Source organism: Carcharodon carcharias, assembly GCF_017639515.1.
Source record: "Carcharodon carcharias isolate sCarCar2 chromosome 36 unlocalized genomic scaffold, sCarCar2.pri SUPER_36_unloc_1, whole genome shotgun sequence".
In the NCBI taxonomy this organism is placed as follows: domain Eukaryota; kingdom Metazoa; phylum Chordata; class Chondrichthyes; order Lamniformes; family Lamnidae; genus Carcharodon; species Carcharodon carcharias.
In genome coordinates, this window is record NW_024470726.1 from 4,617,730 (window position 1) to 4,687,755 (window position 70,026).

Consider the following 70,026-nt stretch of genomic DNA (forward strand, 5'->3'; position numbering starts at 1 on the left):
ATGTCAAGGGGTGATGGTTAGATTCTCTCTTGCTGGAGATGGTCATTGCCTGGCACTTGTGTGGTGTGAATGTTACTTGCCACTTGTCAGCTCCAGCCTGTATATTCCAGGTCTTGCTGCATTTGGACATGGACTGCTTCAGTATCTGAGGAGTCGGGAATGGTGCTGAACATTGTTCAGCGAACATCCCCACTTCTGACCTTATGATGGAAGGAAGGTCATTGATGAAGCAGCTGAAGATGAGGAACTCCTGCAGTAATGTCCTGGGACTGAGAAAGTTGCTCCTCCGATAACCACAACCATCTTCTCTTATGCCAGGTATGAATCCAACCACTTGAATGATATATAAAGGAAGACTTGCATTTCTATAGCACCTTTCACAACCTCAGGACATCCCAAAGTGTTTCACAGCCAGTGGAGTGCTAGTTCTTGAAGTCTTGTCACTGTTGTAATGTAGGAAATATGGCAGTGAATTTGTGCACAGCAAGCTCCCACTAATGTGACAATGACTCAGATTACCTGTTTTTTTAGTCATGTTGGTTGAGGGATAAATATTGGGCCAAGGACACAGGGGAGAACTCCCTCCCTGTTCTACTTCTGTGGGAGGAGAGAGAGAGAGAGAGGCAGGGTGGTTTAGGGTGAGAATTCCAGAGTTCAGGGCCCCAGGCAGCTGAAGGCATGGCCGCCAATGGTGGAGCGATGGAAATTGTGGGGTGGGATGCGCAAGAGCTGGAATTGGAGGAACTCAGAGAACTCGGAGGACTGTAGGGGGTCTGGAGGAGGTTACAGAGATAGGGAGGGTTGTTGGGGCTCAAGGAGTTTACAGACATAGGGAGGGTTGTAGGGGCTGGAGGAGTTAACAGAGATAGGGAGAGGATGAGTGGCGATTTGAAATCAAAAATGGGAATTTTAATCCTCGAGCCGTTGCCGAAAGAAGATCAAGGGTCTGTGTGTGGGGTGGGGGTTGGTGGGAGGGTAGGGAGGTGTGGGCAGAACCACGAGGGAGTATTCCTGTGTCCTGGAGAAATTGGGTTTGATTGGCTGAAGGACCTACGCAGGCTCATGCAAAAGCAGGAAAGAGAGACATGTTGCCCAAGTTTCTGCTCTTGCACTCATCAGGACAAACACAAGGATGCCAAATTTCAAACTCCGACAACAATTTACACTACAGGAGAAAAGGTGCTAATTGGTTGGCATGTCGACTCTGATTGGCTGAGGCATTGCCCTGGGGAATGCAATGGGCAACCATAGGCTCCCCAAGCTCCCGGATAATTCAAAAATGGCACAAGACTTGAATATATTCTTTTTGTTTGCAGAGAATGGGTCCCTGCGGATTCCGAGTTGGCTAATAGCTACACTAACGAACAATTTAAGATAATCAGTAGAACTGTAACCTGGCTCCTTTATGCTTACTAGAAGTGACATACATTCGTTCACAGGGACCTGTTTTCTGTAAATAAAACATCACTATCCACTCAAAAGCTGGTGGGCATTTGGGGAGGGTGGGGGGAGACGCTGCTGTCACTCATGCCTCCTGCAGTCGAATAGTTGGGGCAATACTCACTGCCTATGCAGTGGATGATGTACCCATAGAAAGGAATCAGCACCCTCAGGACAGGATCGAGCAACACCGGAATTAAAAAGTATTTTGAGAAGAGTCTTTTCCCCAGGTAACAGCACTGCTCAGCACCCAGCATGTGTCACAGATTGAGCATCAGGCAAAACGAGAACCCAGAGCGAGAGCTAAGAAACTGAGAAACATTTGTTAGGTAGAAAAATCTAGACAAACATGTACAGTAAATATGACGATCAACAGCACTTCAGTCAGATCCTGTACTCTGCATGTGTGTGTGTCTCAGTGTCAGCTCCTGTATTCTGCATGTGTTGTGTCTCTGTGTGTGTGTCTCAGTGTCAGCTCCTGTACTCTGCATGTGTTGTGTCTCTGTGTGTGTGTCTCAGTGTCAATTCCTGTACTCCACATGTGTGTGTGTTTCTGTGTGTGTCTCTGTGTGTCTCAGTGTCAATTCCTGTACTCCGCATGTGTGTGTGTGTGTGTGTGTCTCTGTTTGTGTGTCTCAGTGTCAATTCCTGTACTCCGCATGTGTGTGTGTGTGTGTGTGTGTCTGTTTGTGTGTCTCAGTGTCAATTCCTGTACTCCACATGTGTGTGTGTTTCTGTGTGTGTCTCTGTTTGTGTGTCTCAGTGTCAATTCCTGTACTCCATATGTGTGTGTGTTTCTGTGTGTGTCTCTGTTTGTGTGTGTCTCAGTGTCAGCTCCTGTACTCTGCATGTGTGTGTGTCTCAGTGTCAACTCCTGTACTATGCATGTGTGTGTGTCTATGTGTGTGTCTCAGTGTCAGCTCCTGTAGTCTGCAAGTGTGTGTGTCTCTGTGCGTGTGTCTCAGTGTAAGCTCCTGTACTCTGCATGTGTGTGTCTCTGTGTGTGTGTCTCATTGTCAGCTCCTGTACTCTGCATGTGTGTGTCTCTGTGTGTGTGTCTCAGTGTCAGCTCCTGTACTCTGCATGTGTGTGTCTGTGTGTGTGTGTCTCAGTGTTAGCTCCTGTACTCTGCATGTGTGTGTGTCTGTGTCTTGTTTGTGTGTCTCAGTGTCAGCTCCTGTACTCCGCATGTGTGCGTGTGTGTGTGTGTCTGTGTTTGTGTGTTTCAGTGTCAGCTCCTGTAGTCTGCATGTGTGTGTATCTCAGTGTCAGCTCCTGTACTCCGCATGTGTGTGTGTCCGTGCGTGTGTCTCAGTGTCAGCTCCTGTAGTCTGCATGTGTGTGTGTCTCTGTGCGTGTGTCTCAGTGTCAGCTCCTGTACTCCGCACGTATGTGTGTCCGTGCGTGTCTCAGTGTCAGCTCCTGTACTCCGTATGTGTGTCTCTCTGTGTGTGTGTCTCAGTGTTAACTCCTGTACTCCGCATGTGTGTGTGTTTCTGTGTGTGTCTCTGTGTGTGTGTCTCAGTGTCAGCTCCTGTACTCTGCATGTGTGTGTGTGTCTGTGTGTGTGTCTCAGTGTCAGCTCCTGTACTCTGCACGTGTGTGTGTCTCTGTGTGTGTGTCCCAGGGTCAGCTCCTGTACAGTGCACACAGTGAGTAAGAGGGGAACCATTCACCCCTGTTTAAATGAAAGACCAGGCAATGTGGGCTCACATTTTCCTGGACCACGTCTCCACTCTGAGAGTCACAGACTGTGGGACCAGCTCGGAGATGCGTACGCTTGCTGATTTCACCCTGAAGCTAAATTAATTCCCATGTGTCGACTGGTGCTGCTGAACTGTCTCCCTAGCGTTTACACTATTAAATCCATCTCCCCAGACTGGCTGCAACTCAAAGAGCCTGGAGAGGCTGTCTCTGTGTGTCTGGCGCCGGGCTCAGGGAATCCGATTTAGCATCGTAAATGCTGGGAGCTGACTCCCAGTCCCAGGTCTCCAGGAATCCGAACTAAATAAGCACCAATAGAAAAGGAGGCTTATGTGTGTCTCTGAGCGTCAGTGTATGTACGGGTGCCTCGGTGCCTGGTGTTTTGCAGTGCATCTCTGCATCTGTTTGTCTCTCTGTGTTGCATGGTGCCTGTTTTTCTCTGACTCTGTCTGCGTGTCTGTGCATGACTGGGTCTCCAATTCTGTGTGCCCCTGTGTGTGCATCTCTGCATGTGTTTGTATCTTTGCATACGTGTCCCTGTGTGTGTGTGTCTGTGTGTGCACGCCTCTGCATGTGTGCCCCCATGTGTGCGTCTGTATCTGTGCATGCGTGTCCCTGTGTGTGCGTTTGTGTCCATGTGTGCAGGTCTCTGCATGTGTGTGTCTCTGCATATGCATGCACCTGCATGTGACTGTATGTGCATCTGTACCTCAATGTGCATGTGTTTTTCAGCATGTGTGCGTTTCTGCATCTGATTGCATATGTGTCTCTGTATGTGCCTTGTGTGTATCTCTGTGTGTGTCATTGTGTGTGTGTGTGTATGTCTGTGTGTGTCTCTATATGTGTCTCTGCCTGTGTGTATCTGTGTGTGTCACTGCTTCGGTGTATCTGCATGTATGTCTTGTGTCTGTCTTTGCATGTGTATCTGTTGCTGTCTGTGTGTATCTGTGTGTGCGTGTGTGTGTGTGTGTGCATATGTGTGTATTTGGGTGTATATGCGCGCATCTGTCAGTGTGTGAATTTGGGTGTGTCCATGTGTGTGTGTGTGTGTGCGTGTATGTGTGTGTGTGTCTCTGTGTGTGTGTACTTGTATGTATTTGGGTGTGTTCATGTGTGTGTGTGTGTGTGTGTGTGTGTGTATTTAGGTGTGTGTGTGTATGTGTGTCAGTGTGTGTATGGCTGTATCCATGTGTGTGTATATGTGTGTGTGCGCGCGACGGATTTGGGTGTGTCCGTGTGTGTGTTTGGCTGTGTGTGCATGTGTCAATATGTGTATGCCTGAGTGTGTGTGTATGTTTGAGTGTGTCCATGTGTTTGTGTGTGTGTGTGTTTACGTGTCTGTGTGTGCGTCTGTGTGTGTGTGTATTTGGGTGTGTCCATGCGTGTGTATGTCTGTGTGTGCATGTGTCAGAGTGTGTATGCCTGAGTGGGTGTGTGTGTGTTTGGGTGTGTCCATATGCATGTGTCAGTGTGTGTGTGTATTGGGTGTGTCCATGTGTGTCTGTGTGTATGCCTGAGTGTGTGTGTGCGTGTGTGTGTATTTGGGTGTGTCCATGTGTGTGTGTGTGTGGTGTGTATTTGGGTGTATCCATGTTTGTGTGTGTGTGTGTGTGTGTGTGCCTGTGCAGGTGTGTTTGGGTGTGTCCGTGTGTGTGTGTCTGTGTCTGTGTGTGTATTTGAGTGTGTCCGTGTGTGTGTGTCTGTGTCTGTGTGTGTATCTGTGTGTGTGTGCGTGTGTGTGTGTGTGTGTCTGTGTGTGTGTATTTGGGTGTATCCGTGTGTGTGTGTGTGTGTATTTTGGGGGTGTGTGTGTGTGTGCCTGTACCTGCTTTCCTGTGCGTGGGGAGTTCCTGAGATTCCCCTTATCATTCCCAAGTTCCTCACTTGGGGTAAGGTGACATCCTTTCTTGTGCGGCTGTCCAAAAGCCCTTTCCACATGAGGCGAGGAATGCAAATCGCTCCTTTCAAAAAATGTCACCGATGCCACAGCGACAAACACACTGGCCTCTTCCCCACAGCAGCTGTTAAAAGTTTGCCACACAACAATTTTTTTGAGGGGGGGGTGGTGGTGGAGAGGGAGGAAAGTTTGAGGGAAGCGCTGGCCCTTTAAGAGGCCGTGCTGTCTCCCTGCCCCCGCCTCTGGCAGAGCATTCCTTCCCTGTACACACTCAGTATTTCCAGTCTCCATCAGCTCTCCACTGGCGCCACACACCAGACCTTAACAATAGCAGCTTGACTTTAATACACAACGCACAGTCTCTCCTCTCCACGCCACCCCCAGCAAGTAATTCATACAGGATTGTTCAAAAAAAGTGGGGGAGAGAGAGGTTTTAAATCCAACACCCTCTCCTATTGATACATACACATATTTTTAAAATCTTATTATTGCTCGCTCCTTTCAAAGCTCCGGCTCTTTAGAGAAAAAAAAACCCTCTGATGAATGAAATTCAATTGCCTCCTGGCAGGCGCCACTTTATCACAGTGGGAAGTTTAGAACAAGGAAGCTCTCAGCACTGGCTACAGAGGGGGGTGGACAGGGAGATAGTGGGAAGGGAGCCCAGAGCAGCCTGCTCCCTATTTATCAGAGCAGAGGGAACACAGACGTGACTTTAAGTCAACACCTCCCCCTCTCTCTTTCTCTCCCTTTCTCTCTCTCTCACTCTCTCTCCCTTTCTCTCTCTGCCCCTCTCTCCCTTTCTATTCCCATCTCTCTTTCTCTCCCTATCTCTCTCTCACTCTCTCCCTCTCTCTCCCCCTCTCTCCCTTTCTATCCACCTCTCTCTCTCTCCCTCTCTCTCCCTCTCTCCCTTTCTATTCCCCTCCCTCTCTCTCCCCCTCTCTCCCTTTCTATTCCCCTCCCTCTCTCTCCCCCTCTCTCCCTTTCTATTCCCCTCTCTCTCTCTCCCCCTCTCTCCCTTTCTATTCCCCTCCCTCTCTCTCCCCCTCTCTCCCTTTCTATTCCTCTCTCTCTCTCTCTCTCCCTCTCTCTCCCCCTCTCTCCCTTTCTATTCCCCTCTCTCTCTCTCCCTCTCTCTCCCCCTCTCTCCCTTTCTATTCCCCTCTCTCTTTCTCTCCCTCTCTCTCTCACTTTCTCTCCCCCTCTCTCCCTTTCTCTCTCCCTCTCTCTCCCCCTCTCTCCCTTTCTATTCCCCTCCCTCTATCTCCCCCTCTCTCCCTTTCTATTCCCCTCTCTCTCTCTCCCTCTCTCTCCCCCTCTCTCCCTTTCTATTCCCCTCTCTCTCTCCCTCTCTCTCCCCCTCTCTCCCTTTCTATTCCCCTCTCTCTTTCTCTCCCTCTCTCTCTCACTTTCTCTCCCCCTCTCTCCCTTTCTCTCTCCCTCTCTCTCCCCCTCTCTCCCTTTTTATTCCCCTCTCTCTTTCTCTCCCTCTCTCTCTCACTTTCTCTCCCCCTCTCTCCCTTTCTCTCTCCCTCTCTCTCCCCCTCTCTCCCTTTTTATTCCCCTCTCTCTTTCTCTCCCTCTCTCTCTCACTTTCTCTCCCCCTCTCTCTTTCTCTCCCTCTCTCTCTCTCACTTTCTCTCCCCCTCTCTCCCTTTCTCTCTCCCTCTCTCTCCCCCTCTCTCCCTTTCTATTCCCCTCTCTCTTTCTCTCCCTCTCTCTCTCTCCCTTTCTCTCTCCCTCTCTCTCCCCATCTCTCCCTTTCTCTCTCCCTCTCTCTCCTCCTCTCTTCCTTTCTATTCCCCTCTCTCTTTCTCTCCCTCTCTCTCTCTCTCACTTTCTCTCCCACTCTCTCCCTTTCTATTCCCCTCTCTCTTTCTCTTCCTATCTCTCTCTCTCTCTCTCTCCCTTTCTCTCCCCCTCTCTCCCTTTCTTCTCCCTCTCTCTTCCCCCTCTCCCTTTCAATTCCCCCCTCTCTCTCTCACCCTCCCTCTCACTCTCTCTCCCTTTCTCTCTCACCCTCCCTCTCTCCCTTTCTCTCTTTCTCACTCCCTCCGTTTCTCCCTCCTTCTTCCCTTTTCTCTCTCCCTCTCCGATTCAGGGAAATCTGCCTCTACCGCACACTCAGGCAGTGCATTCCAGGCCCTTGACATCACTTGCAACACCAACCCGTCTGTGAGGATCAATTAATTGGGGTTGGGGGGGTGTGGGGGAGGAAGGTAGTGGTGCTGTGGTAGTGTTACTGGACTGGTATTCCCAGAGACCTGGGCCAGAATATTTTGCTTGTTGGGAAGGCACTTGCCCGACCCGAACGAGCGTAAAATGATGCGCCCCTGCCGACAATCAGCAGGCCCATTAAGCCCACTAAAGTGCCAATTAAATGCAACTTTTCGCTACCCGCCCAACCTTACGGTTGGCAGGGTGGACAAAAAGGCCAAGCGGCCTTGGGATTTCTTTTTTAGGAAACCTCATCCACGGGCGGGATGAGGTTTCCAGTAGCAAACAAAAATAAAGTAAAAATGCTAATATTTCATTGACAACATGTTCCTGTGACTGTGTCATGTGAGGTGGAGGCCTGTTTTTTTTTAACGTTTTGAAATTCCTTATTCATTTATTTATTTTGCAAAACCTTCATCGCCCTGAGGCGTCTCCGTGCCTCGGGGACCTTTCGCTGCACGCACCCACGCGTATGCGCGGACTTCTTGCGCTCACCCTCCTCCCCACCCTGACCCAGGCAGCGCTGAGCACTCCAGCGGGTGCTTCACACCGGGGGGGACTTAATTGGCCCGCCTAGCGTGAATCACGCTCGTGGCCCGATCGCGGTCAGCTTCCCCACCGCTCCCGCTAGCTCCCTGCCGGGGGCCCGATTCTACCCCTGGGGTAATGCTCTGGGGACCTGGGTTCGAATCCTGCCAGGGTAGATGGTGCAGTTTGAATTCAATAACCCATTGCTGATTGTTGTAAAAACCCCATCTGGTTCACTAATGTCCCTTTTGGAAAGGGAAATCTGCTGTCCTTACCCGGTCTGACCTACATGTGGCTCCAGACCCACAGCCATGTGGTTGACTCTTAAATGCCCCTCTGAACAAGGGCAGTTGGGGTTGGGGCAATAAATGCTGTCCTAACCAGCGACGCCCACATCCCATGAGCAAATGGTTGTGTCATAAACAAATAACTATTAACCTAGCGCCTAAGCCATGAGAGAACAGGTATTGTCCGACTGGACCTCTCTTTACTGGGGCTTTCAGCTCTCCTCTATCGCAATGTCCCCTGTCTCCCGACTGCTTCCCTAAACTTCCCGCTCCCGTTCTTTCTAAGCCCCGATCTCCCCATCCTGCACGTTCTTTCTCCTCCCTTGCGCCCAGCTATAAAGTGCATTGATATAGCGCCTTCAACAGGGTAAGGCATCCCGAGCCAACTCGCAGGGGGCGCAGTCAGGTGTCACGGGAGGGACCGCCGGGCTTCGTCACAGGTGTGGTGGGAAAATTTGGAGAGAGGCTGCTTTCGGCTGCCCCTCCGAATTTTCCCGTCCTGCCCACAACGACACCAACTGCTGGCGGGACCGGAGAATCCCGGCCCAACTCACATAAGGAGACATTCGGGGCAGGGTGACCAAGAGCTCGGTCAAAGAGGCCGGTTTTAAGGAGCGTCTTAAAGAGGAAGGGGGAGAGAGAGAGAGAGAGAGAGGGAGAGAGACAGAGAGAGAGAGGCGGAGAGTGACAGAGTCATAATGGCACGGAAGGAGGCCATTCGGCCTGTCAAGTCTTGCTAAAACTATACAAGGTACTAGTTAGACCACACCTAGGATGCCGTGAACAGTTTTGGTCCCCTTATCTAAGGAAAGATATTCTGACATTGGAGGCAGCCCAGAGAAGGTTCACTAGGTTGATCCCGGGAATGGAGGGATTTTCTTATGAGGAGAGGTTGAGTAGGTTGAGCCTGCGCTCATTGGAGTTTAGAATAGAGGTGATCTTAATGAAACGTATAAGATTCTTAGAGGACTTGACAGCATAGATGCTGAGAGGTTGTTTCCCCTTGAGGGAGAACCTAGGACCAGAGGACGTAATCTCAGGGAAGGGGGGCACCTATTTAAAACAGAGATGAGGAGGAATTTCTTCTCTCAGAGGGTTGTTAATCTGTGGAATTCTTTACCGCAGAGGGCTGTAGAGGCTGGGTCATTAAGTATATTCAAGGCTGAGACAGACAGATTTTTAATCAGTAAGGGAATCAAGGGTTATGGGGGAAAAGGCAGGGAAGTGGAGTTGAGGATTATCAGGTCAGCCATGATCTCAGTGAATGGCGGAGCAGACTCGATGGGCCGAATGGCCTACTTCTGCTCCTACGTCTTATGGTCTAAGTCCCTGCCTGCTCTCTCTGTAGGTCAACCCAGTCACTCCCATTCCGCATCCCCCCCCACCCCCCCTTATCCCCGTAGCCCTGTGAGTTTATTTCCCTCAAGTACCTGTCCAATTTCCTTTTGAAATCACTCATCGTCCCGCTTCCACACCTTCCCACCCCACTCCCTTCGTGGGCAGCGGGTTCCAGGTCATTATCACTCACTGCGCAAAAAAAAGTTCTTCCTCACATTCCCACCCCCCTCCTCCTCCACTGCATCTCTTACTTAAAAACTTTAAATCTGTGCATCCCCCCACCCACCCCGGTCCCTGTGCCATCAGCCAATGGGAACAGCTTTCCTTCGTCTACCTTGCCTAAGCCCGCCATAGTCTTGTACCCCTCTATCAATTCTCCCCCCAATCTCCTTTGCTCCAAAATGGAGGGGTTTAGGGAGGGGGTTCCGTAGCCCAGGGTCCAAGCAGCTGAAGGCACGGCCGCCGATGGTGGGGTGAAGGAAGTAGGAAGAGGGGAAAGAGGCCGGAATTATAGGAACGCCGATTCCTCAGCGGGCTGATTTAACCTTTCCCAGGACTTCACTTGTTTCCCTCACCTCCCTCATCGTTCTCTTGTACCCAGTCTGGGGGCTACCTGACTTAATCTCCTTTCCTCTTCCGGTTTTGCCCTGTCCAGCAAGCTGTTGAAGAGGGGAGGGCTCCTATCTGGAACTTCCTTCTGCAAACTGCTAGGTCAATTGTTCATTTTAAATCTGAGATGGATAGATTTTTTTTTAACCAAAGGTAGTAAGGAATGCGATTCATAGGCTGGGATGTGGTGTTAGGTCACAGATCAGCCTTGATCCCACCGAATGGTGGAAGGCTCGAGGGGCTGAGTGGCCTCCTCCTGATCCGATGACCCTGTGTTCAGTTGGGCCTCCATCGAAAGGGATGGTGAAGTTGCGGAGACAGCATCGAGTGCCACAGTGGCTGAACGGTTCTCTCAGAGGCTACCCGGTTCACGCCATTTCCACTGACGCTACATTGTGAGGTTTTATATCATTTAGTATCCAGAAATTGAATATACCTGAAAAAAGAGTTTTTCTTTTCATTGTTGAAGCTTTCCATCTTGCTCTCATCAGGGCAATTCACAGGAATACCGAATGTGAAGGGAACAACAATTTGTACTGTATGAGAAGAGAGTGCTGATTGGTTGGGCAAGCAGATCAGCACTCTCTCCATACAGTATAAATTGTTGTTCCCTGTATATGCCACTTGCCAACCAATCAGCATTGTCTTCTCATATAGTATAAATTGTTGTTCCCTGTATATGCCACTTGCCAACCAATCAGCACTGTCTTCTCATACAGTATAAATTGTTGTTCCCTTTACATTTGGCATTCCTGCAAATTGTCCTGATGAGTGCGAGGCATAAGACTTCGACAAAAATAGTCTCTTTTTTCAGCAATACTCAAGCTCTGTACTACCAAACGATTATTTATTTAGAATTTCAGCCTAAAAATATCCATATCGGTTATTTTCTTAAGACTGGTTTCTTGTCACGAAGGACTAGATAGAACACTGGGTGAGTGTGTTGCCCTTTCACATTTGGGATTCAGGTTTGTGACCAACGCAGACTGATGGTCTGAAACTCTTCCCTGTTTTTGAGGATGAGAGGTCAGCCAGAGGCCCCGGCTGCTCTATCAGGTGGGTTGTACCAGATTCCACGGTCCCCTTTGGGAGAGAAACAGGGTGGGGGTGGGGGTGTGGTTTCCCCGATATACTCCAATCAGTATTGATTCCTCAGTCAACGCTACTGGAAAAAAAACCCCAGATGATCTAATCATTAGCGCTTTGCTGTTTGTGGGATCTTGCTGTGCGCAGAGTGGTTGCTCCTATATCATGACGGTGACCCGCACCTCAAAAAGAAAAGTTTTGGGAAGCACTTTGGGAGGCCCTGAGGTCAGAAAAGGCACCAATGAAATGCAGTCTCTTTTCTAATAACTCCCTGGTGTGGAGTATGAACTGACAAATGTGATGACGGAGGATCGAGAATGTGGATAACGGAGTTTTTGTTAGAGCGAGACACACCACGTGATAGTGTGAGAAGCTTCAAATTTTTCTCCCCTCTGCACCCCCCCACCCTCCCCATCACCTTGGCCACTCACCCTCCCGACTCCCAGTCTGAGTCAAAACTGGCCTTGACGTTTTGACCAATACTCTGGTCTCAGAATGAAAGGAATGGGTGAGAATGGAATGGGGCATGTTTGTGGTGGGGGGGGGGGGGTCTGTGCTGTGCCCACTGAGCTACATGAGGCTCAAACGCCACCAACATCTCAAGTTTGAAGATCTCACCTTCATGATCCAAACGCTCCTTGCCCTCTCCCTATCTCTGCAACCTCATTTAGCCTCTACAATGCACCCTATCTCTGGAACCTCCTCCAGCCCCTACACCCCTCCCCACCTCTGTAACCTCCTCCAGCCCCTACATCCCTCCCTATCTCTGGAACCTCCTCCAGCCCCAACAAACCTCCCTACCTCTGGAACCTCCTCCAGCCCCTACACCCCTCCCTGTATCTGGAACCTCCTCCAGCCCCTACACACCTCCCTATCTCTGTAACCTCCTCCAGCACCTACACCCCTCCCTATCACTGTAACATCCTCCAGCCCCTACACCCCTCCCTATCTCTGTAACCTCCTCTAGCCCCTACACCCCTCCCTATCTCTGTAACCTCCTCCAGCCCCTACAATCCCTCCCTATCTCTGTAACCTCCTCCAGCCCCTACACCCCTCCCTATCTCTGTAACCTCGTCCAGCCCCTACACCCCTCCCTATCCCTGTAACCTCCTCCAGTCCCTACACCCCTCCCTATCTCTGTAACCTCCTCCAGCCCCTACACTCCTCCCTATCTCTGTAATCTCCTCCAGCCCCTACACCCCTCCCTACCTCTATAACCCCCTCCAGCCCCAACAAACCTCCCTATCTCTGTAACCTCCACCAGCCCCTACACCCCTCCCTGTCTCGGAAACCTCCTCCAGCCCCTATGGCCCTCTAAGACCTCTGCGCTCCTCCAATTCTGGCCTCTTGCGCACCCCTGATTCCCATTGCTCCACCACTAGCGGCTGTGCCTTCAGCTGCCTGGGGGCCCTAAGCTCTGGAATTTGCTCCCTAAACCTCTCCACCTCTCTCTCTCTCTCTCTGTCTCCCTCCCTGTCTCTCACTCCTCCTTTAAGACGCTCCTTAAAATCGACCTCTTTGACCAAGCTTTTGGCCATCTGTCCCTAATAGCTCCTTATGTGGCTCGGGGTCAGATGTTGTCTGATAACACTCCTGTGAAGCACTTGGGGATGTTTTATAACATTAAAGAGGCTATATAGATGCAAGTTGTTGATGAGGGACTTCAAACTTGGAGTTGAAAATCCTGTTGACTCATTCAAGGCTGGAAATACTAAAGAAGGGGAGGAATTCCACAGTTTTGAAGTTCTAGGACAGGATGAATTAGTCTCAGCAGTGTCATAGCTTACAGCATCCTAGGCTTTATTAATAGGGGCATAGAGTACAAGAGCAAGGAGGTTACGTTAAACATGTATAAAACTCTGGTTTGGCCTCAGCTCGAGTATTGTGTCCAGTTCTGGGTGCCGCACATTTGGAAGGATGTGAAGGCATTGGAGAGAGCGCAGAGAAGATTCATGAGAATGGTTCCAGGGATGAGGAACTTCAGTTGCATGGATAGTTTGGAGCAGTTCGGACTGTTCTCCTTGGAGAAGAGAAGGTTGAGAGGGGATTTGGTAGAGGTGTTTAAAATCAGGAGGGTCCTTGGCAGAGTAGATCAGGGAGTGTGGGGGGGGAAATGTTCCCATTGGTGGAAGGATCGAGAACCAGAGGGCCACAGATTTAAGATGGTCGGAGAGAGAAGATGGCAATGGCCACACGGGGAGAAACATTTGTACGCAGCGAGTGGTTAGGGCCTAGGATGTGCTGCCCAAGAGTGTGGGTGGAGGCAGGTTCAATCGAGGCATTCAGGAGGAATTAGATTGCAATTGGAAAAGGAAGAATGTGCAGGGTTACGGGGAGAAGGCGGGATCGGGGGGGTGGGGGTGTTGGTGGGGTGGGGTGAACTAAGCGGATGGCTCATTTGGAGAGCCGGCGCAGCCACAATGGGCCGAATGGCCTCTTTCTGTGCTGCAGCCATTTTTATAATCCTGTACACACCTCGGTTTTCAGCACATTGAAAGCCCTCTGCTGTACAACCCATAAATAAATGCCAGTGCGGAGACGGGGATAATTTGTAGGGTGACATGTACGCCGGAGACAACATTGTGCATCACGCGCGAGTGTGTATTTTTAAAAAGCAGTCCCACAAAATATTATAAAAATACCTGTTCTGAATGAAACGCCAAACAATTAACAGTTTAGGAAATGGGCTGGGTAGGACGAACAACAGGTTTCTTCAATGAACTATAAATAATTCCAACTGGATTTCTTTTCTTCAACAAACGAAGGAAACCGTGGCGCACAGGCCTTGAATGGCCTGAATTCTGACATAATTGGACAAATAAATATTTAGGAGCATTACATCACTCCCGGGCAAAGTTCTCTCATTCCTCGCTTGGCAAGTGCCCTCACACTGAGAAAATAAACAAACAGTCCACCCCAATGGCTCAGCAGGTAAAGGCACCCACCAAATGTAACTTGGAGCCTTACAATAGCTTATATTTAAGGCATAGAGTCAGAGGGAGGTCAAGTGGCCCATTGAGTCACACACTTATCATGATAAAATGCCCTGAAGTGATTCACAAGTTTGTTATGAAGCAGAATTTGACCCCGGGCCACTTAAAGAGATATTAGGGACAGGCGACCAAAGGTTTAGTCAAAGAGGTCGGTTTTAAGGTGTGTCTTAAAGGAGGAGAGAGAGAGAGAGAGAGAGAGGAGGGCAGAGAGGTTTAGGGAGGGAATTCAAGAGCTCAGGGCCCCCCCCCCAGGCAGCTGAAGGCACGGCTGCCAATGGTGGAGCGATGGGAATCGGGGGATGCGCAAGAGGCTGGAATGGGAGGAACGCAGAGATCTCGGAGGGTTTTAGGGGTGGAGGAGGTTACAGAGATAGGGAGGATTGTGGGAGCTGGAGGAGGTTACAAAGGTGGGGTTGGTTGTAGGGGCTGGAGGAGGTTACAGAGGTGGGGATGGTTGTAGGGGCTGGAGGGGGTTACAGAGATAGAGAGGATTGTAGGGGCTGGTGGATGTTACAGAGATAGGGAGGGGTGTAGGGGCTGGAGGAGATTACAGAGATAGGGAGGGGTGTAGGGGCTGGAGGAGGTTACAGAGACAGGGAGGGGTGTAGGGGCTGGAGGAGGTTACAGAGATAGGGAGGGATGTAGGGGCTGGAGGAGGTTACAGAGATAGGGAGGGATGTAGGGGCTAGAGGATGTTACACAGATAGGGAGTATTGTAGGGGCTGGAGGAGGTTACAGAGATAGGGACGGGTGTAAAGGCTGGAGGAGGTTACAGAGATAGGGAGGGGTGTAGGGGCTGGAGGTACAGAGATAGGGAGGAGGGTAGAGGTTGGAGGAAGTTACAGAGATAGGGGTGGTTGTCAGGGCTGGAAGATGCTATAGAGATAGGGAGGGGTGTAGGGGCTCAAGGAAGTTATAGAGAAAGGGTGAGTTGCAGGTGCTGGAGGAGGTTACAGAGATAGTGAGGATTGTGGGAGCTGGAGGAGGTTACAAAGGTGGGGTTGGTTGTAGGGGCTGGAGGGGGTTACAGAGATAGGGAGGAGGGTAGAGGTTGGAGGAAGTTGGAGGTACAGAGATAGGGAGGAGGGTAGAGGTTGGAGGAAGTTACAGAGATAGGGGTGGTTGTCAGGGCTGGAAGATGCTATAGAGATAGGGAGGGGTGTAGGGGCTCAAGGAAGTTATAGAGAAAGGGTGAGTTGCAGGTGCTGGAGGAGGTTACAGAGATAGTGAGGATTGTGGGAGCTGGAGGAGGTTACAAAGGTGGGGTTGGTTGTAGGGGCTGGAGGAGGTTACAGAGGTGGGGATGGTTGTAGGAGCTGGAGGGGGTTACAGACATAGAGAGGGTTGTAGGGGCTGATGGAGGTTACAGAGATAGGGAGGGGTGTAGGGGCTGGAGGAGATTACAGAGATAGGGAGGGGTGTGGGGCTGGAGGAGGATACAGAGGTAGGGAGGGATGTAGGGGCTAGAGGATGTTACACAGATAGGGAGTATTGTAGGGGCTGGAAGAGGTTACAGAGATAGGGACAGGTGTAAAGGCTGGAGGAGGTTACAGAGATAGGGAGGGGTGTAGGGACTGGAGGAGCTTAGAGATATGGAGGGGAGTAGGGGCTACAGGAGTACAGAGATAGGGACGGGTGTAGGGGCTGGAGGAGGTTATTGAGGGGAGGGGTGTAGGGGCTGGTGGAGGTTATTGAGGGGAGGGGTGTAGGGGCTGAAGGAAGTTATTGAGGGGAGGGTTCTAGGGGCTGGAGGAGGTTATTGAGGGGAGGGGTGTAGGGGCTGCAGGAAGTTATTGAGGGGAGGGTTGTAGAGGCTGGAGGAGGTTATTGAGGGGAGGGGTGTAGGGGCTGGAGGAGGTTATTGAGGGGAGGGTGGACGAGGTCCATAGAGGGATTGGAAAATAGCGATGGAAAATGTGAAATGAAGGTTCTTGACCAGGAACCGTTAAGCACAGGGGAGAGATGGGTGAAAGTGACCTGGTGCGAGTTAAGACTCATGCAGCAGGGTTTTGGATGGTCTGAAGTTTACGGAGGATAGAATGTGAGAGACCGACCAGACGTTTGTTGGAATAGTCCAGTCTACAGGTAACAAAGGCATGATTGAGGGTAACAGCAGCACAGAAATAAGTGGTGCGTGTATCTGGTCGAAAGCTCCTTTCGGGGTCAAACCTGACACCCAGAGTGCAAAATGCCTGGTTTAGCCTCAGGCAGGTGCCATGGAGAGGGATGGGGTTGGCAGCCAGGGAATGAGGTTTGGAGCAGGGAACATTGGCAACATCTTCAGTGTTCCCAATTGGGGGAAATCTCCGCTCATTCAGTACTGGATGTCAAATAAGCAGGTCCGATAACTTAGCAACAGTGGAGGAGTTCAGAGCGATACTGCAGGCTGCATACCCTGATTTGAATTCCTGGTCTGTGCTGCCTTGGGACCGGAACTGAAGGCAAAGGCCCCTGTTGCTGCCTGGTCTCAGCTGAGTCCCTGGCTGTCTGATGACTAAACGGTTATGGTGCCTCTGAGCCTCTTCGGTTTGGGCTTTGTTGATATCTGTGGTCTGTGGTCAGCCTGGAACAGGGTGTGACTTATACTGGCTGCGTCTGACTGTCTGACCCTGCCCTTTGTGATTCAGCTCACCTGGCATTTTGAGAATTGGGGAGGCCAGGCTGAAGGCCCAAGGCCTCTGGTGAAGGGGGCCACCAAGTCTGACAAGCAGCTGCAGAGGTTAGCCAAGTGAGGGAGTAATGGCTAGACCCACGTATGCATTTGTTGGAGGTGAGGAGTTCCAAAGCCTGGGAATGGAATGTGTAGGAGATAATGAGACTTGATTTCGACAATTGGAAGATACGTGGAAGAGGAAATATTTGCAGGGCAGGGTGTTCGGAGGTCAGGAACGTTGGATAGGTTGCGAAACAGGGTGAAATTCTGTTTGAGAATGTGAAGCAAAATAGATGTATCTCTGCACGCTATCTCTGTAACCTCCTCCAGCCTCGACAACCCTCCCTATCTCTGTAACCTCCTCCAGCCCCTACACCCCTCCCTATCTCTGTAACCTTCTTCAGCCCCTACACCCCTCTCTATATCTGTAACCTCCTCCAGCCCCTACACCCCTCCCTATCTCTGTAACCTCCTCCAGCCCCTACACCCCTCCCTATCTCTGTAACCTCCTCCAGTCCCTACACCCCTCCCTATCTCTGTAATCTCCTCCAGCCCCTACACTCCTCCCTATCTCTGACCTCATCCAACCCCTACAACCATCCTGAACTCTGTAACCTCCTCCAGCCCCTACACCCCTCCCTATGTCTTTAACCATATCAGCTCCTACAACCCTCCCTATCTTTGTAACCTCCTCCAGCCCGTACAACCCTCCTAATCTCTGTAACCTCCTCCAGTCCCTACATCTCTCCCTATCTCTGTAACCTCCTCCAGCCCCTACAACCCTCCCTATCTCTGTAACCTCCTCCAGCCCCAACACCCCTCCCTATCTCTGTAACCTCCTCCAGCCCCTACAACCCTCCCTATCTCTGTAACCTCCTCCAGCCCCAACACCCCTCCCTATCTCTGTAACCTCCTCCAGCCCCTACATCCCTCCGAGATCTCTGCGCTCCTCCAATTCCGGCCTCTTGCGCATCCCCCGATTCCCATCGCTCCACCATCGGCGGCCGTGCCTTCAGCTGCCTGGAATTCCCTCCATGAATCTCTCTGCCCCTCTGTCTCTCTCCTCCTTTAGGAACAGGAGGAGGCCATTCAGTCCCTTGAGCCTGTTCTGCCATTCAGTGGCTGATCTGTGACCTAACTCCATCAACCTGCCTTTGCCCCACATCCCTTAACTCGTTAACAAGAATCTATTGATCTCAGGTTTAAAATTAATTGATCCAGCATCGACTGCCATTTGCAGAAGAGGGCCCAACACTTCTAACACCCTTTGTGAGTTGATGTATTTCCTCAGTTCACTTCTGAAAAGATGCTCCTTAAAACCAACCTCTTTGACCGAGCTTTTGATCACCTGTCCCTAATATCTCATCACGGAGCTCGGGGTCAAATTTAAGTCTAATAATGCTCCCGTGAAGCACCGAGGGACATCTTACTGCATGAAAGGTGCTACACAATCGTAGATTTCCAGAATAGTTACAGAACAATAGGAACGTTAGGGCAGAAAGAGGCCATTCAGCCCATCATTCAGCTGGCCAGAAAAAGATGAAAAAGAAACCAGCCGCTGATTTTAGTCCCACTTTCCAGCACCTGGTCCGAAGCTTTGCAGATGCAGATCCAAGTACCTTTTAAATGAGTTGAACATTTCAGCCTCAACCACTGATTCAGGCGGTCATTTCCAGACACCTACCACCCTGCTGTGTTTTTTAAAAAAATAATTCATGGGATGTGGGTGTCACTGCTAGGCCAGCATTTACTGCTGTGGGTCTGGAGTCACATGTCGGCCAGACCAGGTAAGGATGACAGATTTCCTTCCCTAAAGGACATTAGTGAACCAGATGGTTTTTTTTTATGACATCAGCTTTGTGATCATCATCAGACTTTTAATTCCAGGTTTTTGTTTGAATTCAAATTTCACCATCTGCCGTGGTGGGATTTAAACCTAAATCCCCAGAGAATTACCCTGGAATGCTAGACGATACCATTATGCCACTACCTCCCCCAGGAAAAAGGTTTTTCCTCATGTCCCCTCTAATCCTTCTACCTATCACTTTAAATCTATGCCCCCTGGTAACTGAACCCTCAGCTTGGGGAAATAAATCTTTCCTGTCTACCCTATCTAGGCCCCTCATAATTTTATACACCTCAGCTAGGTCACCCCTCAGCCTCCTCTGTTCTAAGGAAAACAACCCCAGCCTGTCCAGTCTCTCCTCATCGCTGCAATTTTCAAGCCCTGGCAGCATTCTTGTAAATCTCCTCTGTGCTCTCTCCAAGGCAATTGTGTCCTTCCTGTAATGTGGTGAACAGAACTGTTCACAAAATTCCAGCTGTGGCCTAACCAGCGTTTTAATCAATCCCATCATCGCATCCCTGCACTTGTATTCAATGCCTCGTCCAATAAAGGAAAGCATTCCACATGCTTTCTTTACCACCTTGTCCGCTTGTCCTGACACCTTCAAGGACCTGTGACACGCACTCCAAGCTCTCTCAATTACTCAGCCTCTCTCAATATCCTCCCGTTTATTGAGTACTCCTTTGCTTTGTTTGCCCTCCCCAAATGCATTACCTCACACTTTCCCGGATTGAATTCCATCTCCCACTTTCCTGCCCACTCAGCCAAACCATTGATATCAATCTGGAGACAACAGCTATCCTCTTCCCATCAAGTACACGGCCAATTTTTGTGTCATCTGCAAATTTCCCAATCATGACTCCCACATTTATGCTCAAATCATTAAAATATACAATAAACATAAAGGGCCCTAAACACTGATCTCTGTGGAATTGATTTCCATTTGCAAAAACATCCATTGACCCTTACCCTTCGTTTCCTGTTGCTGAGTCAATTTTGGATCCAACTTGCCACCTTCCCCTGAAACTCATCTCATGGGATCTCACATTTCTGACCAGTCTGCCATGTGGGACCTTGTCAAATTCCTTACTAAAATCCACGTAGACAGCATCCACTGCACTACCCTCATCAATCAAAACAGAAGGCAACTCAGCCCATCGTGTCCGTGCCGACTCTCTGCAAGAGCAACTCACCTTGTCCCACTCCCCCACGTTTTCCCTGTAGCCCTGAAACCTTTCTATCTTCAGAAATTATCCAATTCCCTCTTGACTGACCCTCCATCCCCCACGCCCTCAAGCAGCGCATTCCAGATCCTAACCACTCGCTGCGTGATGGAAGTTTCTCCTCATGTCACCATTGCTTCTTTTGCCAGTCATCTGAAACTTGTGTCCCTCTGGTTCTTGATCCTTCCGCCAATGGAAGCAGTTTCTCCCTGTCTACTCTATCCAGACCCCTCCTGATTCTGAACACCTCTATCAAACCTCCTTTCAGCCTTCTCTTCCCCAAGGAGAACGGTCCCAACTTTTCCAACCTATCCACATGACTGAACTTCCTCATACTCTGAATAATTCTTATAAATCTTAGGACAAGTTGTCAAGGGAGGACATTCTGCTATTCATACCTTTATGCCACTATCAGCACCTTCTTTAGTCTTTAACGTTATCATTAACACTCCTTTTGTCTGGTGTCCATGACATCTTTGTCAATCTCTTTTGAGCTCCCATCTATCCCTGATCTTCTATTTTGCTCTATCCCCTCTTAAACAGTCTACAATCCATCACATTTCCACTTCTCTTTAGCTCTGAAGGAGACGTTAGCTCTGTTCCTCTCTCCACAGATGCTGCCAGACCTGCTGAGTTTTTCCCAGCATTTTCTGTTTTTATTTCAGAGTTCCAGCAACCATAGCATTTTGCTTTTGTCAAGGGAGGAGACAGTTTCAAAGGGTTCCTCCAATTTGATCGGAAGAAGGGGTTAACACAGAGAAAAGAGTGAAATGCCAAGCTGTTTTCTTTAATCTTAACGTGAAAGGGTTAAAGGGAAATTCTTTTTCCCCATTCAATCCCTTGTCCCGCCTTCTTCCCTCTGACTGTGGCCAAGTCTGACCAATGGGTTCTCAAAAGATGAGCAGGGGGTGGTGCAAGAGGAAAGGAGAATGTTTGTAAGATGAGGAGGGTTGCTTTTTGAGCTCTCTCTCTCTCCCAGCTTTTCATCAATCTTATGTAAACTGCAGAAAAGTAAGAGGTGAAGTCCCTGCTATCCCAGACTTTGGGAGACCACAGAAGCATCAGGAGGGATTGTTGTAACCAGGAGAAGAGTGGAGGGTGCTACTCGCCTTAGTTTTAAAGGGCATTACTCGGAGAACAGTTTGGAGGTGAGTTGATGTTTATATTTTTGGAGTGTTGGGGAGAGGGGAGGTCAAGTCAAAGTGACGTTTGTCAAATTGTAAACTTGGAGAGGAATTAAAACGCCCCCTTTTATCGTGGCTTTTTTAATGGAACAAAAAAAGCGAGAGAGGATGGGAGTATTTCTGAAAGTTTTTTTTTGTCTTTAAGCAAGTTGCAGGTCGATTATAAACTTTGGAAATCAACCTGGGATTTTAACATGTGTCATTTTCACGTTACTTTTCAAAGGGGGCGTCGGTTTCAAGAGTTTGTAAACTTTGGAAAAAATGGAGTGAAAGAAGATTGTTTAAAAAATGTTTGAAATTACCATGTAAAAACCTGAAAGAAGTTTGTTTAAAAAAATGAAAGATTATTAAAAATTTTGAAAGAACTGTGTTTAAAAAAATTGTAAAAATAGTTTGAAAGATTATTTAAAAAGTTTGAAGGAATGTTTATATAAAATTTGAAATAACTTTGTAAAAAAGTTTGAGAGAAGATTGTTAAAAAAGTTTGAAAGATTATTTGAAAAGTTTGAAAGAAGATTATAAAATAGTTTGAAAGATTCTTAAAGAAGTTTGAAGGAAGGTTATAAAGTTTGAAAGAACTTTGTAAAAAAGTTTGAGAGAAGATTGTAAAAACAGTGAGAGAAAGTTATGAAAAAAAGCTTGAAAGATTGTAAAAAAGTTTGGAAGATTATAAAAAAAAGTTTGAAGGAAGGTTATAAAATTTGATAGAAATTTGTAAAATGTTTGAGAGAAGATTGTAAAGAGTTTTTACATTAGTTACTAGTTTTCTTCCTGTTTTGTCTCCCTTCATCTCTCATTTCTTTAGCTTAACTTTCATCCCCCCACCAAATTCTCTTTCCCCGACCCCCACCCTGCTGGTTCTCAATACTCTCTCTCTCTATAGTTTGAATGCCTATTTCTTGAGCTGTGGGCGTCGCATGTTTGGGTCCAGACGCTCGGGGGTTGTGCGGAGACTGTGGAGGAGCCGTTGCTCCAAGCCGGGAGGAGAGAGCGGCCAGAATGCGGATCAGGACCCGCAGAGCGGACTGAAGCTGGCCACCCACTCCCTCCTGAAGAGGCTGAAGGACGAGCAGCTGGAGCTGCTGGCCCGGGCGCTGGAAGCCAGGGGCACCGACGACCGCACCCGCTGCGTGTCCTTCCCCCGGAGCGAGCTGCGGATCGGCAAGCAGCACTACTGGCCGCAAGTGCTGACCTGCAAACTCTTCCGCTGGCCGGACCTCAAGCACCTCCACCAGCTCAAGCGCCTGTGCATCTGCGACTGCTTCTGGAGGATGTCCGAAGATCACCCCACCGTCTGCTGCAACCCTTACCACTTCAGCAGGCTGTGTGAGCCAGGTAACTCGTGGGAAAGTGCCCTTTCCGCATTCGTTTTGCACGGATTTTACTCCTTTAACGAAAAGAGCAAGCAAATCTGCGGGAATAACCCCGAATGTCTTCTCTGAGTGTGTTTTGTTATGTTTTAAAATTGCATTTGTATAGCGCCTAAAGCACCTTGCGACAATTAACCGCTTTTATTTTTTAGAGTGTTGTAATTTATTTTTTACTCTTGCATATGTTTATTGCCCTTTCCCTAATTGCCCATTGAGAAGGTGGTGATGGTGACCCTCCGCAGTCCATGTGGTGCAGCAACACCCTCAGTGCTCGCCCTGAAAGGTCCCAGGGCCACTACTGGAAGAACAGCAGCGGAGCGGGTGGGGGGGGGGTAATAGGGGGAAAAGTGTCTCCCCCTCCCCTCACCATCCCCCACCCCATCCCCTCCTCGGGTCCTGGGACCCAATATTTATCCCTCAACCAACTTCGCTAAAAACGGATGGTTTTTAGGGGCATTGTCGCATTGCCGTTTGTGGGAGCTTGCTGTGCGCAAATTGGCTGCAGGGTGGAATCGCAGGGTGGTTACAGCGCAGGGGGAGGCCATTCAGCCCCAATCGTGCCCCTGCCAGCTCACCGCAAGGGCGACTCACCTCGCCCCACTCCCCCACATTTCCCCCGAAGCTCTGTGCATTCTTCCTCTTCAGATAATGACCCAATCCCCTTTTGAAATCCTTGATCAGATCCGCCTCCCCCAACGCTCTCGGGCAGCGCATTCCAGATCCTAACCGCTCGCTGCGTGAAAATTGTTTCACCTCATGTCTCCATTGCTTCTTTCTCCAGTCACCTTTAACTTGTGCCCTTTGGTTCTCGATCTTTCTGCCAATGGGAACCGTTTCTCCCTATCTACTCCGTCCAGACCCCTCCTGGTTTTGAACGCCTCTGTCAAATCTCCTCTCACCTTCTTTTCTTCAGGGATAACAGCCCCAGCTTCTCCAATCTATTCACGGGAACTGAAGCTCTTCATCCCTGGAACCATTCTCTGCACCCACTCTATAGTCTTGACATTGGAGGGTTTGACAGGATATATCCTGGGAGGCTGTTTTGCAACAGCCTCCACTGCCCACCACCGTGCGCCCCCCACCCCCCCGCCCCCGCCACCCCACTGCCACCCAAACCTCCCCCACCCCACCCCGAACTTGGGTTCACAGTCTCAGGGTAAGGTGTCGGCCATTTTTGGATTGGGATGAAGAGAAATTTCTTCACTCAAGAGGGTGGTGAATCTTTGGGGTTCTCTACCCCCAGAGACCTGTGGCAGCTCACCATGTCGAGGGCAATTAGGGATGGGCAAGAAATGCTGGCCTAGCCAGCGACACCCACATCCCGTGAAGGAACAATAAAAAAAATAGTCAAGTACATTCGAGATGGAGGTCGATAGGCTTCTGGAATTGAGATGGGGCAGAAAAGTGGAGTTCAGTCAGAAGATCAGCTGTGATCTTACTGAACAGCAGATCAAACTTGAGAGGCCAAATGACCGACTATTTCTAATGTCCCGTGGGAAATGCGGGGACAATTTGTGCACAGCAAGCTCCCACAACCAGCAGTACAACAACTGACCAGCTAATCGATTCTCCCAGTACTTCCGAAGGCCCAGGTTTCTACCAGGACCCTTCAATGGCAGTCAGTATCCCTGCCTGAGCTCATCTAGCTCCACATGAAGTTAAAGATCAAGCTGGGGGACTTCGCAGGTCAGTTCCGCAGCAGGTAGTATATTTACTGGTGGGGAAGTGGTTCTACTGATATGATAAACATTGTTGAGTCTGATTGTTTGGACAATTCCTTCTTCCCCTTTGCTCAATACGTGCAGACTCAAACTGGCACCAACAACAACCACGTGGATTTATACAACACCTGTAGGGAGGGAGGGTTGTAGGGGGCTGGAGGAGGTGATAGAGATGGGGAGGATTGTAGGGGCTTGACGAGGGCACAGAGATAGGGAGGGGTGTAGTGGCTGGAGGAGGTTACAGAGATAGGGAGGGGTGTAGGGGCTTGACAAGGGCACAGAGATAGGGAGGGGTGTAGTGGCTGGAGGAGGTTACAGAGACAGGGAGGGGTGTAGGGGTGTAGGGTCTGGGGGACGTTATAGAGACAGGGAGGGGTGTAGGGGCTGGAGGGGGTTACAGAGATAGGGAGGGGTGTAGGGGCTGGAGGCGTTTACAGAGATTGGGAGGGGGGTAGGGCCTGAAGGAGATTATAGAGATAGGGAGCAGTGTAGTGGCTGGAGGGGATTACAGAGACAGGGAGGGTTGTAGGGGCTGGAGGAGGTTCCAGAGATAGGGAGGGGTGTAGGGGCTGGAGGAGGTTACAGAGATAGGGAGGGGTGTAGGGGCTGGATGAGGTTACAGAGACAGGGAGGGGGTGTAGGGGCTGGAGGAGGTTACAGAGATAGGGAGGGGTGTAGGGGCTGGAGGAGGTTACAGAGATAGGGAGGGGTGTAGGGGCTGGAGGGGTTACAGAGACAGGGAGGGGTGTAGGGGCTGGAGGAGGTTACAGAGATAGGGAGGGGTGCAGGGGCTGGAGGAGGTTATGGAGATAGGGAGCGGTGCAGGGGCTGGAGGAGGTTACAGAGATAGGGAGGGGTGTAGGGGCTGGAGAAGGTTACAGAGACAGGGAGGGGTGTAGGGGCTGGAGGGGGTTACAGAGATAGGGAGGGGTGCAGGGGCTGGAGGAGGTTATGGAGATAGGGAGGGGTGTAGGGGCTGGAGGTGGTTACAGAGATAGGGGGGGGTGTAGGGTCTGGAAGGAGTTTACAGAGACAGGGAGGGGTGTAGGGGCTGGAGGGGGTTACAGAGATAGGGAGGGGTGTAGGGGCTGGAGAGGTTACAGAGATTGGGAGGGGTGTAGGGGCTGGAGGAGGTTACAGAGACAGGGAGGGGGTGTAGGGTCTGGAGGAGATTACAGAGATAGGGAGGGGTGTAGGGGCTGGAGGAGGTTCCAGAGATAGGGAGGGGTGTAGGGGCTGGAGAAGGTTACAGAGACAGGGAGGGGTGTAGGGGCTGGAGGGGCTTACAGAGATAGGGAGGGGTGCAGGGGCTGGAGGAGGTTATGGAGATAGGGAGGGGTGCAGGGGCTGGAGGAGGTTACGGAGACAGGGAGGGGTGTAGGGGCTGGAGGTGGTTACAGAGATAGGGAGGGGTGTAGGGGCTGGAGGAGGTTACCAAGATAGGGAGGGGTGTAGGGGCTGGAGGGGGTTACAGAGATAGGGAGGGGTGCAGGGGCTGGAGGAGGTTATGGAGATAGGGAGGGGTGTAGGGGCTGGAGGTGGTTACAGAGATAGGGAGGGGTGTAGGGTCTGGAAGGAGGTTACAGAGACAGGGAGGGGTGTAGGGGCTGGAGGGGGTTACAGAGATAGGGAGGGGTGTAGGGGCTGGAGAGGTTAGGGAGTGGTGTAGGGGCTGGATGAGGTTACAGAGACAGGGAGGGGGTGTAGGGTCTGGAGGAGGTTACAGAGATAGGGAGGGGTGTAGGGGCTGGAGGAGGTTCCAGAGATAGGGAGGGGTGTAGGGGCTGGAGAAGGTTACAGAGACAGGGAGGGGTGTAGGGGCTGGAGGGGCTTACAGAGATAGGGAGGGGTGCAGGGGCTGGAGGAGGTTATGGAGATAGGGAGGGGTGCAGGGGCTGGAGGAGGTTACGGAGACAGGGAGGGGTGTATGGGCTGGAGGTGGTTACAGAGATAGGGAGGGGTGTAGGGGCTTGACAAGGGCACAGAGATAGGGAGGGGTGTAGTGGCTGGAGGAGGTTACAGAGACAGGGAGGGGTGTAGGGGTGTAGGGTCTGGAGGACGTTATAGAGACAGGGAGGGGTGTAGGGGCTGGAGGGGGTTACAGAGATAGGGAGGGGTGTAGGGGCTGGAGGCGTTTACAGAGATTGGGAGGGGGGTAGGGCCTGAAGGAGATTATAGAGATAGGGAGCAGTGTAGTGGCTGGAGGGGATTACAGAGACAGGGAGGGTTGTAGGGGCTGGAGGAGGTTCCAGAGATAGGGAGGGGTGTAGGGGCTGGAGGAGGTTACAGAGATAGGGAGGGGTGTAGGGGCTGGATGAGGTTACAGAGACAGGGAGGGGGTGTAGGGCCTGGAGGAGGTTACAGAGATAGGGAGGGGTGTAGGGGCTGGAGGAGGTTACAGAGATAGGGAGGGGTGTAGGGGCTGGAGGGGTTACAGAGACAGGGAGGGGTGTAGGGGCTGGAGGAGGTTACAGAGATAGGGAGGGGTGCAGGGGCTGGAGGAGGTTATGGAGATAGGGAGCGGTGCAGGGGCTGGAGGAGGTTACAGAGATAGGGAGGGGTGTAGGGGCTGGAGAAGGTTACAGAGACAGGGAGGGGTGTAGGGGCTGGAGGGGGTTACAGAGATAGGGAGGGGTGCAGGGGCTGGAGGAGGTTATGGAGATAGGGAGGGGTGTAGGGGCTGGAGGTGGTTACAGAGATAGGGAGGGGTGTAGGGTCTGGAAGGAGGTTACAGAGACAGGGAGGGGTGTAGGGGCTGGAGGGGGTTACAGAGATAGGGAGGGGTGCAGGGGCTGGAGGAGGTTATGGAGATAGGGAGGGGTGTAGGGGCTGGAGGTGGTTACAGAGATAGGGAGGGGTGTAGGGTCTGGAAGGAGGTTACAGAGACAGGGAGGGGTGTAGGGGCTGGAGGGGGTTACAGAGATAGGGAGGGGTGTAGGGGCTGGAGAGGTTACAGAGATTGGGAGGGGTGTAGGGGCTGGAGGAGGTTACAGAGACAGGGAGGGGGTGTAGGGTCTGGAGGAGGTTACAGAGATAGGGAGGGGTGTAGGGGCTGGAGGAGGTTCCAGAGATAGGGAGGGGTGTAGGGGCTGGAGAAGGTTACAGAGACAGGGAGGGGTGTAGGGGCTGGAGGGGCTTACAGAGATAGGGAGGGGTGCAGGGGCTGGAGGAGGTTATGGAGATAGGGAGGGGTGCAGGGGCTGGAGGAGGTTACGGAGACAGGGAGGGGTGTAGGGGCTGGAGGTGGTTACAGAGATAGGGAGGGGTGTAGGGGCTGGAGGAGGTTACCAAGATAGGGAGGGGTGTAGGGGCTGGAGGGGGTTACAGAGATAGGGAGGGGTGCAGGGGCTGGAGGAGGTTATGGAGATAGGGAGGGGTGTAGGGGCTGGAGGTGGTTACAGAGATAGGGAGGGGTGTAGGGTCTGGAAGGAGGTTACAGAGACAGGGAGGGGTGTAGGGTCTGGAGGGGGTTACAGAGATAGGGAGGGGTGTAGGGGCTGGAGAGGTTACAGAGATAGGGAGTGGTGTAGGGGCTGGATGAGGTTACAGAGACAGGGAGGGGGTGTAGGGTCTGGAGGAGGTTACAGAGATAGGGAGGGGTGTAGGGGCTGGAGGAGGTTCCAGAGATAGGGAGGGGTGTAGGGGCTGGAGAAGGTTACAGAGACAGGGAGGGGTGTAGGGGCTGGAGGGGCTTACAGAGATAGGGAGGGGTGCAGGGGCTGGAGGAGGTTATGGAGATAGGGAGGGGTGCAGGGGCTGGAGGAGGTTACGGAGACAGGGAGGGGTGTATGGGCTGGAGGTGGTTACAGAGATAGGGAGGGGTGTAGGGGCTTGACAAGGGCACAGAGATAGGGAGGGGTGTAGTGGCTGGAGGAGGTTACAGAGACAGGGAGGGGTGTAGGGGTGTAGGGTCTGGAGGACGTTATAGAGACAGGGAGGGGTGTAGGGGCTGGAGGGGGTTACAGAGATAGGGAGGGGTGTAGGGGCTGGAGGCGTTTACAGAGATTGGGAGGGGGGGTAGGGCCTGAAGGAGATTATAGAGATAGGGAGCAGTGTAGTGGCTGGAGGGGATAACAGAGACAGGGAGGGTTGTAGGGGCTGGAGGAGGTTCCAGAGATAGGGAGGGGTGTAGGGGCTGGAGGAGGTTACAGAGATAGGGAGGGGTGTAGGGGCTGGATGAGGTTACAGAGACAGGGAGGGGGTGTAGGGGCTGGAGGAGGTTACAGAGATAGGGAGGGGTGTAGGGGCTGGAGGAGGTTACAGAGATAGGGAGGGGTGTAGGGGCTGGAGGGGTTACAGAGACAGGGAGGGGTGTAGGGGCTGGAGGAGGTTACAGAGATAGGGAGGGGTGCAGGGGCTGGAGGAGGTTATGGAGATAGGGAGCGGTGCAGGGGCTGGAGGCGGTTACAGAGATAGGGAGGGGTGTAGGGGCTGGAGAAGGTTACAGAGACAGGGAGGGGTGTAGGGGCTGGAGGGGGTTACAGAGATAGGGAGGGGTGCAGGGGCTGGAGGAGGTTATGGAGATAGGGAGGGGTGTAGGGGCTGGAGGTGGTTACAGAGATAGGGAGGGGTGTAGGGTCTGGAAGGAGGTTACAGAGACAGGGAGGGGTGTAGGGGCTGGAGGGGGTTACAGAGATAGGGAGGGGTGTAGGGGCTGGAGAGGTTACAGAGATTGGGAGGGGTGTAGGGGCTGGAGGAGGTTACAGAGATAGGGAGTGGTGTAGGGGCTGGATGAGGTTACAGAGACAGGGAGGGGGTGTAGGGTCTGGAGGAGGTTACAGAGATAGGGAGGGGTGTAGGGGCTGGAGGAGGTTCCAGAGATAGGGAGGGGTGTAGGGGCTGGAGAAGGTTACAGAGACAGGGAGGGGTGTAGGGGCTGGAGGGGCTTACAGAGATAGGGAGGGGTGCAGGGGCTGGAGGAGGTTACGGAGACAGGGAGGGGTGTATGGGCTGGAGGTGGTTACAGAGATAGGGAGGGGTGTAGGGGCTTGACAAGGGCACAGAGATAGGGAGGGGTGTAGTGGCTGGAGGAGGTTACAGAGACAGGGAGGGGTGTAGGGGTGTAGGGTCTGGAGGACGTTATAGAGACAGGGAGGGGTGTAGGGGCTGGAGGGGGTTACAGAGATAGGGAGGGGTGTAGGGGCTGGAGGCGTTTACAGAGATTGGGAGGGGGGTAGGGCCTGAAGGAGATTATAGAGATAGGGAGCAGTGTAGTGGCTGGAGGGGATTACAGAGACAGGGAGGGTTGTAGGGGCTGGAGGAGGTTCCAGAGATAGGGAGGGGTGTAGGGGCTGGAGGAGGTTACAGAGATAGGGAGGGGTGTAGGGGCTGGATGAGGTTACAGAGACAGGGAGGGGGTGTAGGGGCTGGAGGAGGTTACAGAGATAGGGAGGGGTGTAGGGGCTGGAGGAGGTTACAGAGATAGGGAGGGGTGTAGGGGCTGGAGGGGTTACAGAGACAGGGAGGGGTGTAGGGGCTGGAGGAGGTTACAGAGATAGGGAGGGGTGCAGGGGCTGGAGGAGGTTATGGAGATAGGGAGCGGTGCAGGGGCTGGAGGCGGTTACAGAGATAGGGAGGGGTGTAGGGGCTGGAGAAGGTTACAGAGACAGGGAGGGGTGTAGGGGCTGGAGGGGGTTACAGAGATAGGGAGGGGTGCAGGGGCTGGAGGAGGTTATGGAGATAGGGAGGGGTGTAGGGGCTGGAGGTGGTTACAGAGATAGGGAGGGGTGTAGGGTCTGGAAGGAGGTTACAGAGACAGGGAGGGGTGTAGGGGCTGGAGGGGGTTACAGAGATAGGGAGGGGTGCAGGGGCTGGAGGAGGTTATGGAGATAGGGAGGGGTGTAGGGGCTGGAGGTGGTTACAGAGATAGGGAGGGGTGTAGGGTCTGGAAGGAGGTTACAGAGACAGGGAGGGGTGTAGGGGCTGGAGGGGGTTACAGAGATAGGGAGGGGTGTAGGGGCTGGAGAGGTTACAGAGATTGGGAGGGGTGTAGGGGCTGGAGGAGGTTACAGAGACAGGGAGGGGGTGTAGGGTCTGGAGGAGGTTACAGAGATAGGGAGGGGTGTAGGGGCTGGAGGAGGTTCCAGAGATAGGGAGGGGTGTAGGGGCTGGAGAAGGTTACAGAGACAGGGAGGGGTGTAGGGGCTGGAGGGGCTTACAGAGATAGGGAGGGGTGCAGGGGCTGGAGGAGGTTATGGAGATAGGGAGGGGTGCAGGGGCTGGAGGAGGTTACGGAGACAGGGAGGGGTGTAGGGGCTGGAGGTGGTTACAGAGATAGGGAGGGGTGTAGGGGCTGGAGGAGGTTACCAAGATAGGGAGGGGTGTAGTGGCTGGAGGGGGTTACAGAGATAGGGAGGGGTGCAGGGGCTGGAGGAGGTTATGGAGATAGGGAGGGGTGTAGGGGCTGGAGGTGGTTACAGAGATAGGGAGGGGTGTAGGGTCTGGAAGGAGGTTACAGAGACAGGGAGGGGTGTAGGGGCTGGAGGGGGTTACAGAGATAGGGAGGGGTGTAGGGGCTGGAGAGGTTACAGAGATAGGGAGTGGTGTAGGGGCTGGATGAGGTTACAGAGACAGGGAGGGGGTGTAGGGTCTGGAGGAGGTTACAGAGATAGGGAGGGGTGTAGGGGCTGGAGGAGGTTCCAGAGATAGGGAGGGGTGTAGGGGCTGGAGAAGGTTACAGAGACAGGGAGGGGTGTAGGGGCTGGAGGGGCTTACAGAGATAGGGAGGGGTGCAGGGGCTGGAGGAGGTTATGGAGATAGGGAGGGGTGCAGGGGCTGGAGGAGGTTACGGAGACAGGGAGGGGTGTATGGGCTGGAGGTGGTTACAGAGATAGGGAGGGGTGTAGGGGCTTGACAAGGGCACAGAGATAGGGAGGGGTGTAGTGGCTGGAGGAGGTTACAGAGACAGGGAGGGGTGTAGGGGTGTAGGGTCTGGAGGACGTTATAGAGACAGGGAGGGGTGTAGGGGCTGGAGGGGGTTACAGAGATAGGGAGGGGTGTAGGGGCTGGAGGCGTTTACAGAGATTGGGAGGGGGGTAGGGCCTGAAGGAGATTATAGAGATAGGGAGCAGTGTAGTGGCTGGAGGGGATTACAGAGACAGGGAGGGTTGTAGGGGCTGGAGGAGGTTCCAGAGATAGGGAGGGGTGTAGGGGCTGGAGGAGGTTACAGAGATAGGGAGGGGTGTAGGGGCTGGATGAGGTTACAGAGACAGGGAGGGGGTGTAGGGGCTGGAGGAGGTTACAGAGATAGGGAGGGGTGTAGGGGCTGGAGGAGGTTACAGAGATAGGGAGGGGTGTAGGGGCTGGAGGGGTTACAGAGACAGGGAGGGGTGTAGGGGCTGGAGGAGGTTACAGAGATAGGGAGGGGTGCAGGGGCTGGAGGAGGTTATGGAGATAGGGAGCGGTGCAGGGGCTGGAGGCGGTTACAGAGATAGGGAGGGGTGTAGGGGCTGGAGAAGGTTACAGAGACAGGGAGGGGTGTAGGGGCTGGAGGGGGTTACAGAGATAGGGAGGGGTGCAGGGGCTGGAGGAGGTTATGGAGATAGGGAGGGGTGTAGGGGCTGGAGGTGGTTACAGAGATAGGGAGGGGTGTAGGGTCTGGAAGGAGGTTACAGAGACAGGGAGGGGTGTAGGGGCTGGAGGGGGTTACAGAGATAGGGAGGGGTGTAGGGGCTGGAGAGGTTACAGAGATTGGGAGGGGTGTAGGGGCTGGAGGAGGTTACAGAGATAGGGAGTGGTGTAGGGGCTGGATGAGGTTACAGAGACAGGGAGGGGGTGTAGGGTCTGGAGGAGGTTACAGAGATAGGGAGGGGTGTAGGGGCTGGAGGAGGTTCCAGAGATAGGGAGGGGTGTAGGGGCTGGAGAAGGTTACAGAGACAGGGAGGGGTGTAGGGGCTGGAGGGGCTTACAGAGATAGGGATGGGTGCAGGGGCTGGAGGAGGTTATGGAGATAGGGAGGGGTGCAGGGGCTGGAGGAGGTTACGGAGACAGGGAGGGGTGTAGGGGCTGGAGGTGGTTACAGAGATAGGGAGGGGTGTAGGGGCTGGAGTAGGTTACCAAGATAGGGAGGGGTGTAGGGGCTGGAGGGGGTTACAGAGATAGGGAGGGGTGCAGGGGCTGGAGGAGGTTATGGAGATAGGGAGGGGTGTAGGGGCTGGAGGTGGTTACAGAGATAGGGAGGGGTGTAGGGTCTGGAAGGAGGTTACAGAGACAGGGAGGGGTGTAGGGGCTGGAGGTGGTTACAGAGATAGGGAGGGGTGTAGGGGCTGGAGAGGTTACAGAGATTGGGAGGGGTGTAGGGGCTGGAGGAGGTTACAGAGATAGGGAGTGGTGTAGGGGCTGGATGAGGTTACAGAGACAGGGAGGGGGTGTAGGGTCTGGAGGAGGTTACAGAGATAGGGAGGGGTGTAGGGGCTGGAGGAGGTTCCAGAGATAGGGAGGGGTGTAGGGGCTGGAGAAGGTTACAGAGACAGGGAGGGGTGTAGGGGCTGGAGGGGCTTACAGAGATAGGGAGGGGTGCAGGGGCTGGAGGAGGTTATGGAGATAGGGAGGGGTGCAGGGGCTGGAGGAGGTTACGGAGACAGGGAGGGGTGTAGGGGCTGGAGGTGGTTACAGAGATAGGGAGGGGTGTAGGGGCTGGAGGAGGTTACCAAGATAGGGAGGGGTGTAGGGGCTGGAGGGGGTTACAGAGATAGGGAGGGGTGTAGGGGCCAGAGGAAGGTATGAAGATAGGGATGGCTGTAGGGGCCAGAGGAGGTTACGGAGATAGGGAGGGGTGTAGGGGCTGGAGGAGGTTACGGAGATAGGGAGGGGTGTAGGGGCTGGAGGAGGTTACGGAGATAGGAGGGGCTGAGGACCTTGAAAACAAGGTTAAGAATCTTGAAATAAGTTTGCTGCTGGACCGGAAAGCGGTGTCGGTCAGTGAGCATAAGGCAGGAGCTTTATTAATTCGTCTGTGCCTTCTGATCTTCCCTCGCTGGTTGGTGGAGGTGCCGGTCACGAGATAAGCATCTTGCATTCTCATCTTGTCCCTACCGCACTTCACGCCTATTGTGACACAGGCTGAGCAGCAGTGGAAAGGAGCGCACGTACCCAACCATCCACATACAAATGCAAAAAAACGTGGCAGCCCTGCACTCATGCATTCCTCCAGTCCTCTCCTGGCAGGCCTGATGGCACCAGCTACTCCCCAAGTCATCATTTTGCACGACCAGGAACGGAGTGTAGGGAGACGATTCCCGCATGGATGTTCCATCTGACCCCAAGTTTGTTAAACTGCTGACTGCCAGTTGAAGTAGGAATCTAGAAACCCATCTTTACATTTATTCACAGAGTGCAACATTACAAGCATGTAGCTCCTAACGCTACTCCCACACCAGTGTCAATGAGGGATGTGGGTGTCACTGGCTAATTGCCCTTGTTTTCAGAGGGAATTTTTAAGAGTCAACCACATTTCTGTGGGTCTGGAGTCACACGTAGACCAGAGCAGGTAAGGACGGCAGATCTTCCCCTACTTAAAGGACATTAGTGAACCAGATGGGTTTTTACGACAATGGTTTCATGATGATCACCAGGCTTTTAATTCCAAATTTTTATTGGATTCAAATTTCACCATCTGCCATTGGTGGGATCAGAGCCCAGGTCCCCAAAGCATTACCCTGGATCTCTGGAATACTAGTCCAGTGACAATACCACCATGCCACCACCTGCCCTTCAGCACATATAATGAGGAGGTCTTGAGGCACAGTGGGTACCGTCCCTTCCTCTAAGCTAACGGCTCCGGGTTTGAGTCGCACCCCAGGATTTGATGGACCAGGTAGTTGCTTCTGTAACGCGGCCAAACAGGTTGCATATCAGCCCGTAAATCCTTCCAACACATACTCAATGGCAGACAGTCAAGAGCAGGAGAGATTGCTGGTCAGCCTTGTGGTGGAAAGAACGTTGGAGTCTCTACCATCTCTGCCCACAGCTCCAGACTATAACACGCATGCACAAGGGCAGGGTGCTATAGCAACTCGGACTCCCTGAGTGAACGGTCACACAGCACTAATCATCCAATCAATGCCCTCCACCTGTAGATACTTAACCTGAGTTTATACAATTAACGCAGTCTCTCAACATCTGCACGTCTGGAACTAGTGACTGGGGACCGAAAACATAAGCCCATGACCTCCATCAACTCTGCCCTCCCAATCCCTGGCAGAGCCACTTATGGAGGCCCCTCGCTGCCTATCAATTCATCTTTTGTTTGCAAGAGAAAATACTTGGCGAAGAGAACGTTTGCAAAGAGCATAAGGCTAGCTTTCTGGGAAAGTGATAGATTTGAAGAGAAAACTCAAAGGCCCGGAAAGGTGATGTAGACTGGTCAGTTTACACGTGGCAAGGTCCCATGGAAACGAACATGGTGATGGCTTATTTCATCTCATTCATTGAAAGAGTATGGTTAGACTCGAACAGTAGGAAAATCCCTTTCTCTTTTTCCAATAGCCCCGTGCTCCCACATTGTCATTCACCTGAATAAGCAAACCAGGTCTCTGTTAGAGTTTCAGGTGTCTGCTGTAGCTCAAGTCAGCAGCAGTCCCCTCTTAGGGGAGTTATAAAGGTTGCTGGTTCAAGACCTGCTTCAGAAACTCAAGGCTGGTGCCTCCTGAGGAGTGCTGCATTGTCGCAGGTGCTATCTTCTAGATGGTGTGTTACAGTTCACTCAGGGTTAGGAGCTATGGCAACATGCACTTTTTGTTGAAGCCTGGAGCTTTGGATAGTGATGGTAGAGGCTCCAACGTTCTTCCCATCCCATGGCTGACCAGGAATCTGTCCCACTCTTATTTTCTGCCATTGGCATGTGTCGGAAGGATTGGCAGGCTGATACTCAACTGATACTGGCACCGATTGATTGATTGGTATCGGGGTTGCGATAAGAAATAGGAACAGGAGTAGACCATTCAGCCCCTCGAGCCTGCTCTGTCATTCAATAAGATCACGGCTGACCCTCTTGTGTTTCGATTTCCACATTCCCATCTACCCCCGATAACCTTTGATTCCCTTGCCTAACAAGGATCCATCTATCTCTGCCTTAAAAATATTCAGTGGCCCCGCCTCCACCATCTTCGGAGCAGCGAGTTCCAAAGTTGCACAACCCTCAGAGAGAAAAAATTTCTCCTCATCTCTGTCCTAAAAGGGCGACCCCTAATTTGAAAACAGTGCCCCCCTAGTTCTGGACTCAACTAGAAGAGGAAATGTCCTTTTGATGTCCAACTTGTCAAGGCCATTCAGGATCTTGTAAACTTCAATCAAGTCACCCCTCGCTCTTCTAAACTCCAGTGGAAACAAGCCCGGTTTGTCCAACCTTTCCTCATAAGACAACCCACTCATTCCAGGGATGGCCTTTGCCTTTGTGGTTGGCACTAATGTCCGAACACCTCGATTTTCTGTTGACGCCAAGAGGAAAATTAGTATCTAATTTCACAGTCATTGTGCAGGCATGGCCACGTTTACATCTGAAAGCTGAGGGGAACTCCCACCACCAAAAAATAAACTTATTTTTTTGTTCTCTCTTTCTTGTTTTCAGAAACTCCACCACCACCCTACTCCAAACTGCTGCCCAGCAACAATCGGAAGACCATCGATGGTAAGTTCATCTCCTGGTTCCCAAATATTTAAGCGCATGCGTGCGCTTAACTCTGCATTCTGAAAGGATCTATCAGTCATCTTGGTTCAGGTGGGGAAAATGCAATTTCTAATTTTGCTTAAAGGGTACTGGAAATCTCAAACTCCCTGATTCTGAGGAAGCTTGGTCTAGTTCTCAAACCTGACCAATGGATGATCGATAGATTCTATAAGGATGCAGAGTTGAGGTACATGTGATCTAATTGAATGGAAGAACTGACTTAAAATGGCACATCCTGTCCCTATATAGGGGCACGTGTATGTCTTCCAGCATCATAAAAATCCTTTTCCTTTAAGTTGACTGGGATGCAGCTGACTGTCTCTTGTCCACATTCAGTTTGTTCATCATCCCCTGCTCAATACAGACGTCCCAATTTCCACTTGCCTGGATGAATGCAGCTAAGACTCCTGCGGCAAGTCACTCACCTCCTGGCTCCCCATAGTCTGCCCACCATCTACAAGGCACCAGTCAGGAGTGTGGTGGAATACACTTGCCTGGATGAGTGTGGCTCCCACAACACTCAAGAAGCTTGGCACCATCCAGGACAAAGCGGCTCTCTTGATCGGCACCCCATCCACAAACATTCATTCCCACCACCACTGACGCACAGTAGCAGCAGTGTGTGTACCATCTACAAGATGCACTGCAGCAACTCACCAAGGCTCCTTAGACAGCACCTTCCAAACCCAAGACTGCTACCGCCTAGAAGGACAAGGGCAGCAGACTCATGGGAACACCACCACCTGGAAGTTCCCCTCCAAGCCACTCACCATCCTGACTTGGAAATATATCAGCCGTTCCTTCACTGTCGCTGGGCCAAAATCCTGGAACTCCCTCCCTAACAGCACAGTGGGTGTACCTACACCACAGGGACTGCAGCGGTTCAAGAGGGCAGCTCACCACCACCTTCTCAAGGGGTCAATTAGGGATGGGCAATAAACGCCGGGCCCATGAATTAATAAAAAGAAAAGTCTGTATGATACAGTCTGATTATTTGGGATCTGACATTCTGCGCCCACGTCTGCCTGCGGTTCTGCTTGTAAAAGCATGGAGTTGGAAATTCCAGCCCGACTGGGGGCTGAAAACTACTGCGATTGGAAATTGCAGGGGAACATGCCCCAAAACTGCTGTGAGTACAAGGAAATGACTCTCTCCTTCACCGCCCCACCTACACCCCCATAGGGGCCACATGCCAGTCATACCTTCCAAAAGTGGCAGCTGAAGTGGCTGTTTGAACCCCCCCCCCGCCCCCCCCCCCACGCACCCCACCACCACCGCCACCCAATGTTTCAGGCAAGCCGATGACTTTTTTCCACCCCCTCCCCCCAACCCTTATAGCCGCGTACGCCAACTTTGGGACAATCCAAAGGCAGTTTGGAGCCAATGAAGTACCTTGGCTGTGTAATGAAGGTCAGGTGCCTCCCTACCCTCTCCTCATGACCATCTGAGATCCAATTGAGGATGGATCGGGGGATTGGATCCGTGGGTCTTCCAGAACCACGAAGTTGTTACAGTGCAGGAGGAGGCCATTCGGCCCTTCATGTCTGTGCCAGGGCTCCCGCTAGTCCCATCCCTCGCCCATTCCCCAAAGTCCCTGCACTGGCTTGTGAGTGCGCTGCCCGGCGTCTAATTGCTCAAGGGCTGGAGTAAATGGTTGTTTTTTCCCCTTCTCTCCCCTAGGCCTGTTTGAACACGAGGATGCACATGAACACAGGGCACCTGAGCCTTCCAGCCACACAAATGGAGACTGGCCAGGTCAGAAGGGCTGCTCACATTCCCAATAGGCGGAGATGTTGACTCAGTGTTTGGGCAGTTGGGGGAGGGGGTGGTGGTGGTCAGGTTTGTTGGGGTGGTGGTGGTGGTGGCCTTGGAGGGGTGTGGAGGGCAGAGGTGTGGTGTGGTGCACTGATCCTTTTCGTACTGTCATCCAGGACCTGATGGGAGCTAGGGCCTGACTCTGTTTCAAAACACTCCCACCGTCTTTTGATGCATTTTACTGCCATTAAAGTCAGGGTTTTCTGTGATGGAGGGAGAATGTGTTTCCAATCTGGGTCAGGTACAGCACGGGGTCAGATGCAGAGTAAATATCCCTCTACACTGTCCCCATCAAACACTCCCAGGACAGGTACAGCACGGGGTTAGATACAGAGTAAAGCTCCCTCTACACTGTCCCCATCAAACACTCCCAGGACAGGTACAGCACGGGGTCAGATGCAGAGTAAATCTCCCTCTACACTGTCCCCATCAAACACTCCCAGTATAGATACAGCATGGGGTTAGATACAGAGTAAAGCTCCCTCTACACTGTCCCCATCAAACACTCCCAGGACAGGTACAGCACGGGGTTAGATACAGAGTAAAGCTCTCTCTACACTGTCTCCATCAAACACTCCAAGGACAGGTACAGCACGGGATTAGATACAGAGTAAAGCTCCCTCTACACTGTCCCCATCAAACACTCCCAGGGCAGGTACAGCACAGGGTTAGATACAGAGTAAAGCTCCCTCTACACTGTCCCCATCCAACACTCCCAGGACAGGTACAGCACAGGGTTATTTACAGAGTAAAGCTCCCTCTACACTGTCCCCATCAAACATTCCCAGGACATGTACAGCACGGGGTAAGATACAGAGAAAGTCTCCCTCTACACTGTCCCCATCAAACACTCCCAGGGCAAGACAAAAATAAAAATATCTGGAAAAACTCAGCAGGTCCGGCAGCATCTGCGGAGAGGAACATAGTTAACGTTTCGAGTCCGTATGACTCTTCAACAGAACTAAGTAAAAATAGAAAAGAGGTGAAATATAAGCTGGTTTGGGGGGAGTGGGGGGGGAAACAGGTAGAGCTGGATAGAGGGTCAGTGATAGGTGGAGATAGCCAAAAGATGTCATAGACAAAAGGACAAAGAGGTGTTGAAGGTGGTGATATTATCTAAGGAATGTGCTAATTAAGGGTAGAAAGCAGGACAAGCAAGGTACAGATAGCCCTAGTGGGGGTGGGGTGAAGGGAAGGGATCGAAATAGGCTAAAAGGTAGAGATAAAACAATGGATGGAAATACATTTAAAAATAATGGAAATAGGTGGGAAAAGAAAAATCTATATAAATTATTGGGGGGAAAAAAGGGGGATCGGAAAGGGGGTGGGGATGGAGGAGAGAGCTCATGATCTGAAATTGTTGAACTCAATATTCAGTCCAGAAGGCTGTAAAGTGCCTAGTCGGAAGATGAGGTACTGCTCCTCCAGTTTGCATTGAGCTTCACTGGAACAATGCAGCAGGCCAAGGATGGACATGTGAGCAAGAGAGCAGGGTGGGGGTGTTGAAATGGCAAGCGACAGGGAGGTCTGGGTCATGCTTGCGGACAGACTGAAGGTGTTCCGCAAAGCGGTCACCCAGTCTGCGTTTGGTCTCTCCAATGTAGAGGAAACTGCATTGGGAGCAACGAATGCAGTAGACTAAATTGAGGGAAGTGCAAGTGAGGTGTTGCTTCACTTGAAACGAGTGTTTGGGCCCTTGGACGGTGAGGAGGGGGGAAGTAAAGGGGCAGGTATTGCACCTTCTGCGGTTGCATGGGAAGGTGCCATGGGAGGGGGTTGAGGTGTGGGGAGTGATGGAGGAGTGGACCAGGGTCTCCTGGAGGGAACGATCCCTACAGAATGCCACTGGGGAGGGGTGAAGGGAAGATGTGTTTGGTGGTGGCATCATGCTGGAGTTGGTGGAAATGGCGGAGGATGATCCTTTGAATGCGGAGGCTGGTGGGGTGATAAGTGAGGACAAGGGGGACCCTATCATGTTTCTGGGAGGGAGAGGAAGGTGTGAGGACGGATGCGCGGGAGATGGGCCGGACACGGTTGAGGGCCCTGTCAACCACCGTGGGTGGAAAACCTTGGTTAAGGAAGAAGGAGGACCTGTCAGGGGAACTGTTTTTGAAAGTGGCATCATCAGAACAGATGCGACGGAGGCGAAGGAACTGAGAGAATGGGATGGAGTCCTTACAGGAAGCGGGGTGTGAGGAGCTGTAGTCGAGGTAGCTGTGTAAGTCGGTAGGCTTGTAATGGATATTGGTGGACAGTCTATCACCAGAAATTGAGACCGAGAGGTCAAGGAAGGGAAGGGAAGTGTCAAAGATGGACCGTGTGAAAATGATGGAGGGGTGGGGATTGGAAGCAAAATTAATAAATTTTTCCAGGCCCAGACGAGAGCATGAAGCAGCACCAAAGTAATCATCGATGTACCGGAGAAAGAGTTGTGGGAGGAGGCTGGAGTAGGACTGGGACAAGGAATGTTCCACATACCCAATAAAGAGACAGGCATAGCTGGGGCCCATGCGGGTACCCATAGCCACACCTTTTATTTGGAGGAAGTGAGAGGAGTTTATGGAAAATTATTCAGTGTGAGAACAAGTTCAGCCAGACGGAGGAGAGTAGTGGTGGATGGGGATTGTTTGTACAGGACAGGGTACAGACTGCAAATCTGCTTTTCCCACACCCCAGCCACAACCTAATATGGTACAAATATCCAGGCTGACTCTCCCAGGGCCAGTACTGAGGGAGCGCCACACTGTCGGAGGGTCAGTACTGAGGGAGTGCTGTACTGCCAGAGGGTCAGTGCTGAGGGAGGGCCGCACTGTCGGAGGGTCAGTGCTGAGGGAGGGCCGCACTGTCGGAGGGTCAGTGCTGAGGGAGGATCGCACTGTCGGAGGGTCAGTGCTGAGGGAGCGCCGCACTGTCGGAGGGTCAGTACTGAGGGAGTGCCGCGCTGTCAGAGGTGCTGTCTTTCAGATGAGAAGTTAAAACAGGCCTTGTTTATCCTCTCGGGCAGATGTAGAAGAACTTATGGCTGCTCTTGGGAGCAGAGCTGGGTGGGGGAGAACTCTCTGGCGTCCTGGGGCCTATTATATATCCCTCAACCAACATTGCTAATGGAAAAAAAAAATGGCTGCTTGTGGGATCTTGCTGTGCAAAAACAGGTTGCTGTGTTTCGTACATTCCATCAGTGCCTACAACTGAATGGCAGCACTTTTGGACAGCCTCAGGAGCTGAAAGGCACTATAGAAATGCAATTTGTTAGTGCGATTAAATAGTTAGAGAGATGGTGGTGTAGTGGTAGTGTCACTAGACCAGCAGCCCAGGTTAATTCTTTGGCAGGCGTACACAGGTTCAAATCGCACCATGGTAACTGGTTTAATTTTAAATCCAATGAATAAATCTGGAATATAAACTAGCTTCAGTAATGGTGTATTAAAAACCCATCTGGGTCACTAATGTCCCTTTAGGGAAGGAAATCTGCTGTCCATACCCGGTCTGGCCTACACGTGACTCCAGCAATGTGGTTGACTCTTAAGTGCCCTCTGAAAATGGCCAAGCGAGACACTCAGTTCCAAGCGCTATTCGGGATGGGTAAGAAATGGCAGCTATGTCCGCATGCCATTGAAGAATTAAAAAAAAAAACTCTGGCCACAACTTCCTTGACAGAGATGAGAGTGATATTCATGAGCCAAACTCACAATCAAAGTGGCAAGATGTGAAGCCGCCATACCAGATTCTGAAGGGTCCCGTGATGCCTTCGCAGAGAGAGCTTTTCAGCTGAGAGCTGTTGTGCCTGAAGACGTAGCGTGTTCACATTTTTTAAAAAAATGCAACTGGATGCAGATGTAGAAAAGGATGATGGCTGGGATGGGACACCCAAGGATGTAACGTCCTCCTCCTTGCCCAGGAAAATCTCAGCTGCTCATGTCTTATTGTCAGAGCAGGAACAGCTTTATTTTTAGGTCTGGGGATTGTGGGCAGAGGTCCCGTCAAGTCTGACTTGGGACAAACAATGAGAGGGAGGGAGAGAGAGAGAAAGGGAGATAGCCAGAGAGAGTGGGCCAGCCAGGGAGGGAGAAAGAGAGAGAGAGAGGGAAAGACAAAGAGAGAGAGAGCCCAGCGAGCCAGGGAGAGAGAGAGAGAGAGAAAAAGAGGGAGAGAGCCAGAGAGAGTGGGCCAGGCAGCGGGAGAGAGAGAGAGAGAGAGAAAGAGAGAGAGAAAGAGAGAGAGAACCCAGTGAGCCAGTGAGGGAGAGAGAGTGAGCAAGCCAGAGAGAACGAGCAAGCCAGAGGGAGAGGGAGCGAGGCAAAGAGAAAGAGAAAGAAAGAGTGAGAGAGGCAGGGAGAGAGAGAGCATGAGCGATCCAGACAGAAAGAGAGGGAGAGAGAGAGAGTGTGAGAGAGTGAGACAGGGTGTGAGCAGGCAAGAGAGAGAGCGAGCAAACCACAGAGAGAGAGCTTGAGTGAGCCAGCGAAAGGGAGTGAGCCACAGAGAGAGAGGGGGAGAGAGAGAGAGAGCCAGACAGAGCGAGCGAACTAGAAAGAGAGAAAGTGAATGAACCAGAGAGAGAGTGAGCAAACCAGAGAGAGAGATAGAGAGAGCGAGCAAGCCAGGGAGGGAGAGAGAGAGAGCGCGAGTGAGCCAGGGAGAGAGAGAGAACGAGAGGGAGCAAGTGAGCCAAAGAGAGAGAGTGAGAGCATGGGCAAGCCAGAGAGAGCTCAGGAGCATGAGAGAGAGAGCGAGAGACAGTGACAGAACGAGACAGAGACAGAGAGAAAGCCAGAGGAAGGACAGGCAAGCCTGAAATCTGCTTCCCGTTTCACTTATAAAAAGGCAGAAATCGCAATCCCTCCCATTTGAAAACAGAATGGCCCATTGAAGAGGAGAAGCTTTTCCCGCTTTTCACTTGTTGCCCCCACCACCCCCACACTGGAGCAGTTGGCTTGCTGTTATTTTTGGACTCCCCCCTTGGACCCTTCCAAAGGAAATCACAAATCACACACAGGACAGCGAGGACAATGTGCCTTGACGCACGTTTTTAGGAATCCTGCTCCAGCTCCTTGGCTGCTTTCCCGGGAGCAGTGTGCTGGCTTCCGTCCTCTCTGGGGCCCACGTGACCACAACAAAGTAGCCAGAATGTCTGGCCCGCTTTTTGTGTGGGCCTCCGTGGTGGCTCCTGGTGCTGTACTCACTCGGGCCTGGCCTTATGCCCTTTGTGACCGATCGGTCCACCTCTTAAGTCCTCCTGTGCGCTTTGGGAACAGGAGGAGGCCATTCTGCTCCCGCCAGCCCGCTCCCCCATTATATTAATCACGGGCGATCCGTATCATAACTCCAACCTCCCACCTTTGGTTCCATGACCCTTTTAATCTCCGAGGGAACATGAGCCTCATCTCTACAACCTGTCTTTAACCCTTCCTATGCCAGTTCAAGAGTTGGCTGGAGTTCCAGTCAGGGCACAGTGAGACCTGAGGAGCTTTAGCTGGGAGGAGGAGATTAATCTGGGCTCCTGCCCCTGATTGTGGGGAAGGTGCCCCCCCCACATTGGGATGTACTCATTTCGTCTTGGGCAAGCTGCACAGGGCCTTGATGAGACCTAACCCGGAGTATCGTGTGCAGTTTTGATCTCCTTGCCCAAGGAAGGATATACTCGCCATAGAGGGAGTGCGGCAAAGGTTCACCGGACTGATTCCCGGGGATGGCAGGATTGTCGTATGAGGAGAGATTGGGCCGACTAGGCCCGTATTCACTGTAGTTTAGAAGAATGAGAGGGGATCTCATTGAAACATATACAATTCTGATGGGGCCAGACAGACTGGATGCAGGGATGATATTTTCTCTGGCTGGGGGCGTCTAGAACACAGGGTCACAGTCTCAGGATATGGGGTCGGCCATTTAGGACCGAGATAAGGAGAAACTTCCTCACACAGAGGGTGGTGAACCCGTGGGAATCCCTCCTGCAGAGGGGTGTGGAGGCCAAGTGACCGAATATATTGAAGAAGGAAATAGATAGATTTCTGTGCTCTCAAGGCATCAAGAGGTGTGAGGAGAGAGCGGGAGCGGACCGTCGAGATAGAGGATCAGCCATGATCGTATTGAATGGCAGAGCAGGCTCGAAGGGCCGAATGGCCTACTGCTGCTTCCTATGTTGCTATTCCAGCATTTGTTGCCCATCCCTTGAGGGCTATCAAGAGTCAACCACACTTTGGGCATGAAGGCAAGATCAGGTAAAGATGTCGGACTTCCCAAAGGGGTTTAGTGGGATTGATAATTTTGAATGTTTCCTATTGCTGAGGGCCCAGCTTTCAACTTCAGGTTTTTTACAATTGAATGTAGATTGCTGGGATTTGAACTCGTGTCCACGGGGAATTAACCTGGGCTACTTGCCCAGTGACATGACCACCATCTCTCCCTCACACTCCCTTCTATCCCTGTACACTTCTCTAGTCGCTATGACCCTCCGTGATCTCGAAGCCCCTCCAATTCCAGCCTCTTGCACATCCCCTGATGTCCACTGGCGGTCGTGCCATTTAAATGCAAGTAAATACTGCGTGCAGTCCTGACCACCACATTATAGGAAGGATGTGATGGCACTGGAGAGGGTGCAGAGGAGATTTCCCAGGATGCTGCCTGGGCTGAAGGGTCTGAGCTAGGAGGAAAGATTAGGTAGGCTGGGGTTGTTTTCCTTGGAGCAGCGAAGGTTGAGGGGGACCTGATAGAGGTGTATAAAATTATGAGGGACATAGGGTGGATAGGAAGGTACTTTTTCCATTAGTAGAGGGGTCAATAGCCAGGGGACATAGATTTAAGGTAAGGGGTAGAAGGCTAAGAGGGGAGTTTAGGAGAATTTTGGGCGGTGGGAGTCTGGAACTCACTGCCTGAAAGGGCGGTTGACTCAGAAACTCTCGTAACATTTAAGAAGTGTTTAGATATTCACTTGTTTTGCCGCCGGGGCCATGGGTCAAGCGCTAGAAAATGGGATTAGTGTCGTCAGATCTTTGTTGACCGGCATGCACAGGATGGGCCGAATGGCCTCCTTCTGTGCTGTCAATGTCGATGAGTTTGTTTGGCGGAAGTGTGAATCTTTGCTTTCTGGGTGGTGGCCTTATTTTCTCCCTCTTGCAGATTTCAGCTTGTCCCCACACGCAGTCAGGGATGGACACTGGTGCAGTGTGGCATACTGGGAATACCGGACCAGAGTGGGCCGCCTCTACGCGGTGCACGAGCCTTCGGTCGGCGTCTTCTGCGACCTGCCTCGCGGCACGGGCTTCTGCCTGGGCCACCTCCACGTGGACAACCGCCACGAGCTGGTGAGGCGGACGCGCGGCAAGATCGGCAGCGGGATCCTGCTGAGCAAGGAGCGGGACGGGGTTTGGGCCTACAACCGCAGCGAGCACCCGGTCTTCGTCAACTCGCCGACCCTGGGCCCGCCTGGCGCCCGGACGCTCTCCGTTCACAAAGTGCTGCCCGGCTACTCCGCCAAGGTCTTCGACTACGACAAGTCGCGTGCTCTGCAGCGAGCGGCGGGCTCCGAATTCCCCGACGGGCCCTCTGATCCCAACAGCATCCGGATCAGCTTTGCGAAAGGCTGGGGGCCTTGTTACTCCAGGCAGTTCATCACCTCCTGCCCGTGTTGGCTGGAGATACTGTTGAATCACACTTGAAGGATCGGTCCTTTAACCGAAAAGAAACGCCCCACCCCCACACACCCCTCCCCGCCCACCCCCCCCACGACCCCCCCCAGCACTTACTGAACAATACTGAGTGTGTTGGTTGTTCCACCACTCAGGGGCACCCATTCTCCAATCCATGGTCAAAACCATTCAAACCTTCACTAGAAGCTGTGGGCGCAGGAGATGGGTCTCGTTGCCCCCTCTCAACACTCAGTGGGTGCCTCGGACTGATGACACGCATTGTTACAGTACAGGGGGAGGACATTCGGCCCGTTGTGCACGTGACATTCATCTGGTTCCCTTCCCCCCCTCAAGCCCTGCGCATTTTTCCTTTCCAGGTAACAATCCCAATTCCCTCTCGAAAGCCTTGACGGACCCTCCCTCCGCCACACTCCCCCTAAGCCCTGCGCATCCTTCCTTTTCAGGTAACCAATCCCAATTCCCTCTCAACAGACCCTCCCTCCCTCTCGGGCAACACTCTCCAGATCCTAACTGCACGCTGCATGATAAGGTATCTCCTTACGCCACCATTGCTTCTCTTGTTGAACCGTACCGGCCATGCCCGTAGCCTCCTGCTATTCAATCCCCACTCTGCTGATTGATTCCCACGGCAGGAGACGTTGGCGAGTGAAGCCCCCTACTACCCCTGCACCCCCACCCCACCCTCCACCCCGCAGCCCCCCCCCCCCCCCCCCCCCCCCCCCCCCCCCCCCCCCGACCCCCCCCCCCCCCCCCCCACCCCAACACCCCCCAACCCCATTCTGAAAACCTGGGAGCCCATGCCCACGAAAGTATTCCTCGTGGCTATGAGCCGGTCAACGTACACGTGCGAGGGCTCCTGCCTGTACGACTGGAAAAGACGTTTTCGGGCAGTGTTCTCAGGTCGTGTATCGGCGCTGAATGTTCACACCAGCGCCTCGACTGTTTTCGCAGAGGTTTTTCACAGAGGTTTAAGTCCCCCCAGAGGGTGGAATATGCAGTTCAGATTGGCAACTGCCTCCCATCCCTTAAAAACGCTCTCTTGTGACTCTCCAGTCCCTCCTTTCCCTCATCCCACTCCCATTATTGCCACGAGATGATGGTCACTTAAAAACTAAAACTGCCTCACCACCCCCAACCACCCCCCCCACCTCGCCCAGCTATAGTTTTGGTATTAAATCAGTTTTGGTAGCACAGAATTAAATATCGTTGTAAAGATAGACCTTTCAACTTGCACTCATCTGAACAAATTCAAGAAAGCAATCAGCCCACACTCTCAAAACCTAAATCAGAGCGTGTGCTGGTTAGATGTGATTGCGCAATTGGGCAGCACTGACTGGACAATAGTGAGTGTGTTGATTGTTGCACCTAACAATCAATTTGAGACAATCGGATGTGCTCATAATGTGGCTCATTTATACTTGCTAGCAGTGACATACATTCATACTCAGGGATCCCTGTAAACAAATGGAATCTGCTCAAGGCATGCACCTTTTCCTGAATTGCCCTGGGAGCCCATTATTCCCCGTTGCATTCTCCAGGGTCAATCAGAGTTGACTTGCCAACCAATCGGCACCATTCTCTCCCACAGTATAAATTGTTGTTGTTTGAAATTTGGCATTCCTGTGTTTGTCCTGATAAGTGCAAGAGGAAAAGCTTCAGCAATGTGCCTCCCAAATCGGCAAGATTCAAGTTTTGGAATTGGAAGCATTTTGAGTTTGCCTCCCTCAGCGCAGGAATTTCACCAGCTTGACTTGGGCGTGATCTTCCCACTATGACGGGACCCAACGGGGTGCTGGAGGGTTGGCAGGGCGTGCAGCAAGGGAGCCAAAAGTCCATTGAATTTCGGCAGGACAGGAGTGGAAGATTCGGGTGTTGGGTGGGACCATAAAATCACGGCCTCGATCTCGTAAGGGTGGTTTAATGATCATCAGGTCTCCACACCGCTCCACCCCCCCTCTGCGACCTCTACCATCTAGAAGGACAAGGGCAGCAGACGCAGGGGAACCACCACCACCTGCAAGTTCCCCTCCGAGCCCCTCACCCTCCTGACTTGGAAATACATCGGCCGTTCCTTCACTGCCGCTGGGTCCAAATCCCTCCCTAATGGCGCTGTGGGTGCGGCTACACCACAGGGACCGCAGCGGTTCAAGAAGGCGGGATGGGTTTTTACCAGATGGATGACAGTATCCCGGCCGCCAGTACTGAGATGAGTTTTCAATTCCAGATTTTATTAATCGAATTAAGGTTCCGCCAGCTGGGGGGGGGGGGGGGGGGTTGGGGTGGATTTGGACCCTTATCCTTACGGCATTAGCCTGGGCCCCTGGATTGTCCAGTGACATGACCACTACGCCACTTTCTTCCCACCTTGTTGAAGTGCGCCCTTCCTCTGTTGGGGTCTGTCTTCTCCCCCTTTTTAACACTGCTCCAAGCACAGTCTCCTCCTGGATCCTGGATTGTGCCAGTGGCTTGCTCCTTCCACCCCTTGCAGAAGGTCCAGGGTTTACCGTTGCACACTCGTCTTTTACACCATGGGGCAACAGGTCTATGTGAACGTGTTGGATTTGTGTTAGCCACGTTTGCAAGCTGGTACTGGTGTTTATCGATGTGCTAGCAAGTCATTTGGGGGAGTGCAGGGGGAATTACAGCCTGACACTTTAACACGTGATAACATTGCTCATGCAGCGCTCTAAATCTATCACCTGGAAACACACTCACTATTGACACTCACAGTTGCCCTATTCTCGAGCGAAGGCCAGGTTTGGAACAGTGGAATTCAGAGTTGTGTTGTTGCCTTTTTTAGCTGCCCATCGTTGGAACTGGGCATATTGAGGAACCTTCATCGTTTGCCAGAATGGATGGGAACCCAGGTTCGGGGAGGGTGACAAATAAAAATCCAGGGGCCGGTGAGATTTTGAGAACCTCAGCGAGTTGGAGAGCACCGGGAAGCAGATTCAATAGCAACTTTCAGCAAGGGGGGGGGGAGTCGGATAAACACTGGAAGGGGAAAAAATTTGCAGGGCGATGGGGGTGTGGTGAGGGAGGACTGAGTAGAGGGAGGGTCTTTTGGACAAATTGGATAAGTCTTTCAAAACTAACTGAATGGTTGTCTGTGCTGTACGATTCTAAATTGAGAAACCCCTGATTTCCTTTTGTCTCGTTGTCCAAGGGCACAGGGCTTGAAGACGCAAGAAGCCTCCGTTGAAAGGGGTGTGTAATTGTGGAACAGAATCACGGAATGGTTACAGCACAATCGCCTTGCAGAGCAGCCAGAGCCCGTGTGTGGCTATTCCAGTGTGGATTGTTCCCTCCTAAACAGCCTCCCCTCCCTGGCCGGCCGACCATGCTCTCTGTAACGGACAGCTAAGTCCCCTCCTCGATGAGAAGTACGCGTGTCCCCAGGAGCATCGTTTTCAGTCTTTCATGGTGGCGTGGAAGTCGCTGGCAAGGCCAACGTTTGTTACCCATCCCTAATTGCCCCTTGAGCTCACTGGCTTGCTCGGCCATTTCAGGGGGGGGGGGGGGGGGCAGTTTAAGAGTCAGCTGCATTGCCGTGTGGCCTGGAGCTACCATGTAAGCCAGGCCGGGTAAGAGGTGGGGGGCGGGGGGGGGGGGGGGGCGGTGGGGTGGGGGCAGATTTCCTTCTTTAAAGGGGGCGTTAGCGAACCAGATGGGTTTTTACCAGATGGATGACAGTATACCGGCTGCCATTACTGAGATGAGTTTTTAATTCCAGATTTTATTAATCGAATTTAGGTTCCGCCAGCTGCAGGGGGGTGGGGGGGATTTGGACCCTTATCCTTACGGCATTAGCCTGGGCCCCTGGATTGTCCAGTGACATGACCACTACGCCACTTTCTTCCCACCTTGTTGAAGTGCGCCCTTCCTCTGTTAGGGTCTGTCTTCTCCCCCTTTCTAACACTGCTCCAAGCACAGTCTCCTCCTGGATCCTGGATTGTGCCAGTGGCTTGCTCCTTCCACCCCTTGCAGAAGGTCCAGGGTTTACAGTTGCACACTCGCCTTTTACACTTCAGTAAGATGCCATTAACAACCATGCCACTGTCTGCTTTTTAGGAGCCTGTGTGTATGTGACGTGGACACCACGAGAACTATCTAACAGAACCTTAGACGCCAATGTACAGGAGAAACCTCCTTGGATTAGAGAGTTCATTTTTAAACATAAAGAAAAATCTTATCTCGCTATATATGCTCAGATTTAATATAAAGTTTTATATATTAAAATATTATAATTGTAAATATGGAGGTGTTTTTACATAGTAATTATTTATGTACTTTGCAGCATATACGAAGATTACAGAGGTGACTAATGCACTTTGTTAAATGTTGGTATATCACCATCTAGCTATCCTGAAAGATGTTAACGTGAATGTAAACTAGTAAACTCACATTTTATCCACTGTTCTTCTCGAGGGTCTCTGTGTAGTCTGTTTTGCGGAAAGAAATAGGAGAGTTAGTGGACATTCCCTCCCACTGCCTGTGTGGATCAAGCAAAAATCCACGGGTTAAGAGGTGTTGCAGCTCCTCTGGTAACACCATGAAGCTAAAATTCTCGCCCTCTGCTCAAACGTGACCACCCCACCACCCCTCCAATAGCCTCCTCCGCCCCGATAAAGTCTCTGCTTTCTGCCCGCTCCGGCCTCCTTGAACATCCCCGGCTCTGCCCTACCGTTGCTGGCTTTGCTCCTTCAGCATTCTCGGCTGGAAGATACGAGGCTCCCTTCCTAAACCATCGGGGAGACGGTGGGGGTGGGTGGGGGGCGACTGCGGTTTTGCTTCAAATGGTGCTGTAGTAATCGCCGCCGTTTAGGGTCTGGGGTCGACCGCAGACGCTGTCTCAGGGTTCAGTCCGTCTGCCCTCTCCTGTGAGAGCGTCTGGCGTCCCTTCACTGTGAGGAGTTCGCCTTTGGTGCCTGGTGCCTAGATATGTGCTAATGTAGCTTGAGACCTGTCGCCATGAAGCCCCTCGTCTGGACACTGACTTTAGTACGTTTGTCTTAGCTTTTGGAATTCACACTGAAACATTTGAGGCAGGTTGTGGCTTTAAATCACTAAAAAGCCAAACTTTAAAATCAACAGATCGATTTATTTTACAATATGGGAATGGAAAGATATTCGTTTAGCGTATTTTAATCCACTGCGAAGTGTTCCCTGCAACATACAAAGCACACCACGCAATCTTCCAGAGGATTCCCAGCGCAGAAACAGGCCATTCGGCCCCTCCGCTCCATGCTGGTATTTCAGTTCCACACGGGCTTCCTCCCCACCCTCCTCATCTCCCTCCATCAGCATGTCCTTCTATTCCTTTCTCTCTCGTGTGTTTATCCAGCTTCCTTCCACCCCCCCCTCCCCTCCCCTCCAATGCATCTCTGCGATTCACCTCGACCACTCCCTGTGGGAGCACGTTCCACGTTCTCCCCACTCTCTTGGGTGAAGAAGTTCCTCCTGAATTCCCTGATTGGGTTTGTCAGCGACTCTTTTGTATTGATGGCCCCGGTTTTGTATTCCCACCCCCCCCCCACCCCCGCCGCCCTACGAGCATTTACCCTAGCAGACCCCTTCAGCATTTTGAATGCCTCTTATCGGGACACTGGCTTTCTCCTTTCTAGAGGAATAGCCCCAGCCTCTTAAATTTAGGCCAATGACTTCAGCGGAGTGGCGATCAGAGTCGGATTGCCACTCCGCTCCTAGGTTCTTGCCTGGGAATCCAACCCCCCTGAGGGCAGGGGAGTTGGAGGTAAGGAAACCACGCCTGCCCCCCCCCCCCCCCCTTTTTTATATACAGGTGTGGCTGCTGTAAAGCGGGTTAAGTTTAAAGGTCCAGCCACTCTGAGAAGCTGGGGAGTAGGTACATTTGTAAGGTAAGTGGGTAGGTCTGGGGGCGTTGGGGTGGGTTGGTCAGTTGGCCCGAGGATTTTGGGTGGTCAGTGGTGGTGCGAGGGGAGGGGTGGTTGGGTGGTCAGTAGAGGGGTTGGGTGGTCATTGTTGGGGGGGAGAATCAGGTGGTCAGTAGAGGGGGTGTCAGGCCTTCAGTAAGGGTGTTGGTTGGGTAGGTAGAGGGGATTGGGTGGCCATTGTTGGGGTCAGTTGGTCAGCGGGTGGGGGAGATCAAGTGGTTCATGAGGGGGTGGGGTTCGGGTGGTCGGGGGATGGTCGGGTGGTTAATGAGGGGGTGGGGGTTGGGTGGTCAGGGGGGATGGTCAGCGAGGTGGGGAGAGGTGAGGGCGTTTGGGTGGTAGTCGGGGTGTATGGGGGTTGTTGAGGGAGGGATGTGGGGAGTCTTCTGGTGGGTCGGGGATGAGGTGAGGCAAGTCCCATGTTGGGGGGGCAAGGGGAGTGCAAGGGGGGGTTGGGGGTCATCGTGGGGGACCAGTGGGGGGAGCACCTTGGGGCTCGGTGTGGGTCCGTACTATTATTATTCAGAAGTTAGAAGTGGTTTCAATTCCCATTTTTTTCTGGGTAACTATCGATGTAAGACGGTCGGAACCATCTGACATTTGCGACTTAACTCATAGTTTTGGATGGTTCCCAGTGCAGGCGAAGTTTGAACTTCCTAAGCAATTGTCAGGCAATCCATACATGGGGACCTCTGGCAGGGGGGGGGGGGGGGGGGAGGAGGAGGAGGGGGGGGGGGGGGCATTCCCCAGCATTTCTTTGGGGCACCCCTCCTCAAGCTATGATGGAAACTGGTCGGCTCTAAACCTTAGGAAACTCCATGTGGCTTTCTTACCCATCATCACTCTATCCAGGGATTGGCCAGTTGACCTATCAGCCGATTCAGCAACATCCTGCTGGCTTCAGCTAAGACTTGGTCAAATGAATGAAAGTATTTCGAAACCTGTGCACAGTCATTGGACTCTCCAATAAACCTTGTCTTAAACTGCGGCTCTGACGACACTCAAGAAGCTCGACACCACACAGGACAGAGCAGTCCTGCTTGATCGGCACCCCAACATTCACTTACTCCACCACCGACACACAGTGGTAGCAGTGCATACCACCTACAACGTGCACTGCTGCAACCCGCCAAGGCCCCTTAGACAGCACCTTCCAAACCCACGACTGCTACCACCTAGAAGGACAAGGGCAGCAGACACATGGGAACACCACCGCCTGGAAGTTCCTCAACAAGCCACTCACCATCCTGACTTGGACCAGCCGTTCCTTCACTGTCGCTGGGTCAAAATCCTGGAACTCCCTCCCTAACAGCGCTGTGGGTGTACCTACACCACAGGGACTGCAGCGGCTCACCGCCACCTTCTCAAAGGGCAATCAATGCTGGCCCAACCAGCGACGCCCACATCCAATGAATGAATAAATAAGAAACTTGACCTTTAAAGGATGCCAGGGCTCCCATCACTTAGTCTGAATCTAGCCCATGTTTCTCAGAGATACAGCAGGTTCTCTGGAGCCAGGTCGACACTCTCATCTCTGAGTGTTCAAGCCCCACTCCAGCTGCCTTGTCACAAAACTTAGGCTGACACTCCCAGTACATTGCCGAGGGAGGGCCAGGCTGTCAGAGGTGTCACCTTGCAAATGTAAAGTTAAACTGAGGCCTTGACTGCCCTCTTTGGGGTGTCAAATAATCCCATAACACTGTTGGAAGAGCGGAGTGGGGTGGGGTGGCAGAGTTTTCCCCAGTGTCCTGCGCCAATATTTATCCCTTAAGCGGTATAGCTGAAAATACCATGGTCACATTGCTGTTTGTGGGATCTTGCTGTGTGCAAAATGGCTGTTGTGTTTTTTGCAGTACAACATAGTGACTACACTTCAAAAAAAGCATGTCATTGGTTGCAAAGCACTTTGGGACGTCCTGAGGCCACGAAAGGAATTCCATATAAATGCGGGCCTTATTTTTAATCTTTCTTGCTAGTGGTAGCTTAATAAAAATTGATCGGAAACCCTTCTTTCTGTGCCCAATGGTTGCACATCAGGAGACTCCCTGACTTCTGAGGTTACCTGGTTTATCATTGTGCGGTAAAGTGAGGTACCCTGTCCCTTTAAGAGAATGCAAGTGTGCTGATTATGTGACAGCACTGACGAATCAGTGCACAGCGCGGGCAGCTGGGAACTGTCAGTCTAGGTCTGGAGGTTTCTGAGTGAGCACATATGACCTGGTGCTCTGCCCTATGTCTCAATAAACCATCACTGTTTATTCTTACATCAGTCTCTCCCCATTATTGATTGCAAGCAGCAATTGATAAGAACATAGGAAGGCGTGCAGTTAGAGTTTGACTGGCCCATGAACTCATTTACCCAGGACATAAAACATTGCAATCTACACCGCCCCATTACAGCCTACTGTAATGCAGCCCCATGTTGGAGCAGTGAGTGATTGACCAACTTTTTCCATAATTGCCCCTGTGAAGGCATTTACTCCCTCCAATTCCTTTGGGTTTGGTTGCCCTTTTGGTATCATGCCCATCTGGTAGTCCTGTGTAAGTCTTGGTGATACATGTTAACTCTGCAGGGGGTAGCCCTGCCTCTCTCTCTCTCCCTTGCCTTTGTCAGAAGGTGCACCCAAGCACGGTTCGAACAAGGCCAGCGAGCTGGAGTCGAAGCCCCGACATCACCACAACCCAACTGGGGAGCTGAGGCCCACTGGGACGCACGGTCCCTCTGTGCCCCCTTTTCCCTACCCGCACCCCGTTGCTGCTCGAGCTATGCTGCCCAACAAAGCCAAGGTCAAACCTGGGACTGCCTGGTCCACATGGCTGGGAAACCTTGTAGAGTTGTGCCCTTTTCAAGGGGTCACCAGAACAGTCTGATTTTACCGATGCTAGACTCCTACATCACTGCAGGGGGCCATTCGGCCTACTGAGCCTGTGCTAGCTCTTTGAAAGAGCTATCCAATTAGTCCAATTCTCCCCCTTTCTTACCCCCATAGCCCTGCAAATTGTCTTCCCTTCAAATATTACCCCTCTGCTCTTTCCTCATATTCCTGCAAATCTTTCCCCCTTCAAGTTTTTATCCAATTCCCCTTGTGAAAGTTCCCCTTGAATCTGCTTCCACCTGCCCTTTCAGGCAGCGCCTTCCAGATCACAGTAAGACGTAGGCGGGTAGAAATTCTAATCCCCAGTCTTTGGGTGGGACGTGAATGGACAATATGGCGGGGAGGCCGGAAACCGGTCTCACGACGTTGGGAAGCCAGTTTGCGACCGCCCCCGCAGCACGTCGATGGTGGGGCCGCGATTCCCACCATCGGATGTCGGGAACCTCATTGTAACCCGTCCGCATATCATGGTAAGGGCAGCCCACCGGAATCAGCCCCCTCCCCACCCAGACCCCACTGGATCGTCCAATCACGTCGACGCGTGTCACGGCGGCAGGTAAAAGGCCTGCGCTTGGCAGGCTGCACCTTGAGGGGTGCTCGGAGGCGAGGGCACAGTGAAGTTGTGGAGCCCTCGCCCGGGTCGCCTAGTGGACTCCAAGGTTGAGGCGCATTGGATGTGATGGAGGCAAAGGCTGCCCTGTGGTTGAGGCGACTTTGGGGGGTGTGGGATGGGGGTGGGGAGGAGGGGAGGAGCAATTTGGTTGAAGGTAGCGCACAAACACATGTGGGGGTTGCTGGGGGGGGGAGGGAAGCGGCCATGCATTGGGGACGCCTTGCATTAAGTGACCATTCCTCTTGATGCGTGGAGTCGGGCCTCGAGCTTCTCTGCCCACTCAAGCAACACAGAGGTCTGGAAGTGCCACCAAGTGCTCCAGACCTTTTCACCCCTCGGGCACAGACTGCAAACTAATGAGTGTTTTAGTGGACTGCAGAACAGTTGGACGACTGGGCACGTTGTACAGTCTCCTTGCTGAAGCTGGGCCATGGAGCAGTCACTGCTGGAGGCGCTCACAGCCCCCTTGCAATATCCACATCCCGGTTCGGACCAGTCTCCCCCATGGTTCTAGTTAACAGCGCAGCCTTGCAGTGCGGGTCAGGAGAATGCCTGTGCCTGAGCTGAGAGCACAGCCTGCAGTCCCAATGGGCAAAGCTGCTGCCAATCGGTCGGGTGGAGTGGGGCAGAGGTGGGTGGGGTTTCGGGCAGCCAGGCTGTGCACTGAACTCTGGCCATCCAAGTGGTGGTCAGCACTCTCTGGGTTAGGTTAAGGGGCTTTCAGACTTAACCAAGAGAGGCGCTGAGTATACCCCTGCCAACCCACGAGTCTCTCTCTTTCACCCTGCAGGAGGTGTACATCAGGAGCACGGAGCCTGGTGAACTAGCTGTATGCCTCGTGGTGTACAGAGAGCAGAGACAACGGAGAAGAGAGTGATGGAGGCACCTGGCTGCACAGAGGGAGGAGCAGCACCTTTAGGGAAAAGGGGAAGCGAGCTGTTGCTGGTCAGTGCCTAGCTAAACCCAGAGTCTATAGATGCCGCTTCTCATTCCTGCAAATGTCCTAGAACCAGTTTCGCCAAAGACTGCACATGTCTAGGGAACTGGTTGGTCACATCCGCCAGCTGTTGCAGGATTTGGCGCCATGGGGACACGGAGGGCATCCACTGCCAGCGGCCGTGAAAGTGACCACGGTGCTCAATTTTTATACCAGTGGCTCCTTTCAGGGCTCCACAGGTGACCTCAGTGACATCTCAGAAGCCTCCTCCCACAAATGCATCCATGAGGGTCACACAACGTTGTGCATCTCACCTGGGACTGGGAGAGCCAGGATGCGAGAGTGGCTGGATTTGCCCAGATCTCGGGTTGCCCACGGGTTGCAGGGTGCGATTGGCCATGCTCATATCTCACAGGGGTCACAACAAGGGGTCAGCTAAGTCAACCGCAAGGGCTTCCATTCGCTGAATGTGCAGCTGGTGCGTGACCACCACAAACATCCTGCCGGTCTGTGCCCGGTTTCCAGGGAGTGTCCACGACTCCCACATTCTGTCGGTCAGAGACCCCTGACGTCTTCCAGGGTCCACAGAGGCTGCAGGGTTGGCTCCTCGGGGTCAAGGACTCCCCACAGAGGCCGTGGCTGATGACACCCATGTGGCGGCCTCAGACTGCAGCAGAGCGATGCTACAACGAGGCTCATGTTGCAACTCGCAACTTGGTGGAGCAAACCATCGGAATGCTGAAAATGAGGTTCTAGTGCCTGGACCGGTCTGGTGGAGCCCTGCAATATAGTCTGCAGAGGGTGTCACGCATCACCATCGCCTGCTGTGCCCTTTATAACCTGGCGCTGCAACGGGGAGAGGAACTGGCTGACTGGCTGAGGAGGAATTGGAGGAGCTGGAGGTCTCCTCTGATGAGGAGGACATCAATAATGACGAGGGTGAGGGGGTCCTCGAAGGTGATGAAGATGGGCATGAGGCCCTCGCACTTGCCAGATGAGGCGGGCATGCTCGGGAGGCCCTCACAGCTGCTAGATTTGTGGAGGATGATGATGACAGGCAGTGAGGAGACTCCATAAGATTCTCACATTGTATCTGTGAGTGTTTGACTCCAGTCTGGCTTATGGCAGCACACATATCCTCTGTAATACTGCTCCTGTCATGGAGACGCAGTGGAGACCCTAATAGTCGCTCGATTGCAAGAGGATGATGACAACATGCAGTGAGGACACTCCATAGATCTTCACACAGCCTCTGAGAATGTCTGACTCCTGTCTGGCCAAGGGCAGCTCACTTGCACTCTGTGATCAGGGTCATATCATAGAGACGCAGCCATGAAACTTTAAAAGCAGCTGATCCTTCGTCCGCCTTCTAGCACCCGAGCCCTTCAGGAGCACAGCGTCACTGGCCACAGATGCTGAAGAAATGGGTACCAGCCCCACGTTAAAGATGCTGAGAGCACACAGAGAGAATGAGGGAACTCTGTGACACCTGCCCACTATATTCTGGCAGCAATGACCAGCACCTTTGAGGTGCAGGCTTCACCAATGTGTCCAGGGAGTGTGAGACTTGACCATCACTTTGGCCTGAAGGCTGCACAAAGCACAGGGAAGAGGCCCTGGACTGAGACACCTGCATTTATCTTGTGCAGAAAGGTTTCACATCTGAGTGAGACGAACACGGCTCATCAGAACAAGAAGCCATAGGCAGGGAGACATTCTTGGGAGTTTATTGACAATAGTGAGCATTATGTACAAGTGATTAACACCCACGTCCAGACTGTACAACTATATCTTCTTAACGGCACCGCGGGGACTGGGGTGCTTTATTGACCCCTTTTATCACATTTTGGTTTAAAGTTTGTAAGGTCCCTTTAAACTTTGTTCTTGGTTTCACGGCTGACCTGAATTAGGGGCTGTGCCTGATTTATCCTAATTTTGTTAATTTAGTTTGATTGCTTTAACTCAGAAAGAGTTATATCTTCTTAACTTTCCTAACCCTGCCGCTACATCTTGGGTCTCCCCGGACCTCCACAGCGGAGGTGCAGGGCGGGGAACACCTGCTGATCCTCCTCCCTATGGGTGCCCGAGGGCCCCTGGCTGACTCCTTGAGGAGAAGGGGTAGCTGGAGTGAGATCGAGCTGCCCAGCACCCCTCTCGCGTACACACTGTTGGAGGCCAACTATGGCACCAGTGATGGAGTTAAGCCCACGCAGTAGTGCAGGAGCAATGTCCTGGACCAAGGTCTCCAAGGTGGCCACCATCCTGCCAGTGTTGACCTCGGTACGTTGACATGCCAGCGCTATCACCTCAGCCTGAAGGCGGACGGACTCCTCCATTGTGCCTTGCAATCCAAAGAGTGCAGCGGACATCCTTTCCTGTTGTTCCCGAGTTTGCCTTTGCAGCTCCAGCAACTGCGACATAACCAATCTGACTCTGACTCAGCAACATTCTGGCCTCCAGCTGTCCTCCCAGTGCCGGGGACCTGGGAAGCCCCTGGCTCCGCCTGCTGTGGGTCAGAAAGTGCGATGTGCTCACCAGATTGTGATCCCGAGGCTACTCTAAAGCTCGGTCCCACCGAGGTGTGTGTCTCTGCACTGGTGGGGGGTGTGGTTGAGCGCTGTGACGGGACTTCAAGGAGGGTACCTCCAGATTCCTCTTCAGAGGTTTCTTCGGGGCTTGATTGGAGGCCCTGGGTCATGGACTCAGTCGGCTGTTTGGCAGATGTGCTTACGAAAGCAAGGAGAGATAGTTAGTGCATGGCAGTGGCCTGTGAAAGAGGACACATCACTCACGGCATGGCTGTCTGGTGGATGTTGCGCTGCTGGATCCTCACTAGGTAGAGCAGCGCCAATCTCACCGTCCACACAGGACCGGTCCAGATCCTCGCCGGCTGGCTGGCTGGCTAGTCTGTGAGGATGCTCGTTTCAGGCATCCCTCCACCGGTCTGTGATCTCTCCCTCCTGTTGTGCGCCAGCTCGTCCTGCATGAATAGAGATGGAGAGAGTGTGAGCAGGGACGCTGGCCGGGCCAGATGAGAAGTGTGCCTGGCCTGTGTGGGTGCTGAGTGGCGCCATGGACGGGGTTGAGCACAATGACGGTGAGTGTGTGAGAGAGTGAATGGTGATGTCCCTGGAACCGGCAGTGAGTGCGGGCCCTGTGGGTGTGTGAGATGGGTTTGTGAGTGTGTGGAGTTGAGGGTGATGAGAAGAGTGACTTACCCTGGCGGGGGGGGAGTGGAGGAGATCATTCGTCCTCCTGCGGCACTGGGTGGCTGTTCCTTTTTTTGCAGGGCGTCGGCGCTGACCAACGCCTCCCAAGCCGGATTGGTTACGCCGCTGCCCATCCTGCGGCCAGAGTGGGGATAGCGGCCATCCTGGCGGGTCCCCACGGCGTCCATAAGGTGCTCGAGGGACGCGTCACCGAACCAGGCCAGGGTTGGGGGGTGGGAGGCGGGAGGTGGGGGAGGGGGCTGCAGTCATTTTGCCTTCCGGGGCCACGTCTTCTGTGCAGCAGTCAGGTGCTGGAAGCGCCGGGAGGGGTAAACATGGCACCCGGCGTGATGAGGCGGTGTGCAGGGCGGGCGATTGGAGAGCCTGCTTTCCACGCGGCCCGTTTCCCGGGGGTGCGTAATTAACGGGGCGCGAGAAGCCGCCATTGCAGCCGGCATCATTTTCCCCACCCGCTGGCGCACTTGGCGCAGGTCTAGGACGATTGCGCCCAGTAACCCGCAGACTGGAGCAGGCACTGGGATACTCAACCCCCACCCCCCCCACCCCCCCACCACCCACCCCCAACCTCCCCCTTCCCACCCGTTTCCCCCCCCCCACCACCACCACTGTGGGCCACACACACGGCTCAATTACCTTTTCGGCTGCAGCCCATTGTTTTGCAGCTTATCCATCTCAGGGGCGAGAGCGGGAGCAGAAGATACTCACCCGTCCTGATCCAGCAGGACAAAAGCAAAAGTAGCTGGAAAAACTCAGCAGGTCTGATGGCATCTGCGGAGAGGGACCCAGTTAACGTTTCGAGTCTGTATGACCCTTCATCGGAACTAAGGAAATAGAGAAATGAGGTGCAATATAAGCTGGTTGAGGGGGGTGGGTGGGACAGGTAGAGCTGGATAGAGGGCCAGTGATAGGTAGAGGCCAAGAAGAGATTGCCAATGATGTCATAGACAAAAGGACAAAGGGGTGTTGACAGTGGTGATATTATCTAAAGGATGTGCTAATGGGGACCTTAAGGGAAGCAAGCTAGTGGCAGATGGCCCTGATGGGGGGTGGGGTGGGGGGAAGGGATCGAAATGGGCTAAAAAGGTGGAGATGAAACAATAGATCGAAATGAATTTAAAAATAGGAGGGAAAAGAAAAATATATTTGTAAAAAAAATGATAAATTATTGGGAAAAAGGGGGATCGGAAAGGGGTTGGGATTGGAGGAGAGAGTTCATGATCCGAAGTTGTTGAACTCAATATTCAGTCCGGAAGGCTGTAAAGTGCCTACTCGGAAGATGAGGTGCTGTTCCTCCAGTTTGCGTTGAGCTTCACTGGAACATTGCAGCAGGCCAAGGACGGACATGTGGGCATGAGAGCAGGGTGGTGTGTTGAAATGGCAAGCGACAGGGAGGTCTGGGTCACGCTTGCGGACAGACCGAAGGTTTTCCGCAAAGCGGTCACCCAGTCTGCGTTTGGTCTCTGATACAGCAGAGCTCTGTCACTCAAAACCACACTCCACCCAAAGCAGAACCTTTTTTGCCTATCAGATCTCGGCTCTCTGAGTCTCCAAACCCTGCCCCTCAAGTACGGGATGGTCCAAAGTGAATGTGCCTGTGTCTGGGTTGGGAGGGGGGGCGGGTGTGGTAGGCCGGAGGTGGGGAGCTGAGGTGGGCCGATCGGAGTGAGAGAGGAGTTACACCTTCTGCCATGTGGCAGTCTAATGGCTGACGCCATTTGACCCTTCATACAATTGGAACATACAGGGGAGCAAACCACCCGGCAGAAGCTGGAAATGTGAAATCGGCAGAAGGAAGTGTCTGGGCAGGACTCAGCTCAACAGAGTGAGCGTCTCAGGTCAGTGAGCTGGGATAATCATTAAAGGGAGGGGGAAAAGAAAGGTCATTTCATCAGCTGGTTTGGCGCTGGGAGTGAAAAGTCGAAACTCACGTCGGGAGCAGCAGGGGCTGCTGAAATGGGTGATCTCTTGTCTCTGGGTGAGTGAATGAATTGGGTCAAAGCCTCATCATCTCAAACCTGTTTCTCTCTCGCTCTCTCTGGTGATTAAAGTGATACGACCTCACCCTCTGCTGGCAGATCACAGCTACTGCAGGCGCTGGTCTTTTGAGCCTCCAGAGAGGTTCAGCCACTGGCAGGATCTGGAGATGGGTGGAAAATGTTGAACGATATTGTTAGGGATCTAAGTTTGTGGCTGTCTGGTCCCTCCTTTCCCCCCACCCCACCCCACCCCCACTATCACCACCAGATAAAGGTAATTTAAAAAATAAAATGGCTTCCCTCTTAACGTTTTGGTCGCACAGAACCGAGCGTCAGTGTAAAGAGAGACTTATTGCTGAACCTTTTCGCCTTAAACTCTTCTGGACAAATTCAAGGAAGCAGCCAGCCCGCACTCAAGAAACCGAAAACAAACTGTCGCCTGGTTAGACGTGACTGCGCGATGGGGGCAGTGCACGCACGCTGCATTTAGCAAATTTGTCTATATCAGTTTTATTATTGCGGGGGGGGCAGTCGTTGACAATCTCTGTGGCAAATCATCTTCCAATTCACCCATTTCCAAGGGGCATTTAATTTGACCGGGACCACCCATTGACCGTCCAGCCAAACCTTTGCTTTTGCAAAGAGTTTGGATTCCTTTAAATCTTTGTTTCTTTGCAGCGAGACTTGTTCTGAGTTCTGGTGCTCTCTAGAGGGTGGATTCTCATTAGTACGAGATGCGTGGTGTTCGATTTTTCTTTCACTTGACCTATTTTTAGACCTGAAAAGACGACCCCGTCGAACATCTGTCCAATCACACGTCCGATTTTGTTGTTTATTAACACCCTGTTTGTCACTATCAATTAGCTTGTCGCTTATATTCATTTTAATGTTACAGTATCAATCTTGTCATCGTTAATATCTCTAGGCTCTGTATCACTAGTCATTAAATTACCCCTATTTAAAATGAATTCTTCTTCTGTGTTCTTTGAGGAACCACTTTGTCTCCGCATCTTTGAAGATGTGGTTAAGTTCAGGTAAATTTGCGTGACCTGCTTCAAGATTAAAATTTACGCCTAAGCTTAGTCATTTTGGTGGTTTGTTTATCCATTCATGGGATGTGGGCACCGCGGGCTAGGCCAGCGTTTATTGCCCATCCCTAATTGCCCTTGTTCAGAGGACGTTTAAGAGTCAACCATTAGTGTGGATCTGGAGTCATATGCAGGCCAGACCAGATAAGGACAGCAGATTAAGAGTCAACCACATCCACATTAGTGTGGATCTGGAGTCACATGTAGTCCAGACCAGATAAGGACAGCAGATTAAGAGTCAACCACATCCACGTTATTGTGGATCGGGAGTCACATGGAGGTCAGACCAGGTAAGGACAGCAGATTTCCTTCCCTTCAGGGCATTAGCAATCCAGATGGGTTTTTACAACAACTAACACTGGTTTCACTAAACCAGATTGATTCATTGATTTTTTTATTTAAATTCCACCAGCTGCCCTGGTGGGATTTGAACCCGTGTCCCCCAGAGCATTAGCCTGGGCCTCTGGGTTACTAGTTACCACCACCATCTCCCCCAAATGTTTGTGTTTAAATTCTTGTTTGTGTGTGACAAGGAGTGCCCCCAGGTACAAAAACTGTGGTGCTCAACCTATACTTCAACCCATTTGTGACAGGAAATTACATGAAAGCCTTGGTATGCACACCGAAGATAAAACACAGAGCATCTTAAGCCACAGATTCTTTCTAAGTTAAATGGCTTCAAGGTCACCAGCAGACTTTATAATTCCAGATTTCTGCTGATTGAACTAAAATTTCATCATCTCCCATTCTGTGTACCCGCACCCACGTCCCCAGGGCACTACCCTGGGTCCTCTCGATTACCAGCCCAGTGACAGTACCGCTGTGCCTCCCCGGAAAGCTTTTAGTTACTAATATATTCCGGCTGTCATTACGTTAGTATTCTTGCATCCAGCGAATTCTTCTGCTAAATGGAGGAGTTGCAACATTTCTTCTCCCACTCGTGACTCGATCCAGGGCAGCTATTCTTTCCTGGTTTGATAATCTGGAGTGCACGGGGACTTTGTGTGGGCTGGGTCCTCGCTGTGTCTGGAGGCTCTCTCTTACCTGGAACAATTAAAGGCCACAATGGCTCTGCCCTCTAACCTGCTCCCTTTACATTTTGCATAATAATGTGCGGCGAGGCAGTACTTGGACAGGCTTTTCACACTTACTGCAGATAACCAAAAGCCTAGAAGTCCTAATGTTTACGCTTAACATGTCTCCGAAAACTAGTAATAGGATTTAAAGTTTCATCACAAATTTAAATTGAATACAGGGTTAGTGAATCTTAAAAGTGACATTAAAATCATCGAATGTTCCTAACATGAACTTCGCTGCCTTCTTGTTTAACAGGGGCATCATTAGGGGGATTACCACAATTGTTGGAGTTAAAATGGTGAACGGATTTAAAATCTGCATTATACTACAAAATTTCGAATGAACAACATTTGATAAAACCTCCGCCTCGGATAAGAGCCCAGTCCCTCAAGGAGTCCTCAGATGTATCACACTCTCTGCATTCACATCCTTGTTCGGTGGCGAGCAGTTATCATCTTCTACAGAGGAAGTCCCACCGAGCAACAGAGCAGACTCGGTAAATGGTCTTTCTGGGGATGAGAATTCCACACACCAATGACCTGTCTGGGAGGAAAACATTCTCCTCGTGCTTGACTTAAAAGGGAGCGCCTCTGTAATGCCTACAAGACAGGAAAGAGATCATAAGTTGTGTAAAAACCTTATTTTCTGCTTATTCAAAAATGGACTTTGCTGGACTAAAAAAAAGATGGCTGCTACAGGTCACATGACTTGCAAGCTGGTTACAGTTCTGGAAACTTCCCAGAGTAATTACAGGACAAAGCTCAACCCTCATCCTTGAATAGCAACCTTCCAAAGTGGTACCTTATCAAGCGCCTTTTGGAAATCTAAGTACATCACATCCACTGGTTTCCCATTATCTACCTTGGATGTTACTTCGTCAAAAAAATTCTAACAGATTAGTTAAACATGATTTCCCCTTCACAAAACTAGGTTGGCTCTGTCTGATCAAATGGTGATTTTTCTAAGCATTGTGCCAATCCCTCCTTAATGATGGATTTTAGCACTTTCTCTATGACTGATGCTAGACTACCTGGTCTATAGTTTGCTGCTTTCTGTCTCCCTCCATTCTTCAATAAAGGTGTTACAATTGTTATGACTGATGCAGTTGGTAAAGCTGAGTTATTTAAAAATCCCAGAGGGAAACTTTAAACAACTGTCATAACCTATAATTTTAAGTGTTACGTTTGAGAAGCGACTCTAAATTCAGGAATCAGACCCCCAGTTCTTGAGGTTTTACATTAAGCTAAATGAAACATTTTATTAATTTACATAGGTTAAAATAAAAATACACATGGCTTCAAATTACTATTATCATAAGTTTTAACAAATTCCTAAACCAATCCCCATTAAGGCAACAGCAACCCATACACTTAACCAAACACCAGGCAAAGCACTTTCACCTTACGAATTCAAAACGAGGTTCTTTTCACTTTAGTTCCCGTGGAGACAGTTGGAGGCTTACAGCTGCCTTTTGATCTCATATTGCCTCTGCTCTGCACGCCCAAAAACTGCTGAAATTATACTTACCACCGCCCATTGAATGTAAATTCTCGCTGTGTCACCAGCCTCTTCTAACAATAAAACCCCTTTCGCGGTTCTAATTTTATTAGTGGTATAAACATATTGCTTGGTATCCGATAAATAGGTATCAGTTTCCACCCCATTTCTCGATTCAAAAAATAAAAATACACTCTATCTCCCTTACACATCAAAACTCGTACATGTCAAAACACCCAGAATTTAATCCAATTAAGACACACAGACAGACTAAGCCTCTACTTCAAAAGAAAAATATTTTCCAATAATATTGGGCAGAATGTTCCAGCTGGAGTGCAGGGGCGAGACTGACACGCTGAGGCATAAAGTGACGCATGACGATGTTGGGCGTGCGTCCCGATGACATCGCGCGCCAGCGTGATATTTCGCTCGGCAGGCACCTGCCGGAGTTGGCTGCGCGCCCGCCGAAATGTTAAGGGCCTATTGAGGCCATTGAGGGATTAATTAAAGCGCGTAAGAACCCCACCCACCTGACCTTAAGGTTGGCGGGCAGGCGAAAAGCCCAAGCGGCCTTCGTGCTTTTAATTAAAATAATTAATAAAATAAATTAATTTATTTTATGAAAGCTTCAGGAAACCTCATCCAGCCCGTGGGTGAGGTGTCCTGAAGTTTTAATAAAATAAATTATAATTAATTTTCCCACCTTTACAAACATGTCCCTACTAAAGGGACACTGTCGCACGAGGGGGGGACACACGTTTAAATAACTTTTTTCTGGAACTTTTTAATTGTCTAATTCAATCTCCCCGAGGGCAGCTCTGTGCCTCAGGGAGACTGCTTCGTTCTGTGGTGCGCATGTGCGAAAGGGGCGCAGGCCACTACTCTCCCTCCACCCCCCCACCCTCCCACCACACCCGCACAGGTAGCGCTGAATTGGCCAGCCCGTGTAAAATGGCAGCGCGCAGGTGATCGCTGGTGGTGATCGGCTCTGCGCTCGTCCCCACCCGCTCCTGTCCAGCCTGCCTGCCAAAGGAAAAAATCTAGGCCATTATAAACATGACACCTTAGCTATTTTCCGATCCGCTGGAACTTTTCCAGAATCTAAGGAAGATTATAATCAATGGATCTTGCTATCTGCACTGCTGCTTCTTTTAAAACTCTCGGGTGCAAACCATCCGCTCCTGGGGTCTTGTCAAACGTTAGATCAAATGGTTTTCCGAGCACCCTTTCCCCTGGTGACAGTGACTGTGTTAAGTTCATCCCTCCCTCACGCCTCTTGATTTTCAAGAATCCTTGGGAAGTTTTCCAAGTCCTCGACCGTGAAAGATAGGGCACGAGATACCTGTTCAACGCCTCCCCCGCATGTCTTTGCTTCCCATGATCAGTTCCCCGGGCAGAATCTTCCGGAGTCCCGCACGCCGGCACTTAAGACGTCGCGATATTTCGGTCGGCGGCCGCGCTCAGCAGTGGGACGCGGGCCCGCCATTAATGAAAGGCCTCGTTAAGGCCCTTAACTTGCCAATCGTCGAGGATTTTGAGGGGCCCGTGCCAACTTCGGCTTGGCACACAGGGGACCAACGGGCAGGTGCCATCTTTCTTTTTACAAACCTCATCCAGTGGCGGGGCCCGTTTTGGTGGCGGCGATCGGTTGCTTGCCCGCTCGCCGAGCCGGTGGGACCCGCCCGCCCGTCAAGGGCGAAATTCTGCCCCCCCCCAGACTCACTCTCTAGAGGACCAACGCTCGCTTCAGTTCCTTTCCTCCTGTTCCAATACTTGAAGAAACTTTTAAGCTCTTTTCATATCATTTGCTAGCTTTCTCTCCTCTTCTGCTTTCTGCCTCTTGATCATCTTTTTAGTCATTCCTTGCTTGCTCTTAAAATCTATCCAGTCCTCTGACCAACCCTTTTACAGGGTTGTACGTTCTTTCTTTCTATTTGAGACCACCCTTGAACATACGAACTAGGAGCAGGAGTGAGGCCACTCGGCCCCTCGAGCCTGCTCCACCATTCAATAAGATCGTGGCTGATCTGACTGTAACCTCAAACCCCCCGATAACCTTTCACCCCCTTGTTAGTCAAGAATCTATCTAGCTCAGCCGTAAAAATATTCCAAGACTCTGCTTCCACCCCCTTTTCAGGAAGAGAGTTCCAAAGGTCACGAGCCTCTGGGAGAAAAAAGTTTCTCCTCATCTCTGTTTTAAATGAGCGACTCCTTATTTTTAAACAGTGACTCCTAGTTCCAGATTCTCCCACAAGAGGAAACATCCTCTCCACATCCCACCCTGTCGAGACCCCTCAGGATCTTAAAGGTTTCAGTTAAGTTGCCTTTTACTCTTCTAAACTCCAGCGGATACAAGCCCAGCCTGTCCAGCCTTTCCTCATAAGACAACCCACCCATTCCTGCCATCAGTCTAGTAAACCTTCTCTGAACTGCTTCCAACGCATTTATGTCTTTCTTTAAATAAGGAGACCAATGCTGTACATAGTACTCCAGATGTGGTCTCGCCAGTGCCCTGTACAATTGAAGCATAACCTCCCTACTTTTGTAATCAATTCCCCTCACCATAAACTAGCTTTCCTAGTTACCTGCTAGACCTGCGTACTAACCTTTGGTAATTCCTTATTTAGCCACAGATGACACATCCTTCTCAAAGAGTCTTTCTTTCTCACTTGGATAAATCTTTACTGGGCATTCTCAAATATCTCCTTAAAAATCTGCTGCTGCAACTCGACTGTGCTACATGTTCACCTTGTTGCCCAGTTCATCCTAGCCAGCTCTGCCTTCATGCTCTCTTCTTCAGGTTTAAAGCACTAGCCATGGACCCACACTTCTCCATTTCATGTCAAACTGAACACGAAATTCTATCGTGTTGTGATCACTGTTACCTAGAGTTTCCTTCACTATGAGGTTATTGATTAATCCTGCCTCATTGCAGTTATCAAATCCAGGATAGCCTGCTCCCTGGTTGGCTCTAGAACATACTGCTCTAAGAAATTGTCCCCAAAACACCATGAATTCATTTTCCAGGCTACCTTTCCCAATCTGCATGTAGATTAAAGTCACCCACGATTATTGCAGTATCTTTTTTATACTCCCCATTTATTTATTCCTGTATGCCCTATCCCACAGTGTAACTACCGTTAGGGGACTTATGAACTACTCCCACAAGTGACCTCTTACCTTTACTATTTCATATCACCACCCAAACTGAGTCTACATTTTAGATAAAAGCAAAATACTGCAGATGCTGGAAACCTGAAATCAAAACAGAAAATGCAGGAAAAACTCAGCAGGTCTGACAGCATCCGCGGAGACAGAAACAGAGTTAACGTTTCGAGTCCGTATGACTCTTCTTCAGAGTTAAAGGGACTGCATCTTGCTCCTTCAAGCTAAGGTCTTCTCTCAGTACTGAACTAACACCATCGTTAATTAACAGAGCTACCCCACCACCTTTTCCTAGCTTCCTGTCATTCCAATATGTCAGATACTCTTCAACATTCAGATCCCAGCCTCAGTCAACCTTCAACTGGTTGCCATTTCCCTGCAATACCTATCAGGTCATCCATATTTATCTATGTCACTGTGCTAACAGTTCGCCCCTTTTGTTACAAATGCTATGTGCAATCAGATTTTGTTTTTTAACCATTTTCGGCTTTACCTGCTGGTGCAATCTTACGATTGTACATTCTGTCCCCTTTTTTCACACTTAGATACTCATTACCCAAATTGCTGCCCTGCTCCATTACTTTGTTCTTTCCCCTCATTTTACAATATCTCCTCTCACATGATCCCTTTCCCCCCAACTATTTATTTAAAGCTATTTCTACAGCCCTAGGTCGACGGTTGGCTAGAACTCTGGCCCCAGCACTGTTCAAATGTAGACGGTCCCAATGGTACAGCTCCCATGTTCCCCAGTACTGGTACCAGTATCCCATGAATCGAAACCCACTTCTCCCACACCAGCCTTTGAGCCACGCATTCATCTCCCTAATGTTATTTACCCTTCACTGATTTGCCCGTGGCTCAGGTAACAATCCAGAGATCATTACCTTTGAGGCTCTGCTTTTTAGGTTGGCCCCTAGCTGCTCATACTCCCTATGCAGAAGCTCTCTCCTAGTCCTACCTGTATCGTTGGTACCTACGTGGACCACGACCATTGGATCCTCCCCCTCCCACTGCAAGTTCCTCTCTAGCCCAGAGCACATGTCCCGAATCCTGCACTGGGCAGGTAACACAGCCGCCTGGACTCACGATCTTGACTGCAGAGAACAGTAGCTATCCCCCTGACAATACTGTCTCCTATCAGCACCACATTCCTCTTCAATCCCCCCCATTTGAATGGCGTTCTTCACCATGGTGCCATGGCCAGTCCCCTCATCCACCTCGCAGTCCTCCTCCTCCTCATCCACACAGGTAGCAAGCGCCTCATACCTGTTGGACAAAGTCCGGGGCTGAGGCTCCCCCATTGCTGCACGCTGGTTTCCGCTTACCCCCCTGACTCGCAGTCACACCCTCCTGCCCCTGACCGCTGACCAACTCTGCCTAAACTCGGGGGAGCGACTGCCTCCTGGGACGGAGTGTCCAGGCAAACTCTCTCCCACCCTCCCACCCTCCCCGATGCTCCACAACATCCGCAACTCAGACTCCAGCTCAGCAACTGGGAGCCGAAGCTGCCCAAGCTGCAGACGCTCTCGGCCGCGGATGGTTGTCTGGGGTTGCGGTGCGTTCCACAGATTCCCGCGCGTGCTGTAGTCACAGCACAATACCAGCCCTGTCATCGCTGTCCGACACTATTTATCCCTGGATGAAGTGGAACTGCGTCGCCTTGTAGGCATCGACAGCCGCAGGCTGGGCGACAACTCGACACTGAGAAAATCCCGGCCACCAATAGCTCACGGGATGTTCCAGGCTGGGCCTATTGGAGATTAAAGCTGATAGGAAATGGCTGTCTGGTGTTTATTGACATTTTAGGTGTGACATCCACCACCTTCATTCCGAGTATTTCCTTTCTCCAACTTCAGTGGTTTCCAGAATGAGGTGGCCTCCCCTCGCTTTGGGTTGCGATGCCCCGATATTGCCAGACCATAAATTGCAAGATCAGCCATCTCTGAGTCGAGATGAAACTCATACTTGAAGTGGTTTGCTTTAGAAGTGGTGCAGGGAGAGGAGCTTCGAACGTCTTCCACCCACTCTGACTTCCCGCCCACATTTTAACCCTCTCCCAGAGAGAGTGCAGCTGGGGATTGGTGGGGTGGGTGGGGTGCGGTGAGGGGTAGCGGGCTCTCAGTTGCCCTAAGGCAATGTGTTTTTTCTCTCACACACACAGAGAGAGAGAGAGAGAGAGAGAGGGAGGGAGGGAAAACAGTTGCAGCAGTTGTGGAAACTGCAACAAGGTTCCTTTCAGTACTGCTGTGTTCCTGTACAGTGAATGTACAAAGGCGAATTAGCCACTGGAAAACTTAAGATCGCGTGTTAGTTAATTGGCACCACTCTGCGCATTGGCGATAGGTTCCTGCAGCTCCACTTAAGGTCATTGGTAACCCACCCTCCTGTGACAAGAGTCATGAATTTAACATGCATGCGAGGGCCACTGGGAGG

At 51.7% G+C, this 70,026-nt stretch overlaps 1 protein-coding gene and 2 long non-coding RNA genes across 4 annotated transcripts in view; 2 read left to right on the top strand and 1 right to left on the bottom strand.

Annotated features, from left to right (window-relative positions):
• Nucleotides 1-20,725: 20,725 nt before the first annotated feature.
• On the top strand, nucleotides 20,726-45,908 carry LOC121274388 (mothers against decapentaplegic homolog 6-like). Of its 2 annotated transcripts, none has more exons than XM_041181681.1 (5): nucleotides 20,726-20,969; nucleotides 21,811-22,340; nucleotides 35,663-35,722; nucleotides 37,442-37,516; nucleotides 44,693-45,908. In XM_041181681.1, exons 2-5 carry the CDS (start codon nucleotides 21,923-21,925, stop codon nucleotides 45,229-45,231), a joined length of 1,092 nt encoding a protein of 363 aa, XP_041037615.1. In that variant the 5' UTR covers nucleotides 20,726-20,969; nucleotides 21,811-21,922; the 3' UTR covers nucleotides 45,232-45,908. The 2 variants fall into 2 exon arrangements, with proteins under 2 accessions (XP_041037615.1, XP_041037617.1); XM_041181683.1 differs by lacking the exon at nucleotides 20,726-20,969 and adding an exon at nucleotides 21,115-21,160 and having other exon boundaries at nucleotides 21,889-22,340.
• A 1,580-nt stretch (nucleotides 45,909-47,488) lies between these two features.
• Nucleotides 47,489-49,640, top strand: LOC121274298. Its single transcript, XR_005942246.1, has 2 exons — nucleotides 47,489-47,713; nucleotides 49,213-49,640. It is a non-coding gene; the product is annotated as an uncharacterized LOC121274298 (long non-coding RNA).
• An 11,934-nt stretch (nucleotides 49,641-61,574) lies between these two features.
• Nucleotides 61,575-70,026, bottom strand: part of LOC121274369 — a 46,722-nt gene continuing 38,270 nt past the window's right edge. The window contains exon 2 of the long non-coding RNA XR_005942251.1: nucleotides 61,575-63,530. This is a non-coding gene — a long non-coding RNA (uncharacterized LOC121274369). The remainder of the gene's footprint in view (nucleotides 63,531-70,026) is intronic.

Excerpts from the sequence above, each read along its gene's own strand:
- LOC121274388 (XM_041181681.1), top strand. The coding sequence starts at position 21,923 with ATGTTTGGGTCCAGACGCTCGGGGGTTGTGCGGAGACTGTGGAGGAGC. Across the intron at positions 35,723-37,441 it reads CAATCGGAAGACCATCGATG|GCCTGTTTGAACACGAGGAT; the intron begins GTAAGTTCATCT and ends TCTCTCCCCTAG. Across the intron at positions 37,517-44,692 it reads CACAAATGGAGACTGGCCAG|ATTTCAGCTTGTCCCCACAC; the intron begins GTCAGAAGGGCT and ends TCCCTCTTGCAG.